This window comes from Diadema setosum, chromosome 4, assembly GCF_964275005.1.
Source record: "Diadema setosum chromosome 4, eeDiaSeto1, whole genome shotgun sequence".
NCBI classification, from domain to species: Eukaryota; Metazoa; Echinodermata; class Echinoidea; order Diadematoida; family Diadematidae; genus Diadema; species Diadema setosum.
The window spans coordinates 33882779-33954867 of record NC_092688.1 but is presented as its reverse complement, the minus strand read 5'-3'; the positions used below and the strand labels follow the sequence as shown (position 1 = coordinate 33954867).

General features: G+C 38.0%; 6 protein-coding genes across 6 annotated transcripts in view; 1 reads left to right on the top strand and 5 right to left on the bottom strand.

Annotated features, from left to right (window-relative positions):
- The window catches only part of LOC140227807 (uncharacterized), a 67281-nt gene extending 63887 nt beyond the window's left edge, over positions 1 to 3394 (top strand). Inside the window, exons 14-15 of the mRNA XM_072308203.1 lie at positions 490 to 660; positions 1450 to 3394. Coding sequence (XP_072164304.1) covers positions 490 to 660; positions 1450 to 1943 — 665 coding nt within the window. The 3' untranslated portion in view covers positions 1944 to 3394. The remainder of the gene's footprint in view (positions 1 to 489; positions 661 to 1449) is intronic.
- Positions 3395 to 19400: 16006 nt separating this feature from the next.
- Positions 19401 to 24636, bottom strand: LOC140227169 (uncharacterized). Its single transcript, XM_072307600.1, has 5 exons — positions 24590 to 24636; positions 23257 to 23442; positions 21885 to 22005; positions 20923 to 21123; positions 19401 to 19646 (listed from the first exon to the last, which is right to left on the bottom strand). The coding sequence occupies exons 2-5, from the start codon at positions 23407 to 23409 to the stop codon at positions 19402 to 19404; spliced, it is 720 nt and encodes a 239-aa protein (XP_072163701.1). The 5' UTR covers positions 23410 to 23442; positions 24590 to 24636; the 3' UTR covers position 19401.
- A 3525-nt stretch (positions 24637 to 28161) lies between these two features.
- Positions 28162 to 32836, bottom strand: LOC140227167 (peroxisomal succinyl-coenzyme A thioesterase-like). The gene is made up of 5 exons (XM_072307598.1): positions 32718 to 32836; positions 32387 to 32498; positions 31896 to 31976; positions 30430 to 30568; positions 28162 to 29033 (listed from the first exon to the last, which is right to left on the bottom strand). Exons 1-5 carry the CDS (start codon positions 32795 to 32797, stop codon positions 28900 to 28902), a joined length of 546 nt encoding a protein of 181 aa, XP_072163699.1. The 5' UTR covers positions 32798 to 32836; the 3' UTR covers positions 28162 to 28899.
- Positions 32811 to 37411, bottom strand: LOC140227806 (acyl-coenzyme A thioesterase 5-like). Its single transcript, XM_072308202.1, has 4 exons — positions 37018 to 37411; positions 35686 to 35976; positions 34751 to 34888; positions 32811 to 32932 (listed from the first exon to the last, which is right to left on the bottom strand). Exons 1-4 carry the CDS (start codon positions 37409 to 37411, stop codon positions 32811 to 32813), a joined length of 945 nt encoding a protein of 314 aa, XP_072164303.1.
- Positions 37412 to 49099: 11688 nt separating this feature from the next.
- Positions 49100 to 50968, bottom strand: LOC140227166 (tripartite motif-containing protein 3-like). The gene has a single exon (XM_072307597.1). The coding sequence runs from the start codon at positions 50954 to 50956 to the stop codon at positions 49100 to 49102; it is 1857 nt and encodes a 618-aa protein (XP_072163698.1). The 5' UTR covers positions 50957 to 50968.
- A 13931-nt stretch (positions 50969 to 64899) lies between these two features.
- On the bottom strand, positions 64900 to 66801 carry LOC140227165 (uncharacterized). The gene has a single exon (XM_072307596.1). The coding sequence runs from the start codon at positions 66787 to 66789 to the stop codon at positions 64930 to 64932; it is 1860 nt and encodes a 619-aa protein (XP_072163697.1). The 5' UTR covers positions 66790 to 66801; the 3' UTR covers positions 64900 to 64929.
- Positions 66802 to 72089: the final 5288 nt, after the last annotated feature.

Here is a 72089-nt window from a genome sequence, read left to right as displayed (position 1 = left end):
ATATACATTATTCATCATTACTAATATCCAAGTAGAGAGTACATGAAGCAAAATAAATTCAAGACTCATTGTAATAACATGACAAGATAATTTGATGAAACTTCTTGGACGATAATGTGGTATTTGTGCTGTGAGAGTGTAATTAGGGTAGTTCGTGAAAGTTTGCTAAGCAGCCTATATCTGAAATTTTAATCTTGAAGACATCAAATTTTTCACTTGAATCACTGCTTCTGACACCTTAAAAGTACAATTTCAAAATGTATGCAACCAAGCAGAATAAAGAAATCAGATGTCTGAAATACCTTTATCCAACAATACAAATCTCATTGACCTCGAATGACATTGCTGTTGGCAGTCTGGAGGTGTCTCTACATTGTGTATGTTATCTATGCACGGCAAAGACGTCTTGTAACACTGACTTTCTTTGCTTTTGTCGTCCCATATCGGTCAAACCACATCCACAACCACATCGGTCATTCCACATCGCAGCCTCCACGAGTCCAACCAAGAGGGCGTCCTTCCGAATCGGCAGTGAGGACGAGAAGCTCACGCCGGACGAGGTCAGGAAGATCAAAGACCTGGAGAAGATCCAGCTTACGTCGCCTGCAGCGGACGCAGAGGTGTGCCCAGATCCAGATGGCTCCGGGGATTCTGATCAAGGTAGGGTGCTTGAAGCCATTGTCTTGATTGGGAAACTGTGCCTTTCAATGTTTTTTTAAAGAGATACTGTAAAACACGATATATTCGCGGCATGAATTTTTCGCGAATTGGAGCCGACGGCCTTTTTTGCGTCATGAAATTTTCGCGAACTGCCTGCCACTGGCATTCAATCTTTAGTGTAGACAAGAGCTTTCGCGTGCATTTTAATTTTGCGAATCTTCGCGCTCGCAAAATTCGCGAAATTAAAATGCACGTGAACATTCCTCGTTTTACAGTACATGTATGTAGCACCATACACATGTTGTGAATCATCATCTTCATTACACACTCATTATATGTGCCGTATTACTTCAGTCTATATTCATATATATGTGATAAGTGTTCACCTGTGACAAACAGTTGCACTGGTTTGATGGGCAAGGAAAAGAATACAAATTCTTAGGAGGTCTGCACATGTGATCCATCACAAGATAGTGTATTTTAAGCAAGCGCAGTGTGATTAGGAACTCTCCTCCCCACAAATTCTCTGCTATTCATTTGTGTTGATGAATCCATCGTATGCAGTAGGGTTCGTATCATTTCCTGTAGATTTGCTTGTTGAGCCTCCAGGTGGTGTTGATATGAGCAAATTTTCACCTTGATATTGTGATATGACCCAAACCATGCTGCTTCATAGTCTCTGGACCTTGAATTTACTAGCTACAAAGCCTCTATTAATGACTGTTTCAGAGAGATTGTATCATTCCCACATTGTATATCTCATCCTATGATTTGTAACAATCTTTCTAGGAGAGTCTGGTGGAGTTGTGAAAGTCTCTGATCGAGTCAAGAAGTTGGAGCTCAAACGCTGCGCGTCCATCGCCAAGATGTCCAATGAGAAGGTGGCAAAGCAACGATCAACAAACGGCAGCGACAAGCAAACATCACGATGGATGCACCCTGCCAAGGAGGCGGCCACACACCATGAAACTCCTGTACCAGAGACCGGGGCCCAAGGCTCAGATGCACATCAGCCCGGAGGGGATGAACCTTTAGTGCAGCTGAACCTGGATCACGTTAGACTCTTTACCAACCAACTTGAGGGCGACTCATCGCTCCGTGCTCCGACGGAAGTGAAAAAGGTGTCGCGGAAGAGCGAGTCAGACAAGGACAGTGTGACGTCGGCACATCCATCGCAGAGTAAACGACTGCATGGACCCTCGCATCCACTCAACAAGCTCGGAAGCAAGGGCGGAGCCAGCAAAGGGGGCAGTAGTCGAGGAAAGTTCTATAGTACCATGTGATCTGAAATCAGTGTTGCGTCTTCCATCCGCCAACGAAAGAAAGTGCTCTGTCAAAATTTTTGTGTGTGTGCGCTGTCCGTGTTCTTGTCGTGACCATGAGATGTGGACGTACCACTTGACTCCTTTGTGTCAATGAGGTAAAAAAGATGAATTGCAGCGGCTGCCGCTCTGTCTGGCATAAATGCCATTTTAATCAACACGCGATGTAATTTGTTCACTGACACAACTCTGCTCTGCATCATAATATAGAATGTTACGCTTCTGTGTGTATAAAGCATTCAAAAGTTTAATCTCTCAATCTCTCTTTAACCTCTCAAGGGTGTATAATGCCCGAGGAATCTCAGGCTGGTAACTGTACGAAAGGTGCGCGACGGAAGAGCCAAAGCAGTTGTCTGTGGAGGTATTGGGGCAACTGGCAGAGCAAAATTTCTTCGCCTTTTCTTCACTTGTGAAGCGTGATGGCATGTGAATGTGTATGTATGGTGTCTGCTGTGATGTATTGATGCAGCTTGAAAAGCAGCGTCGTGATGCAGTGTTGCCCTTAAATTGTCTCATCAGTCACAAATGAAGTGGATACTCAGAGGATTTTGCAATATAGTGAAATTTGAAAGAAAAAAAAAACTTTATACACGAGCTTGGCTAATGCTTTCCTAACTTGTAGAGGACGAGTCCCAAGAATACTCGGGCAGGTGTCTCTAGGAAATGTGTGTTATAGCAAAACCAGTTTGTCCTCAACAGGTTAAAGGCAAGGTTGGTTTCCGTACAAAAGGTTCTAACATGAAGCATATTAATCTCTTCATAGGCTCATGGACACCACTAACGATAATGATATTGTGCCAGGATTTAAATAGCTTTACATTGGAGAGGAGAAAAAAGAAAAACAACTAATAAACACACACACAAAAGAAAAAAGAAAGTTTTATCTGCGAGTATGTAGTCTTCAGTTTTCTCATTGTTGTTCCTATACATGTGATTTGCTGGTGTTGTTTGTAGTGTAAAGTGTACAATTGTTTGAGATACTGAAATATTGCTATTGTATCCTCTTAGAGCTCTGGAGCCGTATACGGTCATAAGTACTGTGTGTAGTAAAGCAAATCTTCCATCTTTGGACATTTGAAACAGCACTACTTTGATGGATGATAAATCCAGATAAATCCAGAGTCAGTGATGATGAAGAATGTCTGACTTGAGTTTTGATACCAGCTCATTTGACATGATGTTTAAATGTGCTCCTTTTGCTAGCGGCAAATGTTCGGACCCTAATGAAACCCTTGTCTTTGCCACTCTGTCCAAGATTTGTGCAGTTGTCAACGGCCTTGAACTGGAATAGCTGGATGTTGTTCAGGAAATATTGCTTACGTTTTTGCAAAGTCATGGATATGTCAAGTGCCAAGGGGATGATGGAGAAGTCAATAGGGGCATGAGATGAGGGTAGGGGGGCAGTAATGGAGAGGCTCACAAATGTTTTAGACTTTATTTTTCAGCTTTTACTCCTCCATAGATAATTTCGAACTTCACCCTAGATTTTTTTTTTTTTTTTCTGATCCAGCAGCAAACCAGATAAATGCAAAGAGTTGCCCTGCTGTAGTCAAAGAAATGTGTACAAGCGCGTTTGGCCAGAATTTGATCATTATCTGTTTTTCACAGATGATCATACCAAAGTTATTGCTTTTTGGGTTTTTCTTTTATTTCCTTCTCATTTCCTTCTGTTTGATTTTTGGAGCATGTGGAAGCATGACAGTGGGTACATCTGAGAAACCCAGTCCAGATTTGTATTAGGTCTCTAGCCTTAATCCAGCACAGTGTTAACATATTCTTTGTAGAATAATACATTTGGTTGTTTATTCAATTGGTTTATACACAGTTGGTTATGTTGGTAATCTGTCTGAGCAGAAGGAGGGATCAAACTTACAGGCTTGTGAAAAGACTATTAAAGTTTGAGAAAGCAAAGGCAAGAATGCTTAGTCCTATCGTTCATGTTGAATTGGCATCGAGAGATCTTTTCCGCATTCAGTGTATTACCAGACATAATGGGGGATATATTCTCTGTTTTGCTCTTGAGATGACTCGTAATCTAGCTGTCATATTTCGATTCTCTCCTTCAGGGAGTATTATGTACAGCCGTGTAACAGCCGTGTTTGTATGATGTAATGTATGTATCCATTTGATGTACAAATCTCAACTCTTCCATGAGTACACATTCTAACTTTAATCATCAAGGTATTATGTCCCTTGACAGTATGAATAGGAGAAAATTGTTGAAGATGTGAAAATGTGAAAATACATGTCTAGTAAGCGTACATCATGAATAACAAATTTGAGCATTTCTTGTCACAATGTCATGTAGGTAACTCTAATGTGTAGCTTTAACGGCATATTTATTTGCTATGGTGCAGAATTGTCATGGCAATAATAATGACTTTTGTATTTAATTCATTGATAGATTTTACCATGAATTTTATTCACTCACCCCTCCCCATTTGATTTTTAGCCTCTGATTTAGTATTTATAGCACACAAATGTAGTGTGATAATGATAATATTAATGAAAAATGTGTCTTGTTTCTTACAGTAACTCCTTTTGTCAGTCATTTATACAAAATGAACAAGAGAATGACAATTACCTCACACATACATCATACACACTTATTTTTGGTGAGTTTTTGTCAAAAACTGTGAGAGTTGCTCAATGCGCTTTACTTTGATTTCCCACAGGAACTGGGTCATTTTCTCACGCATGCCTGTACATGATTACATCTTTTCCTATTACATATTCTGTTTCCAATTCTAGCATCCATTACAGGGGCTCTAGCCTCCCTCCCCCCCCCCCCCCCCCACACACACACACACAAACACTTCTGGATCTTCCATGACTTTCCAAAGGTTCAGTCTGGAGATTCTTCCTGTCAAAAGGGAGGAATACAATTGGCCCATAGCCCCCCCCCCCCCCCACAACACCACAGCCCCTACATCAGGTTGTACCCTCCTAGCTTGTATCAGGAAAAACTGAACCTAGAGAACAGCAGTGTCTATCATTGTCACAGATACCTGGAGAAATCAGTGGTTTTTGCTAGCATTTTAATAGTGACTTCCAAAATTTGTGGACAGGAGAGGTGTCAAGCATGTACAAAATCACGTACACTGTATGCAATGAACTTGAAAAAAAAATGGGAAAAACTTCACTATTCATTGTCATACATGTAGTTTGGTTTTTTAGGATACATTTTTTGACATCATGTTTTGACCTCTAAGAGAGCCATGTCAATTATTGGTGTGGTTTTTTTTTTCCAAAAGAACTAATGTACATATTCTAATGAATTTTACAATTTATCTCACTAGATTTGTTAAATATTTGACTCGCAACATCTTTTACTACATTGTTTGTGTAGTTTACCGGTATGGTGAACTTTTGCATAAATTCCAGGTGTATTGAACTCCTCTGTAAACTGATGGCAAATGGGATTTGCAATGAGTTACATTTATGTACGTTTTACTTCCTTTAAACAGGACTAGTGGAGCAGGATATTGTACAAACTTTAATCAGGGAAATGCTAAACACTACAGAATTCAACATGCCCTGTATTATGGCAGTGTAATATTTGCTGCTATTGTTTGTAACTGGTTCATTCCTATTTTTCACTTTGCTACACGGAATTTGCTCACATTTATTACGCATCACTTTCCACAGTTCGTGCAGCCATGCACAATGTACCATGTTTACATTCTAATTTGTGGAATTAACAAGAGAATGTAGTGGTATTAATGTGTAAATTCCTCAGATGGCATATTTCATATGTCACACTCTTGCATTTCCACCCATATGCTGTACATACACTTGAACTCTCCTCCAGGAAGACATAAAACACACACACACACACAAAACTGAATTGCAGTTTTAATCAGAATGATTCAAATTGCTTGTAGGTGATTGGTGGTTGCTCGTCTGTAGCCATGACAACCATGATATTGATCTAAGTCAGAATAGCAGTTGTAAAAGTGCTCTGCAAAGCCGAGTTTCCTACCCAGCACAAGGCTATCTGTAGTGGACTCTGATTTGCAAATGCATTCCCCTTTGCAAGTGTGCAACAATTTCAGAATGCAGTACTACTGGTTTTGGACTACAAATAGAAGAGAAGAAATTGTATGACAACAGGACATTAAATGAAGAGTATTTTGATGTTGGAGTGACATGTGCATTATAGGATTTTGTGTGAGCGATGATTGATGCATGAATGTTTACACTATCATCATTACCATTGAAACAAAGAAAATACAGAATTTCCCAATTATATATTTTCATCTAAATTAGGGATTAGAGTCAAGCAGTGCAAAAGAAAGAAGTTGCTAATTGTACAGCTGTTGTTGTTTTTTTTTTTAATTTTTATTTTCCAGTTGTCATCCCTGAGAGGAAGAAAAATAACTTTGGCATGTTTTAGTTTTTGCATGTTTCATGTATGGTCAAGCTGTGTAAATACATGGGGCAGAGTAATTGCGGGCGCGTTGGGTGTAATGTGTACATCACCAAGTCTGCTATGCCAGACTTTATTATGCATCCCACACTTTATCTGTTCAAATCTTTCTATCGGCAATCTGTTTGAGCTACATATATTTTAGACACATTCCTAAGAGTCCAGCCTGCATCAATTTTCTCTTTTCTTTTGGTCTGTGTCAGCTGTGAGGCGAGAACTGTGTGTTTTGTTTGTCAAAAAAAAAAAAAGGTTTATTTCCTTTTTATATCACAAAATATACAGATAGGCCTATTGCAATAAATATTTGATGTCATCCTATCCCAACTTGATATTGTCAAGAAGTTTCCTTTGTTTCTTGGTGTGTGTTTTTTTTTTTTTAAATTTCTGATTATGTGAAATGGCAAAGTATTTGAGCTTTGTCCGTTAGGAATGAGGACTTCTGTATGTTTTCTATCGCAGTGCTTGGTATCAATAGCCTGTGAGTGTTTTTTTTTTTTTTTTTTTTTTTTTTGTCAGCTCTGTTTGTCCTTTAATCTGCACTGCCAAATATTGTGCAGACTTCTTTTTCCCCACGTACATGTGATAGAGTCAAAGATATGTTAAAAGAACTTCAGCCTCTCCAAGTTGAAAATAAAAACAAAACAAAAACAAACCTTTTTTTTCTCCTCTTCATCACTCTAGTCCCAGCCCTGATATATTTTGTATTGTTCATGGAGTTTATTTCTAAAACACTTGATTTCTCTGAGTCATTCAACAGAAGCTGTTTTGAGTATTTAGGTCACATACTGTGAGATCCTCTCCCGAATCATCAATGTTTTCAGTGCCAGGACAGTGGTGTTCCATGCACCTAGCTAAGTAAAAGCAAGATGAAAAACAGTGTACACTGTATGTGTAATGACAGGCCCCATCTTTTTTTCTAGGTCGTAACATACAAAGTAACGTGTGCATATGATTTCAGAAGTGAATATCATGTACACATGTACATTGGTATATATGCATGTAAAAGTTGGGGCACATTTGCGTGGTGAGACAGTTGATGAATGCAGAAAACGCCCTGAGGTTATCGGTTGTGGCAAGTAGAAAGTTTAGGGAAGTTGAATGTTACAAGCAGGGTGAAAGGCCAGCCTACAGCTATGATGATCATGTATTTGACACTTTCAAGTTTTATCAAACACCATTCTCTGTTGGTATCATTACTAATGTGTACCTTGTGAAAGAGCCAAAGGTAGAAAGAACATGGCAGTTTGACTTCAAGATTATGCAAATAGTGTGTTGTTTGCCTCCATTTTGCATTTGCCATAGCAACAAACAGGTTTTTGTAGGTGGAAAATGTTGAGACGTGATATAAAGAAATATATGTAATTTTTTTTTTTCATGCTGCTTCAGCACTGTTGGTATGTTACTATTTCATTTGCAAAATATGTGGTAGAAAATATACACCATGCAGAGTTTAACAACATTATTTTTGATTTTGTGTGTATATGAGAACAACAAGCTCTGCATTTTGTCTTTTCTGCATAAGTAATTGATTTCGGTGGGCGCTTGTTTGCAAGGTATAAATTTTTATTAGAAGTATATATTATGATGTATTGGTAATACAGGTACATGTTCTAATAAAACATGTTGGTCACACCACAAGTGACCATTGGTTAGAGAAGAGAACAGTGTCCACTGTGTGAACTCTTTGGACTTTTGTACGTGGGATGGTCATTTGATCAGATGATGCAGGTGGGTTTGAGTCCATTATGTACCTACAACATTTAAAGGCATAATTTACCATTTGCAGATGAAATAAAAACCCAGCATTAATGCTTCAAAATAGTTCCAAAATGTGAGTTAGGGATAAAAACAACCAACTGTAAGATTTTGAATTTGTATAATCAATGTTAAGTATTGTTAAATACACAAAATATGAACAATAGTTATCATAAAAATGTTTCCAGACTAGACCATCTACAGTTACAGTTTATTGAGAAAAATTATCTATAAATTGATATCTCCTTATATTTTAGGTTCTATTGCAAAAATTCTTATATGGTAGGATGTTTTCTGATACAACTGACCTACATATATGCATCAAATGTGATATCTTGAAAATCTTTTAAATCACTGCTCCCAAAAGTAAATAGGACCTTCAATAGATTGGTTCACTAATACCCCCATTCCACAAAGATTTTTTCTCATCGGTCATCGGAAGCAAAGATTATTGCTGCTTCAGGCCACCCACCGAAGTGTATCAGATCGCAGTCTGATGAATCTCACTTTGTTGGTTCAGTATCGGGCGAGTGTCAGACATGTCATGTGTGATCGTCATTGGACAATCTTGCCTCATCGGATCACCGCCCGACATGTCCGACTCTGACCCGATAGTCGACCGACACAAGTCGGATCCATCGGACTGTGATTCGATGCATTTCTGTGGGTGCCTGGAAGCGATAAACTTTAATAGCTTCCGATGGGTGACCGACGAGAGGAAATCTCTGTGGAATGGCAGTATACATGTAGCATGATATTTGATTCTTTGTTTTATTTCATTTGTTGTCGTGACATCCAGAAAATATAGATTCCCCAGATACAGCAACACACAATGCATATGCACTGTATTACGAGATGGCGCAATGAAATTCTCGTGAATCACACACTCAAGACCAATTTTCTTCGTTCAAAAACTAACCGTTATTTTGCGACCACCGATGCTGAAGGTGATAGCTAAATGGACACTTTACTGGTCAGATATGATTTATTTTGCTCCCCAAGCATCATGTGCTCAATAGTGATGTACCATAGTACTTAAAATCACAGTTTCAATCTCAGAATTGGACTCAAACAGTTACTCTTTATTATCTTTAATGAAATATATTTTCTTCCTTAACATATGAATTACAATAATATTAAGCATGCAATTCGGCATTCAGGGAATATTATACACAGATTTGAACACATTGAATTGAAATTTACCTCAAGTATTCATATGGACTCACTGAATGCATAATATTAGTAGCACACATTGCAGTAGTGAAGTTTTAGGAAGATTGGATAATTTGTTCAAAAGTTATAAACCTTTTAAATTTTGGTTGAATCCACACATCATTTTTTTTTTTCTCTTCCACCCCAATGTACTATAAACACCGGATTAGTCTCACGCATCTCACTCGACCTATTGAAATAAGAATGATGCTTATTTTACAAGTCTGCGTAGAGAGAGAAAAGGTGTGTGTGTGTGTGTGTGTGTGTGTGTGTGTGTGTGTGTGTGTGTGTGTGTGTGTGTGTGTGTGTGTGTGTTTCTGTGCATACACATTTCAGCCAGCAACATTCCTCCATATGCATGACTGTATTATGTCTGTCACATACAACACCACGCAAAAACACCACAGCACCACACACAGTGAACCACATCCAGACAGAGCAACATTGAAGGCGTGTTGTAAACAATAAAGCATGAACAAGTCACAAATTTGCCACTTAAAGTTTGACATTATTTCATTGACAAAGTCTTTATCAAAAAGGAAAAAAAAAAGAAAGAAAAAGAAATGGTTATCCAAGTACAGTATACTGTACATGCACATCTAGTGAATAGGATTGCCATACTGCAGTCAAACCTGCATATAATAGTGGCAACTTGAGTAGAAAAAGAAAAAAAAAAAAGTGGCCTTCCTGGATTGGTGGTCACTGCGGACAGATTGGTGGAGATTCCAGCTAACAACACATGTACAAGCAATTTCTGCATATCCACTGCAATTATGTCTTGTATATAATGCATTTGTAGGAAGTAGGTCTACAATTCACAGAGACACTTGTCTGAGATATTTAACAAGTGCAAAGAACTGTGTTTCGTTTATAGTTTAGTTTACTCCTGGCATCCAAGATGGTTGGCATTATGTGAGTTGCATAATAAACTAAAAAAAAAATAGGGCAGAGAGAATAGCATTGAATCACAAACATTAAAAGTACATTGACACATTTGGCTAAACCTGGCAGATGCGGCCACTTCACAAAGTAAAATCTTTCCCACAGGAGGCAAAATTTGTCTCCTAATTGAAATTGCACCCTTATCTAATTAGGTTGCCCCTGGCCACACCAGACAGGTGGCCACTGTATGCAAGGTCTTTGACACATTATGTGTGGCAGAGTGTGCAGTAGTCACATACCTAGAACAGGTGGTCACTGCACAGAGGTGAATGCTGGACTAATTGGATGGGGGGGGGGGTATAACATACTCCAGTACACACAGTGTTGTGCACCACAGTGACACACAACTTATTCTCTTCAGAATGAAAATACACTGGAAATTTACAGTCTCAGGACACACCAAATATGCCCACAGTCACCTTCCCTAGTTACCCAGGTGTACAATTGTCTATTCTATTTTGTTTTAAGCCAAAAAAGACATATGTGACAGTGCACCTCAAAACGAACATAAAGTCGCACACACTGATTTTGCGTGAGGACTGAAAATAAGTGAAATGGGTCAACCTAGCCAAACTTGACTTTTTCATATTTTCGGAAAGAGCGGGTCTTATTTTACATTATGCTAAAATTTGGTATCATAAAACGGGCAGGAAAGTGTGTTTTTTTAGCAGTTTATCTCGAACATTTTTGGTAGAATAGTGTGATTAGGCGTGTCTTTAGAATGCCTTTTTCATTTCTGAACAACCTTGTCCACACTCTTCACTTTCAACTCTAATAACTTTTGAAAGGATAGTGCTACTGCTTTGAAAGTTGGCATTAATTATGGACAGAATGTTTTAATGAGGCATACTTAATGTCAGTTTGATCTGATAATCCCTTCATTGTTGTTACTCTGGTGGTTTACTTCCTGTTTTTTGTCCCATTCATCGCACAGCCAGCACCGTTTGGTAAAGATTAAGTGCTTGAATAGACACTGTACTTCAGAGCCTCTTTTCTCAGTTCACACTTTTCCTGAGTTTGTGCTTTCTTTTCAATATTTAGATAGGTTAGGAGAGTCCTTTTGATTTGAGTTATACATCATTTTAAAGCTTAAAGTCTGCTCTTTCAGAATATGGTCTTAACTAAAAAATCATGTCTGGCGACTTTTTGTTTGTTTTGAGGTGCAGGGTCACATATAAACATTCTATGGCTGAATAGAGCACCTATAGAATTTGGGCCAGATGGTTGCCAGCTGGAGTGTCAAAGGTTATGACAATAGCCGGGTTCACACGTACAAAATAGCGGGATGACGATCGCGATGCACATCCCGAGTTTTTTTGCGAGCGTCCACACGTACCAAATTAGCGGGATAGCGATCGCGATCGGTATTACGCTAATTTGGCGAGCGTCCACACGTACCAAATTATCCCGCTAATTGCCGATAGAGATAACAGCAAAGCCTGGAAACTGGGTCACACTGCGCCCTTCTCTATCACTGCCTGCGCGCACTTACCTTTGTCCATTGTCTTTTACGCGTCAGTGGTGTGGTTCGCGCGCTGTTGTTGTTGTCTTCCAAAGAGGTGAAGGACCTCTTCACAGAGGCCTCGCTGTTGTGATGTGCGCATTGCATGATGGGATATAAAAACTCGAGATTGTAATCCCGACCGTTCACACGTACCAGCGCGGGGCCAATTATCCCGCTATGACGAACCAACGCAAGATTTCTTGGGATTAGCATCGCGATGCTTATCCCGCTAATTTTCGGGTTTTTTCTGTCCACACGTGCAAAAAACTCGGGATGATGATCGCGATGCAAATCTCGAGATTTGTATCCCGCTAATTGGTGTACGTGTGAACCCGGCTAATGACTGCTGAAAATGCAAAAATGCAAACTTACATGTAGCTATGTAAAAGCACAAATTTCAGAGCATTGATCCAACACACCCTGATGGACAATGCCAAAACAATGCCAAAACAATGGCAATTGTTCAAATCAATTAAAAACTTGCATCAAGTTGTTTGTATGGCAACTGACTGACAAATTACCCTTCATCAATGTAGGGCAATTTGTCAATCATTTACATGAACTTGTTGTTACCTGTACTACATGTGTTCATCCTTTGAGGATTAGGAAAAAATATCCATAAATCTCAACACATAGTGAACTGGTCTATGGTGTGATGAATCATTTCCCTAAAATTCAAAAATTATTACATACAAGTTTGTACAATGTAATGAGAATATCTGGAGAATGATCTGGCGGCAGTCTTTGGACTGCTCTTATAATTTGAGTTAAAAAAAGTGAATTAACAACAAAGCAAGCAAGCAAAAGACCTCACTGGTATGTACATACAATGTACAAAGTCAACTCAGGCTACCATAACAATGCCTTCTTCAGCTTTTATGATGCCACAGCAAACACTATATTCAAAAACAGAAAAGACAGAGAGAGTGACATAGTTGCATAGCTTTACACTGTTTCCTGAAAACAAACAAACAAACAAACGAAGGAAAAATTTTGCTCATTCTCTAGTCTAAATAGGTCTTTACACAGCAGATCAGTTCCATTTCCATCGGATTGGCAAGTCTTCATCAAAACACAAATGGCTAGGGACTACTTATTAGATTTCTTCCATTACTGTCCACTTCCATAGCAAAAGATTGGGGCTTTTGCTGGTCTTCCAATGCTTCTAACATTTCTATAATGTAATCCCACAACTCTGACATACTCCTTGGTGCATAAACTGTTACAGCATAGCCAAAACAAGGCCACATCTGAAACCTGTGATGATATGCTGTAGTGACCTAGGTAACGTCTCAGCAACCCAGCACCAGTCAGTTTTGAGCATTTCAGTTGCTGCAATAGTACCAGACCTGCAATTACTGGAATTCTACTACTGGTGCTTACAAAGCTCTATTATACAATAGGATCAAATTTTCCTTGTTGTTGTTGTTGAGTACTATGGCATTACTCTCTAGGACAAATGCAGTTACCATGGCAACAGCTAGGCAATTAAGCAACAACTATGATAAGTTGTGAGCATTTCAGTTGTAGAGATGGTAACTGCAATCACCAGAATTCAGCTACTGTACACACCATTTGAATTATTTCCCAAATTGGGGTTTTAAAAAAAAAATTGTGAGTGGTTGAATTTGCAATCAAGAACCACATTGGCGGAGAGAGAAAGAGAGAGAGAGAAAAAAATGAAAAATTTTCTACATTTGAGATGCTACAATGCATTTTATGTAACATGAGGCAATGTTTTGGCAAGTCAATTGTGCATAGACTTACTACGTATCATATGTCAGTCAACTTGCAAAATTTGCAAAAACAGCATCCCAAAATATACCACCTATGATGGAGCACTTGCATAGCTCTACATACAAAAGAGACTTGATCCATAAACTCTCCTTGAACACCATAGCATCACCTGGTATATACCCATAGGTTGCATTCTAACACAGCATGACATAGGGTTCTTTTGTTCACATCTATACAGCATACATGTATTATCATGCTCCAGGACATATTGTATGTACCACACCCATTCCTTTTGTGTGCAATGTTATTTCTGTCGTGCTGACCTGTTAATCTGTAGCGATCATAGGCCTACCATAAAACTTTATATTCGTATGTTGTTGTTTTTTTTATGAGGGCATTGTGCTTTCAGCGTGAGATGCATCTGCTTGGAGAACAACATAATATTCTAATAAACTCTATACAAACAATATTTAATTTCACTTATGTAATAAAAACATTATCTCATGTAGAATCACGACATTCACAACAAATCAATTAAATCGAATCAAGTCAACAAATCAAGTATGAAAACACTCATAAAAATGACAGTACAAACTTAAAGGTTGCTAGCCTAAAAACAGCAGCAGAAGGAATACTTTGGACATTGCTCAAATTAATAGTCGATGACTCACAATTAATAAATGCATCACACATATTAAAGGTACTATCCATCCACTACATACATGTAATTTTCAGTTTACATGGCACTAGCAAGGTTACACACATAAAGACAAATCAGTTTTAGACTTCCATGTGACATATAGAAGCTGCATCTTATAGAGGGGAACACACTAACCTCTACAATATTCTGCCCTTCTTACATTAATCCCATCCCTAAGCTATGATTGATGACATTGTGAATGCTATGCATCGCTGCCTAGGTTTGGGACAGGAATATTTAAAAATGTACCTATGACTAATCCTTCATATTCATGGGAATGTGCTCAAAATCTCATGTTGCCAATTTCAACCTACATACCATCTGGTGTTGTCTTGGTTTGATAAAATTGAGTCTCAATGTTCTTGATCTTAATGTGACAAAGGCATCAGAATTTCAGAATACTGGTACCGATAACCCTGACCTTTTTGCCTTCTGATCTACTCTACAGTTCTAAAGAATATCTTAGTTTTAAAGAATATCTTATCATTAAAATGTGTGCTTGTGTTTCAGCTGTGTGGTTTTGTGTAGAGGTTGACATTATAAAATTGAACTTTGACCTTTTACCTACATATTTTGAATATCCCATTACAAAGACCATAATAATAATTTCTTGAGTTATTGTGAAAGCAGTGCTACAATAGATACTGACTTTAATGTCTAATTTTTGATACTCCTTGCATTTTCCCCATAAGACATCATATAAAATGATATATGCCCTGTCATGTATCTTTCTTACAAAGACTTGAATGGAATTCTGCAGACTACGTATAGTAGAAATTATCACAGCAGATAGGTGGAAATGGACAAATGGCAAAACAAAATGCAGCAAATAAGCAAATGTTTAAAGTATCGACAACATAACATCAAACATTTATGCTTCTGGTCATAACAGCATCAAACAAAATATAAATAACAACTTGTAGATTTACCAGTCACAAGAAAGGACCTAAATACTCAGAGATATACACACAAATACTGAACAGATTTTAGATAGAATGCACATACTACAGAAGTTAAATCAACAATAAAGAACAGCAAATTAACATTATACACAGGACACATGCCATTAACATCGGTTTGAGTTGAAACCAGGTTTGGGCCTATTCATACTACGAATGACAATTTAATACACTAACACCTTTGAGATATTACTCAATAAAAATATGTAACATGTATGACAGAATTTCATGACATTTTCATCTCTATGAGAGCAGCCACGCACACCAAGAGTGCATATCAATATAATGAAAACAAATTATGGTAAGGCAAGAAAATCACTTTATGACTAAAAGTCTAATAATTTCATCACAGAAATAATATAATACATTAAACCAAAGGTAGCCTAATACCTTATCACATGCAATTTTTCATTTCGGTGTGCAGTGTAACTGTCATTTAGAGAGTTTGCAGATTTTGCTCATTTTGAACTTGAAAGAAAAACTCATTAACTTCACAGTGAAGCTGTAGCTTTCAAAATAAGGTCACATCACACTAAGTCAAATACTGTGGGCTTTAAATGCAAAACTGGCATATCCTGCCAAAATGCATTATTGATCATTGATTTAATACAAAATTTCAATGTATGCAAAATGTAAAGACAGATATTTTCTTCATGCTCACAACTTCATATGAAGTAGGGCAGTTCATAGGTATGTTCATCATAAAGTTCTGGCAAATACAGTCCAGAAAGATCCATAATAAGTCAATAAATATTTGTAGATGTATCAATTGATGTCAGATATCACATACGTAGACAGTTATGAACTGTCTTGGGCTAATGTTATCATATAACACTTCATCATCTATTTCACCATTGTGTCGAAACTGACAGGCTCTAGACAGTTTTATCTCCTTTAACCTGTTGTCTACAGGACCCAGGTGCCCTCTGTTTTGAAGCAGTGGGAATTTGAGTAATCTCGGAAGCAACGGGTTAAGATTCAGGACAAGAACTACAGGAGGTGAAGAGACACGAATTAAGTTTGACATCTCTCACACTGGAATATTCTAAACTTTTCCATGACCTCTGTTTTACAGAGCACATGATCTATGAGAAGTTTGGCTTTCAAATGCATCTATCTTAAGAGTGCATGGTAAGTTTGTATGCATGATTCTAACATTGTCTTGGCTAGTCCCACATATATTGTCCATGCAGCTACACTTCACAAAAATCACACTTCCAAGCACTATTATTGATTCAAAGACTTCTTTTCAAACTGTGACTTAAATTGCAATGCAAAACAAATGCATTTGCAATATAAATAATCAACGAAAAACAAAACTTCAAAGAAGAGAAGCAGAATTATACAGCTTGTTCAAAGATTAATAACATAATGTAAAATAAGAGCATAGTTTACAATTTGCCAAACATTGCTAAAAATCATCTATTAAAGAAAGAAAAGGTTTATTGCAAACAAAAACACTGAGCAAGTCATGCACACTTCAGAAAACTTGGGTTGTCACATACAATGAATTCTTTCCACAATGGACACTTATTTCTTGTGTATAGAATGACCTGCTGTTTACTGCATGGCTGTTGAATGTCCTACTGATGTGAAGGATTAACTAAGAATATCTCCTCTCAAAATTTAGAAAGCAAAAGAGAGAACACATCTATGAGTTTATGGTTGCAATTATCAACTTTCCCATGTTTGAAACGCGTTTCAATACCCACTATCAAAATGCATATTTGCAAATGCCTTTCTAATCGCATGTTTTGAGTCGTTGCGTTTATCAATTCTGTCGTGAGTCAATTGGGAGGCCTTGTCACTGCGCAGCTCCATTGCACAGTTTGACCCGAGGAGCGGAGGTGGTGTAGTTTGCAGCGGTTGGTGTGGGCAGGTCTGAGCTAAACGCGTTTTGAAACGACTTTGCGTTTATCAACTCCACAGAAACGCATTTTTGGCTCAAACGCATTTGCGATTGCATTTTTCTTTGCATTTCAGAAACTTGTTTCTAACCCCATAATCAAAACAGCTATGCATTTATCCACAACCCAGAACTCCCTGAAAGTTGTTTGGAAACCTTAATTCTGTGCCAAAAGTGAGTTGATAAGCGCACCCTGTGACACCACCTAGGGCCAACAGTGAAAGTGAGTTGAATGTCATCCTAGCCTGCACTCTCTCTCTCACTCGATCAGACTTTCTCGACAATGTCTAGCATTATTTGGAAATTGATGCATATCTATCAACATTGTGCATTATTATGAATGTTTCTGCATGGCCTTTTCTATCATTATATTGTGAAGTGTAAAGGATACACTCAATTAAACTAACAGAATCAATTTCATTTTGTTTTTGTTTTTTTGAATGACATACATAAACTTGTAAACACACATGAAACTCACACAGTTTGTGCAAATAAGCACCCCAACATGACAAGAAGATAATCTACATTTCCATAAAACGTTTAACATGTTTTCAGCAAGTCCAAGAAACTCCCCAGACTGCATTCAATAACCTGAGTGTATGATATAAACCCTAACAGCACAACTCTGAGAAGGGAATAGAGAAGATATCCCTTAATTCCACACGAGTCTTGCAAACACACTGAAAACTGACGGTACTGAATGAGCTGAAATTTTCACAAAGTTTGCGAATTGCCTTTCGACCGCAAAAATACACCTAACAATGCGCATATATAAAAGCATATGAAAACAACTTGCGAAAATATCATTAAAAACAAAATCAAGCCATGCTAGCGCTGGATTGCATGCAGCTAATAACTACACTGTAAACTAAGCATGCTGCATGGACCATGACAGCAATGCAGTCACACTTGCAACAACTTGCTAGTACAGTACTTTGAATGCAGAACACAAGACTTGTTTATGTTGAGCTCAGGGAATCACCACATAAAAACATTCAGAACAAGCACTGTCGCGTGTTACTCATTCTTACATAATGTATCTGTTTTGTGAAAGGTGCAGCGATAAGTTGCTAGACCCTCGCAAATGCAAAATCGACAACACGCGAAAACGTCAAACAAGTGGCAATTCGCAAAAATATCTGTATGCAAAAATTTCAGCTCATACAGTATGTTACATTCTCTTCTCATTCCCACTCTGAATGTTTGTTTATAATAGTTATAACATGTGTTGCCAAAGTTTGAACATCGTACGACCCTTCTCTCACTGTTGTTCTAACTGAAGGTGGAGAAAGGGACATTGACATACAAAATATTAAAATATTGCATCTTCCTTTGCTGGGCCTGGCAGTTTCACTTTGTGCCTCCTGTTTCTCAACGATGAATCTTCATCCCCGCAGAGAATCCAGAGGACACACCGAATAAACAAATCCTTGAATATTGTTCTGTTTCCAACTATCTAAAGTTTGCAAAGTAGTTGCTTTCTGACGTTGGCGGGGGAAGGGAAGACGCAGAGAAATAGACAAGCTATTCCCAAGTATTATCAGTACCTATGAAATGGACAACACCCTCACTTCAGTTAAGAGTCTCATAGAGACAGTGACTCCGGTAATGTGAGGAGTAAGTGACACCCAAAGATAATTGGGAGCTATCACAAATGACAGCAGGAAGACTTCGAGGACAGTATGCTGACAGCTAAACTCAGGTAACTGCACATGCATACAGACTAATATTGCGCCAGCTTTCATGATGGTTTTGGGGGTAATTAGCATACTAGCCAGAAACTGGACAGAAGACCCATTGCGTAATGTAAAATACTCCATGTGTCGTTGAAAACATGTGACTCAAAACTTATCATAGCCACCCACAATAATTGTATGATTACCTTCATTTCTCCACTATACATATGCCTATAGTTATGATCAGTTCTAGTGAACAACTGTCATAATGACATCACCATATTCCTTATAAAACGGTACTGTTAACTACTTTAGAGACTATAGAATACTACTACAACTACTATTATCATGATGATTATTATCAACATCATAACTGTAATCATTTTAATACCACATAGTAGTGGTAGAAGTAGTAGCAGTAGGAGTAGTAGATGCAAGATAATGAGGGGGGGGGGGGTTAGGGCTGGGGGAGAACGAAAAAGGGGGCCAAAAGTAAAACAGTGGAACAAAGCACCTAATAATCAATCTGCCCATCTTCCATTCCCCTGCCAATGTGTGAAAGCACTAGAACCAATTTGCCCTGCTCCCCCCCAAAAAAACTACTTGGACTCCCTCTTCATGGCCCTGACCAAGTCCACCTTGTCCTCCACAAGGGTCAGCTGTTTGGCCAAGTCCACCAGTTCGTGCTGGACGTGTTGAAGGCGGGCCTCTATCCGGTCCAGCCGGTTGCCGCTGCTGGGCCCTGCGAACCTCCAGAGGGCGTACAGAGCGTAGCACCCCGAGAGGACAAAGGCGCTGAAGACAGCATTGTTGGCGATGACCGACATGATGAAGCCGAGTAGACCTTGGGGGGTGGAGGGTTATAAAACTCATATTAGGACCATCAATTCAAGTACCATAATGTGTAGTTTGTATGAATATTAACCCTTAGGTGCCTTGGTACTTAGTTTAACAACATGCCATGCTTCTCACATCAGTATTTATTTATCCCTCCTAGTGTAACCTCATCATAAAAGTTAGCGAGTCCATTCCGACTGTCTCAGTCCAATGAATCTTCACTGAAGGAGGATGAACTTCATACAATGTATACATATTCAGTTTGTGGCATTGACGCATTGATGGCATTAATTCACAACAAAATGTGACTGGTAACGAATAAACAGTTTCAATGCAAATGCAAAATGGCTAGCAAACACAACATTTTGTATTTTTCATACATTGTACTAGTACATTTAAAAAAAAAATCAATTTGTGGATTGCATGATACACCATAAACCACAGAGTACATATACTGACTACTATGACCACAACATAGCTACACATAATCTCCCCTATAATTTGATTAACTTTACTGTGTTTGGGTACCAATAACTTGGACACATTGCAAATCATTGTCACCCATATGCCAGCAAAGATGATATTAGGCAAAAAAACAAAAAACAAAAACAAAACAAAAAACATGTATAGCATCCTGCCTCTGCTGAAAAAGGAAGGAGGTAACCTCTATCTTTGTTTTTAACAAAATGACTGCCTGATGCATTTTCTATTTTCCAAAACTGGCCAACATATCTGACAAGGTAGCAATAATAAGCTGCCAGCTTTAAAAATAGAAAATGGGCCCAACAAATGGAAAAGCTAATGCAGGAGTCTTTAAAAAGTAATTAATCATTTTAGATATAAATCTGATCTTTCCCTGACAAGTGTGAAATAAATTAGACATAAAAATACAAATAGAACCATTCAAAGCCCAACACAATTATGTACTTTAAAAGCCAAGAAGAGTTTCAAATTTTGAAGTATTTAGACTTTGAATTTCAAACAGGAGATGCAAAGACTGTCAAACAATAAATTTTGTAGCATATCTAAACTGTTACAGATATCACCCAAACCACATTATCACACATTTTCTCAGCTTAAGTGTATCTGTATCCCGTGATGAGTCACATCTGGCTCATTATTTCTGAAATAAAATGGACATTTAAGTTTGTGTTATGCCCAGCCTGTAATGTCTCTCTTGGCAAACATAAAAATGAAAGGAAACAGTTTAGACAGGTTACGACATTTGAGCTTTGTTTAAAGTGAAATGAGTCTGTATGATGATTCACAATGACATCACTTACCAAGCAAGCATACAAATTCATACATGCACCAGGCTGGACCATAGAGGGCGTGTACCAATAATGTTGTTGCCATGGTGAACAGGGCGGTGCCTCCAGAAGAGAATTTACAGCTGAGGTAGCCTGCCAGAAGCCAGATGATGAAGAGGCCACAGTCCAGCAAGGCTTTGTCATATTTCTGAAGTTCTGTCTCTAGCTCAGTTGCTGCATAGTGCAATGATAGGTAAAGACAGCCCATAAAGAGTATTTAAAACCATGATAAGCTGTAATAATTTTTGGAAGGACCAAAATATATTTATGCTATATATCATGAATGTATCTATACTTTAAAAAAATCAAATACTGATCCATTTTATAAGTGCCTGAGAAAATTTTTGAAGAGAGCTCGATTGTATTAAGATATTTAATCAGAAATTGAAAACTCAAAATATTTGTGCTTTAATTTCCCTTTTTAAGTTTAACAACTGGAAGACATTGTAATTGTAAAGTGACTTTTGTAAAATATGTCTACTGAGAATCACAAGATTTTAAACTGTGATTACAAATTAAACCAATGCCTCATGAATGCTATGGTAACATTTTGATAAACCTGTGATTAGAGAGGAAAAAATGTGATAAAGGGGATATCTATATTTGTAAGAACAAAATGAGCACCACACAGTGATGTCAAAAGTCAAACTGTAAGATAATGTATGATATAAGCTTGAACACACACAAGATGTCATCGAGTGTGTGCGTGTGTGTGTGTGTGGGGGGGGGGGGGGTACCAATATGCTGTTTATTCATGCAATATCATTTCTGAGCAGAGTTACGCAGAAATATCTTTAAAGAAGATTCTGACCAAAGAAAAATGAACTGTTCTGCTAATTTATAAAAATACAAAACAATCAAAGAATGAAAAACAATTACAAAATGTCACTTGAATTATTATAGTTGGGCACATTTCTCAGAACCAAAGTACTTACTCTTGACTCTGAATAATAGCATTGTGATTTTATCAATAAATTTGACAGCATCCTGCAGTAATCTGCCATCCTTGAGCTTCCTGACTGTCAGCGATGCTTGTCGACTCGACTTCTGCCAGGCCTACCATCAGAGACAGAAAAAGAAAAACAAACTATTCAGTTCTCTTTGTGTGTATTGGAGATTGTAGAGCATGTTCTTGTAATTTGAAAGGTCCTGTTTAACTTTGTGAGCAGTGATTTTAAAAATGTTCAAGATATCACATTCGATGCATATGTGTACAAATTGTAGGTCAGCTGCATCACAAAACATCCTACCATATAAATTTTTCGCATTGAAGCCTAACATATAAGGGGATTCTACTTTTCTCAATAAAACATAACTGTAGACGGTTTAGTCTGGAAGCATTCTTATCATACTATTGTTCACATTTTGTATATTCAACAATACTTAACATCGATTATACTGATTCAAATTTTTACATTGGTTGTTTCTACACCTAACTCATATTTTACAACTATTTTGAAGCACTAATGCTGGGTTTTTGTTTCATCTGCAAATGGTAAACTATGCCTATAAAAGGAAATAAGAAGAATATCATGTAAGCATCTCACATCTCTAGGTTTATGATCTGCCTTTTTTCTTGAAGGCAATTTTCACCAGATGAGGTTTGAGAAATACAGTCTATGATCCAAAACTGATCTCTGGGGTGACATTTTTTTTTATTTTTTTTTTTACTAATCTAATCTGCAACGTTACACAACTAAAGTACAATGTAAATACTTGGACACACACACACATGGAGGTATGGAGAGTAAGGTAGATCATCTTTATGAACATGACTGTTCTTAAATTCAATAAAATTCAATTCAATAGTTTATTTATTTCCATTTAAAAGAAATCGCAATACAAAGCGGTACAAGTGTCAATTTGACTTTCATCCAGCTAAGAAGGACAGTTCATTGAACACAATATAAAATATAAGCATGAATGGTATTATATCAACAACATCAAAAAAGGAACAATGCACACTTTGTCATGGTAACAAAATAAGTAATCAGAACAATGAAAAAAAGTGTCTAGGTCTTAGGAGCACGCACAAAGCGTACTAGCATCAAGCATGCAAAGACTTCAAAACTTTCTTTGTTGGTCTCATCTTTGTCTCTTGATTGATGTAAATTCCAAATGTGCACATGTAACAGTATAAAAAAATTTTGACAAAAAAAAAAAAAAAAAAAATCTTTGCCACCCCATAAACTGATAGATTTTAGTTCATCTGTGTACATATGTACATTTATAAAATGTAACTGCAATGTTTATTGGGAATTCATTTTCCTAAGAGACCGATTATCAATATTTCCACCATTCATTTACCTTTTTCATTTCTGTAAATGTATGTGACTTTGTAACATCTTCCAGTGACTTGTTCACACTCTCGGAAAGTGACCCTGTTTCCTGATAGTTCGTCCACACCAGAAAAAGAGTCATTCCCATGAAGATGGAGAAGATGAAGATACGCCAAGACATTGTGGAGGAAGTAGAGATCCTGCTGTAGGTTTTCTTATGGTAAAGAAAGAGTACAAAAATCACACAAGGATGGGGGTTGGTTACTGGAAATCATTACATGGTACATAAAACACAATATGTGGTAGAATTCACAAGAATACTAAACGTTTTTTTTATCCTCTTCTTGAGCACAGGTGAAATTGTAACAGCTGCATGTGGAGAAATCCATTTTCTACTCTAGAACATTTTAAGGGTGCACTATTTTTTCCTTTGTTAATAAAACGATACTTACAATTAAGAATATATTCGTAGCTGTCCTGTGGCTGTATCTAAGCAAGCTTTATGAATCCACCGAGGATAGCATACAGGTATGGTGAATATTTAAACTACAACTCAAGGTCATATCATGATTGTCCAGGGATGTTACTTAAGATATACCCTTTTCCGTTTTGTGTGGATAATGGATTATTACTGTTTCATAGACTAATACAAATTACAACTGTACTAGCCCAACCAGACACTGTGCGAAGCATGGCGACTAGGCTGTGTATAGTTACAATTGTAATGTTACAAGTAGGTCTGCAGAGCAACCTTGCAAACTTTGTATTGATGAGATGATCCCTGAAGCAGCTCTTTCCAAAATTCTGAAACAGACCTACACACCAGTCAGTAATAGTATGTGTAGGTGTGTTCCATTTTCTCTCTGTATCTGCATCTCCCTCTCTCTCTCTGGACTCTATGACTGAGTCTCTGTTGTAAATTTAACTTGTAATATGCACTTGCTTCATAGTCATAGTGATAGAGAAGATCGACCGGTAAATCTGACATTCATTCAGTTTTAAGTGTCTGTGTGACTCCCCTCCTCCCCTCAGATTTTCCTCTTAGGCAGCGTTTGCTGAATATTGCAGCCATCTGGTGATGGTGGGCATGGGCCATATGGGTCACAGAGGTCTGCTTGATACGCTTGTATTCCCCGCCGCGCCGTCAGTTAGTAGCCCCAGGGCAGCAGCATGGCAGTAGATAACGAGAGTAGATAGTGTGAGAGACCACTACTGATGCATCACAAAAATCTATGTGTGGGACTGAGTACTGTCTACTTCACCTCAAGAGGAAGAGCTAATACGGGTGAATCTATACTTTCTTTTAAACAAATCGAATGGCTTGACATTCAAAAGACAAATGATTTTATATTGAAACTTACCAAACGGATGGGCTTAGTGAATATGTGTAATTAGTGTAGGCCTACTATACTAGTAGATTCCTGTCTTTGCTTGATTGTGGGTTCTGATGACTATGATGGCGTCCTTTCGGTGAATGATTGACAAGCTAGCTGCAAAAGGTCGGCCAAGGATCAAGCCGATTCTGTAGGCCTACAGAATGTGTAGGGCCTACATACGCTACTCTCAATACCAGAGAGGTCACTTACTGTATACCTTACAATCACATGACTTGTGTATCTAGAGCACACAAAACATTTTCCCACGATACTAAACCTCTTCCACACAATTTATTAGAGTCACATGTTTCAGGATAACACGTTCGTCATCCTTGTGGGAAATCCCCATAAGAATGGGCGGGGCACAAAATTGAGCCTCATACACCGGCGACACGCATTTGTTTTACTCTCAGTTCAGCCTCTCATTTACTTTATGACAATAAGAAAACACAACTACACTGCATTTATATGTTTTCTAAATTCCCATGTAGAGTAAATAAAAAAAAAAGGAAAAACACATGTGAACATGAACGCAAGAACTTTTGATACAACCAATTAATCATCAAAATGCTGCTACTTATGATTACACTACAGTCTTGATATCACTGTTTAAACGCTCCGCACAGAAAATGCCAAGCTTTCCAAAAAGTCTTTCCAGCAGAAAATATGAAATTCAAAGAAAAAAGGGGAAAAATCAAAAGATTTCACATGAAAGATATGTACTGTCTAACTACTGAGAAACATATTCACGATAGACGCACATAATTCTTGCAGATTTAGAGCGAGAGAACTATAGAAAGCACTCGGAGAGCGCAGACCTCCCCCAAGCCAGTCAACCTTTTGCTTACGTAATCAGCAGGGCAGAGCGTACATGTAACACGGTTAAACAAACCTACAGGGCCCCATTTCATTTAAAAAAAAATAATAATAATAATAATAATACAAAATTATTTTTTTTTATTCATGTTCCATATTCCACATTTCATACAAGTTTTATATTCCATTTGATTTGAAGCAGAAATGTTTTTCACACAATGGTCAGTTTGAACCAATAATGCACTTTAATGTATAAGGACATATAATTGGCGTGTAATGAGGAACCCACTAAAAAGCAAAGCTTGTGGGATGAGGGCTCCAAAAATATAATATAGGTTTTAGTACAGTATATCAATGTCAGAAGTGACGTAACATGCAAAATTCAAAATATCGAGAATATTACAATGTTTACGGGATGTACAAGGTATATAGTATATAATGTTTATGATTAACTTATGGTATAAATGCTAAGAAAAGTAGCAAGTTGATCAAACTAATGAAGATATATAATGAATATATATCAAATATATATGATAGCAACTCACTTGCTGCAGTGGCTATGTCATGGTAATGACAAGAATCCAGCTTCCCGATTGGCTGTTGCTATGGGAAGTTGTCATTACAGCAAGAGTTGCTATCACATCAACTTTTATGAAATGGGGCCCAGAACGTGCGGCTAGAACTCCCAAGTTCATTGACCTCATACGCCAAAAGATGAAAAAAAAAATCCTTAAAAAATTCATAAAAATTCCCGGATCACTACCAAACTTTAATCATCTGTTCCTAGTGTCCTTATATCGACTTTTTCTGCAAGCTTCATTCAAATCCGTTTGCAACTTTTTGAGTAATTTTGAAAATAAACAAACCAACGCCGATGATCCGTAGTACTAACCTCCACTTCCTTGACGGAGGTAATAACCACGAGAATTAAAAACAACCTGCATGTCTAACGAGCTGAATAAGCATAATATTATTCTTTAAATCGTATTTGACCTATGGTAGAAATGCGATGATGTTCATTTGCATGTGCGTTTCTTGATTTTGTATTTGTTTATTCATATTTCTCTGTGTGTCAATTTGCATCTGTTTCTTTCCGCACGATATTCGTGAATCGATTATCTTGAGATAATCTCGATCGTTGTCAGGACCATCACAACAAAACCATGAGGTTTTGTTGTGATGGGGGTTCTGGAAGGGGGAGGGGGGATGGGGTGGGGTAGTAAGAGGGAGAATGGACGGGGGTATTGAGTAGGGGGGGGGGGGTGGCGAGGGGGTTGTTTTTGTTTTGTTTTTTAACAAAAAACTTCAATCAATGGATATTGATATTTTAGGTTGGATGGTATGAAAGCTGAAAAGAAATATTTTTGGGGTATAAGTGATTCAGTTAATAGAATTTATTATGTAATGAAAGAAAAAAATTGCTAAGAGATTGAGGAATTAGTAATGTAAAACTAAAAAAGAAGAGATGTTTATATGGATCGTATATAGTGATTGTGAAAAAAATGTACCAGAGTGTATCAAAACATGTTAAACCGATGTAAAGTTTTGGTATCAGTGTTGCATCCATTGCTGAAAAGGACTATAAAATTGGTCCGGAGATTTTTGTATCAATTTATTTGTATATTATGTTTCCATTGATGAAGAATAAAATATTCTTTAAAACAAAAAATCTCGCGGAGTTGCTGTCGCTTCTCAATTTATGCCTACAGTTCGTTATTCCGACGGTTCTTGAACCGAAAATGAAAAAAAGGGTTCGTTGTTCCGAAGGTTCGTTAATCAGAAAACGAAGTAAGGTCCAATTCATAATTCAGAAGGTGATCGTTAGTTCGCACTTTATTACTGTTTGAATTGCTTATTTGTTTGTTTGTCTGTCTGTCTGTTTGTTTGTTTGTTTGTTTGTTTTCATCCTCGAATCAAAGTGTTTCATTTTTTTTTTAAATTAACAAACCTGAACTGTTTTAGTTTCGGATGAAAAAAATCGGAATAACAAACTTTTTCCCCATTTTCGGATGAACGAACCTTTTCTTTCTCCATCCATGCACTCAGACACACAATATGCGGGTCATAACAATGTATCAACTTTCATTTGACAGTCTATCGTCTTCAGAAGGGCGTAGGGAGACATGGGGTCCCTTTCATGAAAGTCTGAATATGAGAGATTTTTCGCTCATAACACACACTTATGAGAAACTTCATGAAATCGATGATATAAGTCTCATATAGCGACATTTGAGTGACTTTGGCTACACTGCATTCCTGCAAAGAACAAAAACAACACGAACAAAAATCCAGAACAACAACAACAACAATAATAAAACACACACTTGTAAAGTTGTTGGGGTTTTTTTTTTCAACAACGGAGATATGGAAAGAATATTTGGATTCAATTCTACATTGTATTTCTGCATTTATTTCCAAGCAAACAATAATACACATGCTCTGGAATGAAAACGCGTATTCACACGTATGTATTTTCTAAAGTTGTAAGAGTTAGAGCACAGATAAATACTTTGTAAAGCACATTAATTAGGACCTGACCATTTCATTATCTAGAAAAAGTGTGGATTGATATGATTACAACTTATAGAATTAAAAAAGAAATGCACGATATTTTCTTATTGATATGCAGTAACACTTTCAAATGTATTGAAATGATTTGAAGAATAATCCTTCGCAGAAGTATTGCTCAAATCATATCGATTGAGAAATGCATTGTCGCACCATAAAGACGCTACCACACCAACAACATACAATGCACAATATTTTAGAACAGCCGCTTTTTGTACATGATTTGTACGGATGACGAAATAAAAGTTCGTATGAAACTTTTTTTATGAACGCTTTCCGCTGATTACCTCAAATAGAAAGGAAGAACTTGATTAAAAGGGAGAACTTAGAAGGAAGTCTTTTTTTTTTCTGTCTGCAATATGCCAATATTCATGCGTGTATGTTTACTGTTGCCCCTATACATAGAGCAGAGTCTTGGAGATGTGCTCTAAGTAATAAACGACAGTGTTGAACGGTTTTGCCTTCTACAGTGTATAATGTCCTCCGTTGGATTCATCTACATCCCATGTTTATACATACAACACCTAGTCCTTTATTCGTGTCCTTTGGCAGTCTATAGTTTACTATAGTAAAGGCAATATGAATATTAACGCAAACGAATGCGTTGTAAAACACCCCAATTATATGCACCCGTACGCCCGACAGTAAAAATATAGTAGTCTCCCACCCCCCTCCCAAACACATGTATCGTCATAATTATAATTTGCACACATCGTGCATTTTGCAGCATATACAATGTCATGTATTTCGTTTCAGCAATTATGTTTCACATTATAATGTATACTATTTCAGGTTGTCGCTTCTGCAGCATCAATGCCCTATATTCATTTCGTTTCAGTTGCAGTTACGTTTTCCCACCTCTCCAAAGGTACTGTCATGCAATTATTATTTCAGAATGGCGACCTCCTTACTTAGCTCCAATCAGTTCTGTACGAGGCCGAGGGAGCAAGGTGCTTGCGAAAGAATTCGATCGACTGTTTCCAAGAAGACTCCCTCTCCTGAGCCACTGCCTTGGCATCATCTCCGCCCCAAACAGCGATGTAGGCTGAGAACATAGATTTAGGAATTGATTTGAATGAATGTATGAATGAATCAATGAATAGATAGATAGATAGATAGATAGATAGATAGATAGATAGATAGATGAATAAATAAATAAATGCATGAATGAATGAGTCACTCAAGAACCACAAATGCCCATACCGAAATAAAAGTCTCTATTGACATACGCACTATAATTGAAAGTCTGCACAGTATGTGCATGGTATGTGAACAACAACAACAACAACAAAAAAAGTAAACACGCAGTCTGCCTCCAGAATAAAATAAATCTATATAGAAGTAATAAGTCGATTAATCAATTGATCGCTAACAATACATAGATTTCAACGAATACTTAAAAAAAACCTTGCTAAGTATAGAAATCCATTGACATAAAAATCAAAAGTATATAGGAAAAGGGCGCTCAGGCATTCTTTACTTTGAGAATGCCTAATTGAATTGTCCTTAATCTATAGAAGAACCAGGAAATCATCTCAAACATAATGGTATACAACGTTGTAATCGGATGGTGAAAGGACGCCTTCTGATGATGTCTTAAAAAGGTTGTTTTCGCATAATTACATGTAGAGAAGGAATGTTACTATACAGAGAAAAACTCTGATGAATTCTTTTCTAAGCACTCGAAGCAATGGATGTGACGTAACTCATTGTATATATATCATTGTGTTATAAGGGAAACAAACCAGGCACAATGAAATAATAGCTCTACCCCATAGCAAACAGGCTCGTCCGTTATAGCAATATAACAGATCTTCTCATGTTCGAGTTCAGTTGAGTAGTAAAGTTGCTGTGAGGTTTGTGATTTAAAACATGCTTTAAAATCGTTATTGCATTTGTATTATCATTATACATTACGGCTACAATTATGTATTATCATATAAAATTGTTTTCTTCTTCTTCTTCTTCTTCTAATTATACTACTACTACTACTACTACTACTACTACTACTACTACTACTACTATTAGCAATGTTAATATTGTTATTATCAACTTAATCATTACGATTATTACTATACTATCATTGTTATCATTCTTTTCATCATTATTTTCATCTAACTGTAGTATATCAGGTGCGAGTTTCTTCACTTTGTCTCCCTCTACCTTCACCCTTCTGAATAATATTTTTCATTATTATTATTCTTTTCATCATTATTTTCAGCTAACTGAAGTATATCAGGTGCGAGGTTTTTTATTTTTTTCGCTTTGTCTCCCTATTCCTTCACCCCTCTGAATGATATCTTTCTTTCAACTGCTATGTTGAACGGAAACAATGTGTTTCTTTATGGATATTTGCTGGTCTATCTCCTATTTATATCAGATTACGACAAATCAGCCAGAAACTGTCACGAAGATATACTACCTTGGATAGTTTTACTTACGTCCACTCAAGTCGGGTGGGGAGAAGCGAGAAGCCGGACAGTTTGGTTGATATGGTGCTTCCAAGAAGTGTCCGTGACCGGGAAGCAGGACATATTCCACTAGTTCTTCCTTTCCGACCTTCTTCAGTCGATCCAGACACTATTTCAACGAACATTCGAAAGAAATCATTATCATGAAATGTTTCCAATGATCTATCAAATCAGTTATTTAGATGTTTTACGTTTAATTATATCGTATGAATCGGTCAATTAGTCTGGTTATATTTTCAGAGGAGGCAGTAAAAATTATAACTTCTTTGACTCTCTATGAATAATTTTCTTAAAACTTTCTTACAAGTTACTGAATTATTGTTTATATTGTTTGCCTTGCCTTTATGGGTTGCGAATATCTTTTCCGGTTCGATAATCAGTTGGTTTTATTGTCTGTTATTTAATCATCAAATATTTTCAGGGTTGCAAACTCTGCCTTTATCACATAAAACCTAACAGTTAACGCTAATGTCCGTGTCACCTGATATTCTATACAAGCAACATTACGGATATTTCAGCATTATGGACAAGCTAGAAAATTGGAATGAGACATGCCTGTTTCATATTTCCAAGTACATTTAAAAGTATCCAATTCAACAGCCATTATTCCCGTATATGGGACTTTTCGGCACTGAAATTGTATACAATGAAGTTGCCCTTAAAAAAAAAAAAATCCCTTCATGTCTAAAATCAACTTGATAGAAAAGCGCCCTCTGTTTTTACGGATATTTCATCATTATGGACAAGATAGAAAATTGGAATGAGTCATGCCTGTTTCATATTTCCAAGTACATTTAAGAGTATCCAATTCAACAGCCATTATTCCCGTATATGGGACTTTTCGGCACTGAAATTGTATACAATGAAGTTGCCTTAAAAAAAATCCCTTCATGTCTAAAATCAACTTGATAGAAAAGCGCCCTCTGTTTGGCATAGAATTTTGTCCAGGCATACGATTTTATAATATGAATTAAAAACAAATGACAAGAAAAATTAAAAGAATGCACCGGGAGATTTTAGCTTGTTCATAGATATGGTTTAAAGTAGGCAGAGAAGAGTTAGCCCAGAACGACCTTGATCATATCATCATATTGTATTATTTGCAAACTATTTTCTTGTATAATTTTTCCTTCTTTTATAAGCCTTCATCTCGTCACGGTAATGCGTACATGGTGGTCTCCTGTAGCTTTCCTGCTCATCAACATTTTCCTGCTTTATTTCAATGTTTTTGCAGTTGTACTCAGTCGAACTCTACATGCCGTCTTTAAGTGTAATAATGCTGTTTCCAAGGTACTCAGGTGAATTATCATATATGCTGTCCCGAATGCCGTCATATCTGGTATCTAAATCTTGTCATTCATTATGAAGTTACGAGACGCAGGAATGAGATATTGCCCTATACAGATTTCTCTGGTCACTAACACAAATCTCCATACCCTCTGCATACTGCGAAGTGATGGGATGTGTTTGTCGTCTCCAAGTCCGAACATCAGCATTGGACATTCCATCTTCTCAATCTGAAGCAAATTATCGCAAAAAAAAAAAATAAAAAATCACAAAAAAATTAAAGAATATCGGATGTAGTCTTAACAAAAGAAAGATAAGCACACGAGAAGTAGCCTTTGAAGTAGAAACACGAAACACAATGGAAACATGAAAAAAACAAGAAAGTCGTTTAAAAGAATAATTTCAAGCTCAGACTGGTTGATAATTGATTACATGTCCTGCCTATCCTGCCGAGCTGAGATAAAGAAAAAGGATGGGTGAGGGGATGATGGGCATTACTACACTGAATTGATTATCTAAAATCACATGTTCTTAATCTTTTTGTCAATATTATGACTTTTTTTTTTGCAATAGTTAATTTGTTTTGTCTATTGATACGTCATAAAACTAAACTGGTAATGGTGGTGGTGGGGGTACTTACAGCTACAATTTGTTCATCTCCCTCCGAAATGTTGTATTTCTCAAGATCGCTGAAGCAGAACCGCGTCTTGCCCGCCTCGTCCTCCCATTTTTCGCTTTGGCTAGAGAGGGGTCTGAGCACAAACATACATCACCATATAGAGAGTTAACACATTGCTAACATATGCTTTTATTTGGTATTACTCCTAGTAAATATTCAACTATAAGTATATGCTCTGTCCTTGGCATACAAACAATAGCACATTGCCTCATGTTTTCTATCTTTGTTTTAGTTGTGGCTCTACTGCTGCTGTGAGCCACAGGCCTATACGATGGACGAAAGCGTCTCCTACCCGTACGGCTCGATTTCGGAGCCATCGGGACGTCTCCAGCCAATCAGAGCGTAGAAGAAGTCGAGGAAGCCGACCCCCATGAAGCATTTGATCTTAAACGGCAGCGGAAGAGTTGTCGCGGCCTGAATGCCGACAGCGGTGCCGAAGCATGAGGTCGACATACCGACGCGCGTTTCGTCCAGGCGAGGGTGTGACCGGATGTAGTCCATCAGGTCCTGTATACCACGAAAAGATATAATAATTATTATTGTCCTCCTCACCTAGGTTAAAGGCCCAGTTTACCTTTGGGAGCAGTGATTTTAAAATATTTTCAAGATATCATATTTTGATGCATATGTGTAGATCTGTTGTATCATGCACAAAACATCCTACCAAATAGAATTTTCGCAATAAAGCATTTTTCTTAATAAACCGTAACTGAAGACGGTTTTGTCTGGAAACATTGTTATTATAACTATTATTTCCGTTTTGTGTATTAAACAATACGGTATTTAACATCGATGATTCGGATTCAAATTTTTACAGTGGTTGTTTCTATCCCTAACTCACATTTCAAAACTATTTTAAAGCACGAATGCTGGGTTTTTGTTTTATCTTCACATGGTAAATTATGACTTTAATGTGTTCGGTTACAGTTTCCTATCCCGAAGGTTCGTTAACCCGCATATGAAAAAAAAAGAGAAAGTGTCTGTATATTTTCGAATTAAAAATGTATTACATTTCTGGAATTGATTTTGTGAGTTTTTCGAATTCACGAACGTTGGGAATAACCATGACAACGAACCTTATTTCATTTTCGGAATAACGAATATCATCAATAATCTGTGCCCGTATCTCTTTGATCTCAAAACAGGGTACTGTACTGTGATGACTGGAGAGATGATTACATTAGCTCCTTTACTTCCCTGGTCAGAGTATAAAACGCAGACAAATCACAGCGCATCCATCTCGTTTCTCATTTAAACTATAAAAAAAATCTTATTGTTTTTGCAACAATTTTGATGAATAATTTCTTTAATTTTGATGAAGTAAACGCACCTAAATATCGTCAAAACATACTATTATGTAGCTCAGTTGGAAGCAATGAGTAATGCAGTTTATTTCGTCTGATGTTCATTTCACGTCATGGTCCAAAGTTTGTGAGACGCAAGTTCACTCTGTGCCTAGTGTGTGGACGTTTGGAGGTCAGTGAAAGATAAATGAGCTATTTTGGTTTTTGTATTTGATTTCAAGTAGGGCCTGTATGGATAGAGTCACAAGAGCACATTTTATACAGGACACAGAATTAACGTGGACTGCTCTTATTCGGGTCATATCGCATAGGCATAAAGATGTGGACTGCTTTTCGAGACGTCGTTGATATATTATTACCCCGGGGAGCCTGCTGTGGCGTTGAGATCCAATTCCATAATGATTTGTGTGTGTGTGTGTGTGTGTGTGCGTGTGTGAATTCATAACGCCACATGCTACATCAACATTTTCTCATAACGTGTACAGTATATCTGCAAGCCTATTATCTACAAGTTGAGAGAGAAGCGTATTATTTCAATCTCAATTTCAATTTTATTTTCGTATTTTTCGATGGAAAATACATAGAATATAACAAAATATGAGAATATATACAGTCCAGCTTGGATATGTAAAAAAAAAAAAAAACAGAAAAAAAAACAAAAAAAAACGAACATAGTACATCTCGGTCAAAGTATCAGTTTCAATCGAGATAAAAGAATGTGAAAGAGAAATACGATGTAATCTACGAGAAAACAAAGCTTGTTGAGTGTAGGTCCCAATAAAAGCCTAATGTAAAGAACAAGATAAGGAACAAGGGTACAACTAAAGACCAAACTAAAGAAAACAATAATAATAATAAAGATCACTAATACTCGGGGTACAGAAGACTCTTCTCAAAAACATAATTAAATAAGTATAAAGAAAATGAAGATAATACCTAAAGAGAAAATAAAAAAAAAATGACCGGAAACGGTCCAGTTGGCTAACCAGAAATCCCTGGCTTTCGATGCAGCCCGTCACACCCTGTCTGACCATGGCGGCTAGGTAGTGATAGGAGATGACGGCAAACCCGTGTGACGCCAACAGGGCCGCCCGGTCCATCGGGGGCTGCATGCCTAAGCCACGGATGTCTACGACGACTGGGAGAGGGTCCGACGATTCTGTTATAGTTACAAAGTAGAACGCGAGACCAGCACGCTAGAAAGCACTTTGATGAACTATACATGGATGCATAGGTAACCTACTTGTTGAAATTGGTATAGGCCTGTATAGGTATATGCTACATCATGTTAGGACCTACACGGATCGATGAGTTTTCAGTAATCATATACATTCCTACGTACAGCGAGGGTAAGGGTGAGAGAGAGAGAGAGGGGGGGGGGGAGGGTGGATAGATAATCAAATCTATTTATGTACAAAAACATTACGAACAGTTTTAACCTCTTCGAAAACGAAAACGGACATTTTGTGACCGGATTACGAGATGAACAAGGGTCTAAAGGTGACTGCTTTGTAGAAGTCTTACCTTCTTCCCTTCGTCGGTGTTAAAAAAAGAAAAACGAATACGCAAGACGAAATCACGTTTTTGACGTCTATGCAAATTCTATGTAGGTAGCCATACCCACATAAACAAATCGCTCATCATATCAAACAATCTACTTGGGTAGTGCACCAGCAATGCCTATAATAATAGGGCACTCTCCTTAAAACAAACAAGGTTATAACGCAGTAAAAATACAGGTCCCCAATGAATAATATTCATATATATAATATACATGTATATACATATACATAATTAGTTTCTTTTACTATAACAAAATTTCGATGTATCCAAAGAAAACTGCCGGTTCCGAGGACTTCTTTATAACGGGAGTCACCTGTATACATCCAGCGTTGATGTCAAATCGCGCGAAATAATAAGCACAGGGTTGGAATACACTCTGAAATTGTCGCTTACCCCGCTTTTCCGGTAGGAACAGCACACCTTCAGCATGGCCGGATTTTATCGGGAGGGCTTCCACGTAGTCTGCGATGAAGCATCTTTTAATCGTGGCTGAAGCGAGGACCCCGTTTTTCCCATCTCCCTGGTGGTCGACGACGTCGAACGTGAAAACGAATGGGGTGCCGACATCGTATTTGATCAGCCGAGAAAACTTCTTAGCATGTTCAGGTGCTGGTGCTAAGCTCCAAAACGGGCCCATGGGTTCCACGCCTGTGAAACTACCTCCGAGGGATGGGTCGGTCTGAACTGTGATTGTTATGATAATGACTGCGTTGAAAAACAAAATCTTGGGGAAGGAATTTAACCCTATTGCTCCTAGTGATGATAGGCCTAACTCCTGTATGTGGCACATCGATCAGTTAGAAACTCAGGTTTAAGGGTCTCCATCATACGGCCAATACTGTACTCGTAATTCCCCCCCCCCTCTTTTTTTTTTTTCATTGGCAGATGTCAGCATTCCTTGTTTCCACACATAATCGAAAAATTTTAGCCATGAATAAAATAATATACAAATAACTCCATTCGAATGACAGAATCATAGATAAATTAAAGCATTTTATCAAAAATTGGATAAGTACAGGAATAAGCAATAAATAGATATCAGTGAGCACAGAATAGTACGCATATCTAGTAATTAAACTATTTTGATATTGTTCACAATATGCTAGTCAGTATCGTCTTTTCATAAGTATTTAACTAGGTCGATCCTGAACGTATAATGAGTGTTCAATATCGACCTATCTGCATAGTACGTCCTATCATAATTCATATGCATTGGTTTTTTCCTACGGCGGAGATAATTAATTTCTATAGAAGTTGAGAATGAAGACGAAAAAAGAAAACTAACACACGTAAAAAATAACAACAAACAAAGAAAAGACTCCAAACAGAGCACGTTATTCTTCAAGACAGTGCCCGTGATTAGATACATAAATATTGTCACTTTTTACCGTTTTATCATATACTCATTGACGTTATTCACGGTTGTTATTGAAAGTTCAATAAGTTTCATCGTCATTACCAAATTGATTATCCTTCGAATTTCTTGTCTAATGATGGATATTGCTTATAATCCTTATCATATAATCATCATCAGTAACAATATTGCAAAACAAAGGAACACAACTCACACGTTTCTAAAACTTTTGTACTAGTGAAAGAAAGAAAAACGTCGCTGGATTTTTTCATTGATATCACGGTTGTTATTGATGGGATTCCTGACATGAATTATGGTTACGTTAAACAATATGCAGACGCGTTAAAGTCATTCTACAAGATACGACCCACCTGACACAGATCCATTGTTGTTAGCTCTGTAGTTTGCGCTGGACACAAATTTAGTGGTGCCACTCTCTGTGAAGACTTGGGTCTGGATAGAGACTAGTTGACCCGGATTGAGACCTCGAACTTGTATCTTGATCTGTTCGTCGATCAGGGCAGTGGTGGGTTCCACTGTTAAAGTTACAGCAGGGCTGTCGGCTGCGATTTTTCCCGGCGAGGACATTACGTGAGATAGGGCTACTTGCTCAAACTTGGACGAAACTGGAGCCACCGAGCGTTCTGATCGCTTCTGATGTGCAGGGAAATTCGGCGACAACATTCGGTCTTCAGCTTTCCCGTGATATGCCGTAGCGCAATTCAACAGTCGCTTTATATTCCTCACTCGGTTAACTGCAGCCATAACGTCACGTACAATATTATGATTAAAAGTGTTTTGCGATGCGATATGGTGTGCGAGGTTAGTGTTCAAACAGACTTTGGACGGAAATTTGGAGAGACGCGTATAGTGTGACGCACTTTGTACCGTGTGTCATTGAACAAGAACAACTGAGGGTTTGGTGTGTGTGTGTGTGTGTGTGGGGGGGGGGGTATGGGGGTTGATTCTGGTGTCAAGTTATTGTAATTATACCGAATAATCACGAAGCATAGTCACCTTTCTTTGCATGATTATGTCATCCTTTCTACACCATCATAGCGAACGGTGTCAAATGGTGAACATATCACATTTAGATTTGGCATAGATTATTCTTCTTCTGCTTCTTTTCTTCTACATGTATTTCTTCTTCTGACTTCTTAAAGGGATGGTACAGTTTTGGTGGAGATGAAAATGGGGCTTTAAATTTTTTTGTGAGATACCAAGAAAACACTTCTGAAATAGTACAGAGCATACCATTTTAAGAGGAATTCAAAGTTTATTTGATGAAAAGCGGGTTTGGAATAGCTGAAACATTCAAAAACAAAGTAAAACAAAACGATCGCAATAAAATGTGGGTCCCACACTTTATTAGGATCACTCTGTTTTGGATATCTCAGCCATTTCAAAATCAATTTTCATCAAATAAACATTGAAATCCTCATGGAATTACATGCTCTTTCATATTTTATAAGAGGTTTCTATCTCACCAAAAAAAAGATAAAAACCTAAAGTTTAGTCTCAACCAAAACTATACGATCCCTTTAATGTTATTATTATCATCATTGTTGTTACTATTATCATCGTCGAGCTTATCATTGTCATCATTATTAATATCATTATAAATCGTTATAATAATTCTATATGAATTTACAAAATTCAGTGCAAAATTGGAACAACTTTTTTTTTGTCACTACATTATTTTTGCACACACGGCTCAATGACAAGTGTCAGTGCCGCGACATCAATTTCATTTTGAGATTATATGTTCCTTACGGATACTTATGCTTTAAAATAAGTGCATGTATTATGTAAGATTTCCTCAATTAACTGCAACATATTTTATATTGGATGCTCCAACTGTAAAAAGATAAATCTGGCTATGTAAAATGTTTTTCGCATTTTTTTTTTTTTTTATTCATGTTCCATATTCCACATTTCATACAAGTTATATATTCCATTTGATTTGAAGCAGAAATGTTTTACACACAATGGTCAGTTTGAACCAATAATGCACAAATGTATAAGGACATATAATTGGCGTGTAATATGAGGAACCCACTAAAAAGCAAAGCTTGTAGGATGTGGGCTCCAAAAATATAACATACGTTTTAGTACAGTATATCAATGTCAGAAGTGACGTAACATGCAAAATTCAAAATATCGAGAATATTACAATGTTTACGGGATGTACAAGGTATAGTATAATGTTTATGATTAACTTATGGTATAAATGCTAAGAAAAGTAGCAAGTTGATCAAACTAATGAAGTCATCCGAGCGAGGCATCATTTGAGTATATGCAAAAAAAAAAAAAAATCAAGTGATTACGGCAAAATAATTAAACATAGGATTTTAGAAAATTGGCTTTGAGATTTTTCTTAAAGGAGCTTAAAGAACTTGAGTGCACCCGAACCGAAGCTAACTCATTCCAGAAAGAAGGGCCGGTCGATGTAATTGTCTTAAGGGCTAAAACTGTACGAACAGGGGAAAAATGATAGGATTCACTGTGTCTTGTAGGGTAAGTATGAATATCACTGTTTTTCACAAACATTGAGGAAAACATGCTAGGAAGGTCACCAGTATTCAACTTATACATGAAAATTCCAACATGATATAAATACAAATCAGAAATTTTTAACAATTTACTTGAAACAAACAATTCATCAGTGTGATCAAAAAATTGTGCTCGATTTATAATCCGCAAGGCCTTTTTCTGAACCAGATATAACGAATCAATTTTAGTCTTTGAGCAATTCCCCCAGGCTAATATTCCGTAATTCAAGTAAGGTAATAATAAAGTTGTATAAAGAGAATGCAATATTGGCTTTGGGAAGAGATATTTCAGTTTGTGAATAATTCCAACATTCTTGCACAACAATTTACATAAATAATCAACATGTACCTTCCATGAAAGGTTACTGTCAATATAAATACCTAAAAATTTTGTTGAATCTATTTGATTTAACTGTAAACCGTTCATTAAAACTAAACCTGGAAGAGATTTTATTGTGTTACTGAAAACCATATAATTGGTCGAGTTTTCGAGTGATCTAAGCTTTACAAGCTCTGCTTTTCTGTAGATCACTCTTTTTCATCGATTTATTTACCCTTTTGTTAAACCACTGCAATGTATTGTTTACAATCATTCGTACATTTACACTCTAAAACGCAAATGTTGAATCAACATTTAAAAAGGCCGAGGAGTGACAGCATTTTTTGAAGTGTTGCATCCAACTTTTAAAATAACATTTTAAATGTTGAATCTAGCAGGAAAACCAACACTTTGAAAATGTTGTCACTCCTCGGCCCTTTTAAATGCTAATTCAACATTTTTTTTTTAGAGTGTACATTGCATGTACTGTACGAAAACGTAATCTGCATTGCTTACAAATGGTTAACGATCCAGTGATTTATTCATCTTTACTTTGTATTTGTATTACTTTTCTGTTGGATGGATATCAGAAAAGCTCAATTGAATGGAATGGAATTTAATTAAACTTCAGAAGAAATAGTGAGATTGCATCATTATAATGGCGTTCTGTGGTATACATGTATAGTGCCTATAGATACACGCACTGTATTGTAAAGTCTGTGTCATAAGCAGTGCCCCTAACTTTACAATGTTATGAAAGGCGAGGACATCTTCATTGATGTATGCATGAAAACAAACAAACCTTTGCTTCAAGATGATACATATGTCAAAGATAATTATGAAGACACACAGAAGGGGCATATCATTGTTTCGTAGCTATATACTGTCGAGGCAACCGACATCACGTTGGTTTATTTGTGTTGATGACAATTCTAACCATGTTAACACAATAACAAACAAACGTATAAACAAACAACCAAACAAACAAACAAACCAAAACGCTGGCACATTGCTCATGAGCTCTCCAACCTCCCCCACCTCAAGAAAGAAAGAAAGAAAGAAAGAAAGAAAGAAAGAAAGAAAGACGCATACATACCACACACACACGGACACTTTTCTTTTTCAATAATCTTTATTTGATTTCTATAATTTCACATCACAAAAACATTCATCTTGAATGTATAAACGCAATATACAGTTTACAATCATGTTTGATCAACTTTTGAAAAAAAATCAAAATTGGTGCGTGACCCGAAATACATATTACAACTTACATTAAACACATTGACTTCCACATAGCTAACAAAAAAAAAAAATACCCTCCCTACCTGCCCTCTAACCTGTACCCCCCCCCCCATGCAGTACTAGGGTCCCCGCCCACACCTCAATCTCTGCACTTCAATAAAGCATTTTTAATCAATCAAATTCCACAAGTACCAATCATATTCCATTATGTTATAAATCATCTCAATCATATACATAAATCGTATGAGAGAAAAAGCAGAGAAGAGAGAGAGAGAAAAAAGAATAGTATAGGCGTTAACAGCAAGCCTCACAGATAAGAAAGTACAGAAGTCTGAATCCTATAAGACCAATCTATCTCTTTAAAGACCCCAGCCGCACTCTAAAAATCAAATGAATAAATATCACTTGATCATTTATTCAAACATACTAGCATAGTATTTCCACTTCATTAAATGCAAAGCTAATTTTCCTCTCCTAATTGTCAATTGCTTTTCCTCAATATTTTCCCTTATTCTCTTTTAAATTATGTGGAAAGATGGTAGAATGCCTATACTTCTTGACCTGAAAATAATATATTTCAGCAAAATGATAAAAGAATTAAGAAACTTAATTCTCACTGAGCTAGCAGATAGCCCAACAAAATGTCTGTCCAATACATATCACGTATTTCAACAAGATCATAATGTGAATTCATTACTCTTCATACATTATCTTTTACTATCCAACATTGCAGAAATAAATGTTCATAAGTTTCTATGATTTTCTTGATCGCAAAAAGAACACAAACTATCTGCTGCAAAACCAAATTTAAAAAGTTGCTCTTTAGTGTAAATCACACCATGTAATAACTTAAATTGAAATTCTCTGTGTTTACAGAGAAGCGATGTGGATCTTGATCTAAAAACAAATATTTTGTTTACTTTTTCTTTACTCAAAGTAATCATGACGCACACACACACATACACACAGTGACATGGAAGCGAAGTTCTCAAAAGGTATTAGTAATCCAATGAACTTTCGCCATGGCACACAAAAGCAAACACAAGAAAGTAGACACTTGTCAGAAGTTGTACAGCAGCTGTACAAGCATACAGTATAAAAACAAAAACAAAAACATACAAACTGTGCAGAAGAGCAAAATAGTAGCATGGACAAAATAATACTATTTGGGTACACATGCTTAATATATGATTAAAGGTACATCGGGTGAAAGGCTGAACCCTCGACTGTATCAGTTCTTGCACAGAGTGAGGAGAGAGAGAGATGGGGGGGGGGGAGGGAAAGGGAGGGAAAGGAGAAGACGGCAACTATATAAAGAAATGTAACACAATGGTAGATGGATGAACAGATTTCTATTGTCCATTGTTACGATGCATTGTGAGATGGATTCGATTATAATGAAACATTCACATTTCCATTATGGAAGAACAAACAATTCAGGAATGTAGCTACACTGTAAATATAAGCCATGCCACCAGTGATTTTCAATCGAAGTATTAGTACACAGTGCAAGTTCACGGTTCGCTTGACTATTAGTATAATCATCTTATCATCTTGTAAAGCCTACGCGACTGTATAAAATGATGCCAATTATGAGAATGAACGAAGTGAACGATTTCTACTATCAACAATACCTTAATAAATCAAAGAATAATACAAAATCTTGTGTAACACACTAGTTTGATAACATTACCGAAACATTTGTGAACATAAACATGTCAAGCCATTTCCTTTTTCCTGAACTATGACTACTCAATGAATGGTTGATATTGGTCTTGTAGTCCTACCATGCCGATTTGGTTATAACAATAATCATGATATGACATCAATCAAACATATGTTTGATACTATGCTACGAACAATTGTCGAGGTATTGCAGCTAACTTTATTTCTCCTAGTGTTGGTTATGATATACTCCTTCTCTATCATTCTATACATTATTTTGGTACACAACAATATCAGACATGCATCACCTCAAACTCCACTGTTGCAACAAGTGACATCAGCTCTACGCCGTGCACTGTTTTGCCCCGAACTTACAAAAGGGAAACGACCTCATGCAGATATCAGACTGTAAGAAACATCATCACATTGATTCTTTTTTTTAAGAGGATGAATAAGAAAACGAAGATGTGAGAGAGAGGGGAAAGAAAGAGGGGAAGGGACAGAGCGAGACTCTGGATGGGGGGGGGGTGAACATGGAAAAGGATTCGTGACACTCGAATCTATTTTGTCTCTTTCTCAGCTAAAAGAAAAAAAAATGTCAAAAGGCTACCCAAGCAGTGACTTTGGCGGCAAACAGCAATACATTCTATCTCTTGCTGATTAGAACACTTACAGCAATTTACGTTTACTGTCCCCTTGCCGATAAACTCAACGTGTTTCCATGAAGTGTCCTGATACATTACATGAATTCTCTCTGGATGCTGAAGCAGAAAACCACTGTCCATTCATATCTGGTAATTTTCAATCCTATTGGATGCAAATTTTTGGGTTCAAGATACCAGTCATACATTATAATAATGCCATTATCTAACCTCATACATTATGAAACAGATCATACATATGATAACAAAAATAGCAAATAATAATCAAACTCGACATCAATACGAATGGTTCACCTTGTCTCCTATTTAATCAAACTGTATGGGTGATTTTTATTGAAGGCAAACCCAGCAAGAAGAGGATTTTAATTTGCCTGAAAACGTCTACCAGACTTGAAACATTGTGTTAAATCGTTTCGAGTAAACTGCAGGGTATAATTCCTATTTACATAGACAGTAACGTTTTTCTATAACCTGCGAGGTCTTCGGCTTAAACATTGTCACACCGCCCCTTGAACCTGATATCAAGTTATCGACTGGATATGTATTGGTGGACAAAAATTTTGGGTGCACATGCTCAAGGACAAAGGTCAAGGTCAAATGTGTAAAATGTCACTATTTTCCCCATATCTCTGCAATATCTGACGGTATTTTCATGAAACTTCGTGTACGTATTAGTAGATAAAGAATCTCTTGGGAATATTTGGGCCATAGGTCAAAGGTCAAAGGTTAAAGGTCAGATGAAAATGCTAATATTTCTACTATCTAATGCTAAAATCACACTATTTCTCTTTACATTTTTGTTTGTTTGTTTCATTTCCATCTAAGAAGATGGCTGGATAGCCCATATTCAGCTGCACTGAGGTGCACGGGCCCAGTTGGCAGGTTGGGTTTAAGGCGGGACCACTTTACCCGGGTTTATATGAACCCTGCTCTTTGTGATGAATAGGGTCGAAGGTAAAGTGAAAATGCCCAAATTCCCGAGTAACGATAATTGCAAACATTATTTCTATAGCGCAAAAAAAAAATAAATGTCTCTATGCACATGAAATTAGAAAGAAAAATAAAATAAAATGAACATTAGAGAGAGAGAGAGAGAGAGAGAGAGAAGAGGAGACAAAACAAGATCCATGAAGAATGACAAAACTGTAACATACATCGTAAAGCCTATAGTCCATAGACAAGTTAAAGAGTTATATTTTCAGAATCTTAAAATCATTTACTGTATAGGCCTCCTTGAGGATTTTGCACCATATAAACATATATATATGATATATACATATATATTAGTGGGGGAGATGTACATAAGAAATTTGAATTGAGAGCGAAGATTTCTTTGTCGGACGATATTTTGTTATAACTGTTGTAAATAAGTAAAACCTAGTTCTTGCACACACGTAAATACCATGGCAAATACCTTGAAGTCAATCCGTTGCTTGGTAGCCAATGCAGTTTTTGTCGAGCCCACCAGTGATGAGGGAAGACAAAGGGATCGCCTGCGGCGCCTGTCCGTCCGTCGTCCGTTCGTAACGTTACAAAATACTTGAATAACTCTCTACTGAGTACTTCAATTTCAATCAAACTTGGAAGGAAGAGTGGTTATACAAAGTGACACATTTCATATAACATGGAGGTCATCTCAAGGTCAAAGGTCATAGGCAGGGGTCAATGAACTTTAGGGCCCAATGTTAAGTTTTTACGGCACGTTTCTATTATGGCTCATAACTTTTGAGGTATATATCCGTTTGTGATCAAACTTTGATAGTAGATGTCCCTAAGGGAGTTGAAGGTGACCATAAGGTCAAAGGTCACAGACAGGGGTCAACGAACTTTTAGGGCCCATTGTTAAGTTTGAACGGCGAGTTTTGATTATGGCTCATAACTTTTGATCCCTATGTCCGTTTGTGACCAAACTTGGATGGTAGATGTCCCTCGGGGATTTGAAGTTCATCACAAGGTCAAAGGTCACAGTTAGGGTCAGCGAACTTTTAGGGCCCAATTTTTTGTTTTTACGCCTGTTTGGATTATTGCTCATAACTTTTGATCCCTTTATGTCCGTTTGTGACCAAACTTGGATGGTAGATGTCCCTTGAGGAGTTGAAATTCATCACAAGGTCAAAGGTCACAGGAGTCAACAAACTTTTACGGTCCAATGATAAGGTTTTACGGCGCATTTCGATTATGGCTCATAACTTTTGATCCACATGTCCGTTTGTGACCAAACTTGGATGGTAAATGTCCCTTGGGGAGTTCAAGGTCACCACAAAGTCAGAGGTCATAGGCGGGGTCAATGAACTTCTGGGAGTTAGAAAAAAACATTAATTTTTTCTACGCGAATGGGCGAGACACATTTTGGCACTTGCCTTGTCTTTAAAATTGGACTTACACTATACCTGCATGTTCATTGTGTCGAGCACGAGTAACCAATCCAGCCGCAGAGTTTTGTATTCTTTGCAACTTTTGGATTTCATTCTTCGGTAGATCATAAAAAGTATCACTACAAAAATCAAGACTGCATTATGTGAGCATGTACAAGTCTCTCGTCGACTTTTTAGAAAAGAATGGAGGAATCAAATTCAATGTTGTGTAAGGCAAACGAGGCCGTTTTGCAAATTCGATTCACATGAGTTGACAATGTTAATGCCTATCCAGTCTGATATCAAAGTGCCTGACAGAGTCAACAGTCAGTATCAGACTGTTACCAAATGAGATGCTATCAATAAAACACTGCTTAGAATTACTTTTGAAGAGTTAGTGAAGAACCTCGGTTTCATTATTAAATTCAATACCATTTTGAACTGACCAATTTTTCATGTTGGCCATACAAGCCTCGGGTTGCAAATTGCTTCAGACTAATTACTCTTTTATACTGTTAATTCTCTCCGAAATGTAAACTTGTGTTGGTATCGTCAGCATACATCATGCCAGTCAACTCGTACTTGCTCTCGGCTGTAACAAGTTAACCATCAAAATGAAAGTTGTTTCAAGGAGTTCAAACACTCAACACAACACATGTGTGGTTGTGCCAAACTTTCAAACACGTCATTTCAAATTGTTGCTAATCATGTGCAACTGTCGTCGCACATTGTCAAGATGTCATATACACATAAAACGAGAGAACTGTAGCAGCTCAACTTTCTCTGCTTCTCTCTCCTCCTCAATCTCCTTCTCTCCGCTCTGATCTCTCTGTCTTTCCCACTCTCTCTCCTCCTCTCTCCGTGGGTCATTTATCCTCCCCTCTGGTTCTCTTCAAAACAATTCCAAGGTAACCGCTTGACAACACTGACCACTTGCTTGTTTCACTGTCTGATACCAGAGAGGTGAGTCACCTCCTGTACATGTATAAATACCAATTGCTCTTTGTGTGAGAAATGCAGAGTGTATCACAATTTCACCGTCGTCACATCAGTAACTGGCTCCCACAACTTGGTGCAGAGCCTCTAATAAAACCATCCAATCTACAATGTACGCAGCTCGGAGTGCTCGTTGTCTTCATTTCCTATAGTGTATCCGACCTTAATTAATTAGTGAGTAGGTGTTGCTTCCACTACACAATCATATCAATACCACTCGCTAAATTGGTGACCCCGTATTACGAACAACAACGCAGCAATCATGACTGACACGACATCAACTCCAACCACGCCCGAGCTTGCCTCAACAATGGCTGCCGACACTACTGCCTCTCTGCACCTTGAGATGGATGTTGGACCTCATCTGACCCAACTTTCCTAAGTCCATCTCCCCTTTCTCAGAGCCAATTTTCTGCATCTCTGTCATCTACCTTGCGACATGCACAACTCAACTTTGCATCAACGGGATCGCTCCTTTTTCTCGTCACCAGCCCGCTGCCACATCACGACATGCACTCGACCAGCCCGCGGCCACTCCATCAATTCATTCACCTAAAGGACTTTCCCTCGATCTCGTGCACGCATTTCATTGACACACCTATCGACATTTCAACCACGCTTCTCTAGTCATGAGCTACTCCCCGACTCAACTGGTTCTCTGAACCATGTTACGCTTACTGCCAGGGACATCCGTTGTGCCCATGACGAACTAACATCTATTCGACGATTTCGACCCCGCCACTTCCGCCGGCACGAATTACGCTCATCTTTTGTACGTCAGAACGCAGTCGACGACGACATCGCCCGCCACGCCAACGCCCATCATCTTCGAACATGCCATCGCAACGAGCACGCTGCATGTTTTTGCCCGCCACGATGCCGCCGCCCGCCGTCTACTTCACCCGCCGCATGCCTCGACGGTTCCTTCGGCAGACACGCACGATCGACATCTACGACCGCCTAATCGCCGCACTGACACCGACACCTGCCAGCATCGACCCGCCTTCAACCGCACGACGCCATTCGAATCGCTCGAACTCTCGACACGATATGATACGAATTGCTCAACAGCTGTCGCTTCGACACGATACGACACACCGCGATACGAATCGCTCAACTCTCGCAACGCCACGATACGACTCGACATCGATCGCCGACCGTTGCCTCATCGACCGCCACGAACCCTCCATCGCCCTCGATCTGCCTAACTTCGGCTCGACCTCGAACACATCGCGCATCGGCTTCTACCGGCACGACTCGCTGCTGCCGCTGGCCATCCCGCGCTTGCCAACTACCAACACATCTCCAGGCGACTCACTGTCCTGTCGAGAGACCGTTAATACAATAGCTGACAATCTGACATCGACATCGACCATCCGCTCATCCCGACACTCGTCCACGCCACGTCCTACTGACTACAGTTAGTCTTCGTCAACCGCGATAGCCGGACATTACCCGCGCACGTTAATCGCATGCGATAAAACGACTCAGTCATACAGGACATTCGTGTTGGACACTCATTTCACCGTTTGTATCATGATTACTGTTATCATGTCTGTCAAGTAAGCATCACCTTGCACATTTCAATTGCACTATTATCATGCTGTAATTCTCTAAATTTCTATGTTGCCTTTCGATATGCGATAACACGGTTTATAAACACTGCCTACAACGACACGCGTCACTTGCCAGTGATTATTTTTGTATCGTCATCTTGAAACGAAAACATGTAAATTGACAGAATTATTGTGTGCCAATTCCTATCGTTCATACGTTTATTGCCTTACATGCATTTTAACTGTACACGACGCATACAGTTTGACAAGTTCATTGCTTTGAAACGTTCAGCATAATTAACATTTGTTCCGTTCGCATTTCTCGAACCACGTTCACTTTGGCATTGTCTTGTATACGATTACATAGCGCGTTTCATGCCTTACATCGGTTCACGAAATTTAACATAACGAATGTTTGCATGTACGTTTTCCAACCCATTTAGTACATTTTATAATTACCATGTGTGCTCTAGCCTCGCTGCATACTTTTACATTCTCTGTCGTTCCCATCTCTCTCTCCTTTCGAGACGCTCACTAGGGGGGAGCTACTGTAGCAGCTCAACTTTCTCTGCTTCTCTCTCCTCCTCAATCTCCTTCTCTCCGCTCTGATCTCTCTGTCTTTCCCACTCTCTCTCCTCCTCTCTCCGTGGGTCATTTATCCTCCCCTCTGGTTCTCTTCAAAACAATTCCAAGGTAACCGCTTGACAACACTGACCACTTGCTTGTTTCACTGTCTGATACCAGAGAGGTGAGTCACCTCCTGTACATGTATAAATACCAATTGCTCTTTGTGTGAGAAATGCAGAGTGTATCACAATTTCACCGTCGTCACATCAGTAACTGGCTCCCACAACTTGGTGCAGAGCCTCTAATAAAACCATCCAATCTACAATGTACGCAGCTCGGAGTGCTCGTTGTCTTCATTTCCTATAGTGTATCCGACCTTAATTAATTAGTGAGTAGGTGTTGCTTCCACTACACAATCATATCAATACCACTCGCTAAAGAACCATGCGATGTGGCGGAGCATATACAAGTAGCGACACTATTCAGCATAATGATGTTACTGCATGACAAAATCATCTTGGCCTATCACATTCCACATTATATTGCATCAAATATGTAAAGTCTATCTGGAGTGCAGAAAGCTATCTCACCACTCTCAAACTCTTGCAGATAGTACCAAAGTCTTTCGGGTTTTTGTATTTTGAAATCAGTGATGATATTGCACACTTGCTCCAAATCTCTCGTGTATCGATCGATACTGACAAGATCTTCCTTGTGCTTTACCCAGGCTACAATGACAGAATCGTCTCGACAAACGGCTGGGAAAGCAAACATACCATCCTTCTTCAAGACATTCTCCTTCTTCCCATTGCCATCAAGGCAGACGACAGCTGATACAGTCACATCTTCCAGAATAAGTTTCCCCGTGGCGTGAAAAGAAAATAATTGCCAAGGTGAATATCCATGACAAATTATTTCCCTGACTGCCTTACCACCCTGTGGGGTAAATACTTGGATCTTTCTGAACTTCATAATATTATAGCCCACGTAGATATTATCAACCCTATCTACAGCGAGACCACCAAGCCCCCCTTCATCGAAACGCATCGTCTCAAACGTGACGTCGAGCTTCTCCCACTGTGGACTGTACAGTGACATCTTGTTTTCATCACGTACAACACTTCGACCATCAGCCAGGAATCCAATCTTACTTACCCTGACATCCTTCAGCACGGTTTGCCGTAACTCGCCATCAGGGGAGTAGAGATGGATTCCGTCTTTATACGATCCCACCGCCATGTTACCGTCTGGTGCACGAGTCATGCAGTTCATCATGCTGTCTTTAATAGGTAGCTCTATGTCTGCTTTGACATTCCACGTGTAACCTTCCAACCCTCCAAGACAAAGTTCATTGACTTTCACGTATCTACGGAATGACATCTTCTTAGCTCGTTCTGTCACACTTCTCGGTGATTGGTCGTCAGGATCACCTCGTCCCAGAAAGCTCTTCAAGTTCTCGCACAGCGTGTCGTGGGCAAACAGGGCGTCTTTCTCTAGCGGTACCTTCATACCATTAGTTACCAGCTCTTCCATAGCGTTCATGTGACTGACTGTTTGGCGACTCTCTTCCTTCATAGTTTGTAATTCCTTCTCGAATTTTTCAGACCATTGTTTCACTTGGCATTTCAGTGCCTCTTTTCTGTCTGATAATACTTGCATGTATTCCTCGTACGTCTTGTCGATGTCATCATTGAGCTTTCTCAGCATAGTTGCTATTTCATTGCGTTGGGTCTCTATGCAATCGATATGATTTTCAATGGTTGTTTTCTTTAATTTTGCCCATTCTTGTAACTCCTTGATATTTTTCATTACTTTTCCCTCATGGACAGCTGCCTTTTCAAGCTGATGGCCTGCTTGCATGTGCTCTAGCATCCCACATGTACTGCAAATATTCTCCCGGCAATGGGTACAGAAACAGTCTTCATCAATGCTGGGGTGTGTCTTACATTTCCGTCGCCTCCTATGCGAAACTTTTCCCGAGAGCACCTCGCTCACGGGCACCACTTCGTGATTGGAGACTGGTTTCCAGGCAAAGTGGTTTATCTCACATGTTTTACACATAAAATTCCCACAGTCCTGACAGTAGGACACCGGTAGAGAATCTTCGTCCATGTCACAAACTGAACATGTTGGACTTTGGGCTTTCACTTCGTCCACTAGAGAACTCAAGCGTTCGTTTGTTTGTAACTTACTCACATCTCCACTGGGTACGGGAGTTCCTTTCCTGCATACAGGGCATGTTATTGTTTGTTGGCTTGCCTGTGTTTGGGAGACTCGTTCCAGGCATCCTTTGCAGAAAGTGTGTGAACATGTCAGTAATTTGGGTTGGTTGAACAGTGTAAGACAGATAGGACACTCTAGATTCTGGCTGCTGATTTGATGAAACGTTGCCATGGTATCTGTCTGTCTGAGGTATAGCAAAAGAAACACATAGCGGTAAACACAAAGACAATAATCAGCAGAAATATGAAATTAGCATTTACCAAATAATTAGAAATGGGGTAGTTCATGCAGAGGATGACGTTAGAATTTGCATTTTTAAATCAAACAAAGAAATGAGGCACAATTTAACAAATGTTTGTTGATTATTAATGTGTACCATGTTTTAGTAAGTATATGGTCAATAAAACTGATTTCTGATGGCTCATTTGAGTGGAGGAGAACATTATTATTAAACTAGTTGTCCGGTGAGCCTGCCATATATGATGTTGCAAATTGCTGTAGAATAAAATCAGATTTTACTTGTAAAGACTCCTAAAGGAGCGCTAGTAAAAGAAAGAGATGCTTTAAATTACGATGCATTCACCAAAATACAGTGGGGTGATTCAAGCAGCTAATAGACGGATGACACTTTTAACCCGTTGAGGAAGAGTCCCGAGTATACTCGGGCAGCGTCTATGGGAAATACGTGTTGTAGCAAAATCATTAATCGTGACCTTGTATGTTGATACTAGGAAAATATCTTCCAGCGATGTCGTAAGATGTTATGTAAAAAGAAAATATCAATGAAAGTCTGAGTGTGAGAAACTATTATTTAGAAACACAAATTAATTTGGCTGGTTGCATGTGAGTAATGTAATAGGGTATCCTTCAATTCATACAATATGTATATATTCTTGAAAGACAGTTTTGATGTGTGTGAAGATAATGGTTTCGTTTGTCCTGGAAGTCATGTGAAAACTTTTCATTTACCTCATATTACGTTAAGAGCAGAGTTAGGCACAAAGAATATATTTCTTTCTGGCATTAAATTATGTTACGGAAATTTCATGGACACACCGAACAGGCATGGGTATTTTTAGGAATGTTAAAGGAGGTGTTGAATAAAATAAACGAGTGAAATAGAAGGACCATTCATCCCTTGTTTGATTACTGGCAGTCAGTTGTGATGTTCAGTAAGTGTGGATTCGATGTCTTTTTAAGTATATGTATACATGCAATGAATCCCAAAGAAATTTTCTTCAAAACTATGGGTAAGATTTGACTACCATGATTTCGCTGATGGCTTCATTCATCCTTTACCAGCAATATCAACCCAATTTTTTTTATGAACATAGAGTGTCGTCTTGTGAGAACCGAAAAGGAATGCTCACGTCCTGGGTACCATCCTTGCATTGTTGATCAGAATACTTAGCTTAATTTTGGTGAAACTCCCCCATCCCAGAAAAAAAAAAGAACAACACACAAACAAGAAAAAGAATATAGTGGCAGAACATCCAGCTGTTCGGCTCTTTCTTCCAACGTCCCTCCTTGCTCCTCTTTCTGAAGTGAAGGCCAATTTTTCGTTTTCAGGTCATTAATCCTCCACAATTAATTAATTAAAAGGTCTTATTTGTCCAGGGTAGCCTCTTCAGTGTTGCTACTGTTCTACCATAGGGCCCTGCCATTATCATTACCCTAGCGTTGCCAGGTACCCATTTATACAACTGGGTCGAGAGGGACATGGTGGGTAAAAACATCTTGTCCAAGGACGTAAGCGATGGGCGGACTTCGAACTCGGGTCCCCCGATCGGGAGTCGGGCGTCTTATCTACTATGCCACAGCGCCCAACTTTATACTTGCAGCTGACAAAAATGTTGATCGAGTTACAACACCTCAGGATGTTTACATCCGTAAAATCTTATGACGATGTCCATTCCCTCCTCCTTGTTCTCTTTCTTTTTGGGACACGCGTTTCTTTGAGGAGTAAAATGATAACGTCCTTGATACAAGGAGGAAAGTAACACGTGTGTGTATACGTTATCTTACTGCGGCTATGTTGTGTGCAATTCATTGCCAGCTTTGCTGATTATTTATTTTTGTTCCTGAAATTTTGTTCTCATGTTACAACTTTAGAGGGACTAAATGCGTCGAAATATATTGGAGGCAAATGAACGTGTCTAACAGAATTATTATCATTAAATGGACCAATGAGCTCCACAATCTGACAATAGAGTAAACACTCTTTGAGTGACTTTGTCCTTTATCTGGCATGCAGACACCCTGATCAAGTTCCAGAAGTTCTATAAAAGAGACCTGATACCTCTCTCTTGTAGTCAGTTAGAGGAATAAACGAGGAATAATGATATCTAGTGATCATTCATTATTTGTACAACTATAGTACGTACGTGTCAGGTACAACATTTAGGAATACACGAATGTGAATATAGATATCGTTACGTATATATGCTTACCAAGTATGCTGTACTTCCGGGTTTAATATTGCTGATTTCTATCGCGCTCCGCCGTACATTTTAGGCATGAGATCACAACCTGTTGTTTGTTTAGCCTGTAGGAAGGTACGAACATAAATTAGATTGACTGTAGTCTTACTGTTAAGACCATATCAAAATATTAAGAGATTGTTTAAGGACAGGCGAGACGTATCGTACGTATATAGCACTCAGAACATGTTCGGTTGATTCAAGCAGCTTTCACTTGTTTCAGTGGAGTGTCTGCATTTTTCATGACCTTTTCATTCTGACCCCTGACACACTTGTATTTATACATTGTTATATAGAAGCGGGTTTTCCCCACACCTAAAACACTGTCTATATTCGAAAATCACAGCGCATCATGAAATTTCACCTTGTATACAGTGAGCTGTTCATGGGACATGAGGTCAGACAATAATTTCGTCAGCGAGATTTTCTGATTTTTTTTTTAGTTAATGAGACTTATCAAATCAAATCATAACCAAGGGCAAAGATTGTGTGCTGTGTTGAGATGTAACTTGGTTTCATCGCAAGCTTGAATGGAATGGAATCACAAGTAGGCCTATATTTTTATTCCTATCATGTGATTTGCGATATTTCCCAGAGTGAATTTTCGAAACAAAATTACAGCAAAAATGTGCCGAGTCGATCGCCAGTAACTTGTATGTTATGATAAACATAGTCCTAAAGGAAATATTTAGAGGAGACGACCTGAGCTCATCACATTGGTATATTCTCTTCTCCCTACAATCAGACATATAAGATAAAGAGACCTACTTCCTGCCAATGAGGCTGCTGGTTTTAGTTAAATAATCAGTTTTATGTGTTGCAAGTAGTCAAAGACAATGGGTGACAAAAAGGTTCACTTTTACCCAATCAGCAGTGAAAACAGTAATTCACACACACGCACGCACACGAACGCATTAGGCCTACAATATGTAAATATATATATATGTATATATATATATATATATATATATATATATATATATATATACATATATATATATTTATATATATATACATATATATATATATATATATATATATATATATATATATATATATATATATATATATATATATATAGTACCTATACGTGTTACAGTAGGATACTAGTACACTGTACCTTCTCTTGTATTTTACCTATCAGTTATTAACATCGACGAAGAATGGGCTAATGCATGAGGGGCATATACGTTCTAAACAAACTCACCTTGTTTATTTTTCCTTTATACCGAGTATTTACAAAGAAACAGAATGGGCATATATATATACATACAATGTGTACATACATCCCGGACCCTGTTTTACGAAGAGTTATAATTGATTATATAGTTGATTTCTATCATAAGTCTATGGCAGCCTGTGTGGTAAGGGAATTTACAATCGATTTCATCTTTTGATAAAACGGGGCCCCGGTATACTATAATGTCGGACCAGAAAATAAAAAAAAAAAAATCTATACATGAAAGATTTTACAGCAACAGCATATGATGTCAAAACTATTTTCACCAAGGCGATACTTCCCATCTAATTCAAGAAATCATGGCATTGGCATTTCAATCTTTAAAAGAATTTGTGATCCAGTAATCAAAGATTCAAGCAAAATAAGAATTGCCATAAGAACAAAAACAACACGCACAAAGATCCAAAACAACAACAACAACAATACATATAAAGAATAATAGAATAAAAAAGATATCAAAAGAATGTTAACTTGGTTGGATTCAATTTTATTTCTGCATTTATTTTCAAACAAACAAATACACATGCTCTGGAATAATACAACGTGTAAGTTGGAAGAGTTAGAGCACAGATGAATAACTTTCTAAAGCACATAGGAGCATTATACCATTTCGTAATCTACGAAAAGCGTGGATTTATATGATTACAACATCACTGATAAAATAAAAAAGAAATGAAGGATATCTTCTCCTTAATATGCCGTAACACTTTCAGCTCTATTGAAATGATTTGAAGAATAATCCGTCGCAGAAATATTGCTCAATCATTCGTTTGAGGAAGACACTGTCACACTTTTATAAAGACGCTAGTCACACAAATACAACGCTCTATGAAAAAGAAACAGCAGGATATTTTTTTTTTGGTACATAACGGAATAGAAGTTTGCATATTAGCCAATATGTTACCTTTTATGAGCACTGTCCGCTGATTGCCTCACAGAAAAGTAAAAACTTGACTAAAGGGAAGAATAAGAAGGAAGTCTTTTTTTCTGTTTACAATATGCCAGTATGCATGTGTTTGTGTTTGCTTCATAAGCCCGTACAGAACAGGTCAAATGAAAATGATAATATTCTATTATTTAATGCTGAAATTACACAATTTCTTCATACATTTCTGTTTATTCGTTTGTTTGTTTCATTTCCACCTGAGAAGATGGCTAGAAAGCCCATATTCAGCTGCACTATACCAGAGCTGCACTGGGGTCCAGTTGGGTGTGAGGCGGGAAAACTTCACCGGGTTTATAATTATTCACCCTGCTATTTGATAATGTGATGAAAAATGAAACGGGAACTTTTACATGCATATATGAGTTGTGACTCTCACACACAGAACTGAGTGTTTTGCCTCTTACTAGAACGGACGGAATGATTACACACATAATTGCTCCGTTAGACTCAGGAATCAAATCCAGTTCCTTTGGATCTGGAGGCAGACGCACTACCGACTGAGCCAAAGCACCGTCCTTGCAGATTACTCAATGCATACACTTGATTAAACTATAGATACATGTATTGCTGCACAATGGTCCTATAGGGAAAGATTTGGACCAATGGGTCAGGTCAACTGAATCTGTTGACATGTCCCAATATTTCCCAAAATATATCTTTAAAATGGCTCAAAATATTGGCTTGACAATTAGATATAACCAGTTAGTGACTATTACAGATACTGTGGACCATGGGGTCAAAGGGCAGAGGGTCGAAGGTCAAGTTTCAAGTTTATTAAAAGTTTCCACAATACAAAAATTACATAAGAACAATAATATGTAACAAGGAATACATTGTTGAATATGTGATTAAAACAATTTGCAGAATTGAATATAAATTGACAATGCATGTAGTGAAAATTCTCAAATTCCCGAGTACAGTCCGACCTCTCCTATCTGGCCTCCCTTTATCCGAATCTCTCTATTATCCGGACGCGATCTCGCGTCTGATAATTTCGTGAAAGTGGGGGATTTTGATCTCAAACAAAATTTCTACTCAAACTAACATGAATTACATATTATTCCCAACATAAGGAAAATACATTCAATTCAAATTTTCTTCAAAATAACAAGCATTCAGACAACCACCATCCCCAATCACCATATAAATATGGACAGAAAACTTTTCATTCACATCAGATTTTCTTCTAGATAACATCCATTCATACATTCACTACCCTCCCCCCCCCCCCATTAACACATGAATAATATGGACAGAAAACTTTTCCGTCACATCAAATTTTCATGTAAATAACATGCAATCAGACATTAATTGTATCCCAAATCACCACAAGAATATGGACAGAAAACGTTTCATTAACTCAGAGCACGGTACAGGCGATTTAGTCCGGGAGCCAGCGGGGGTCAGCCTAGCTGAAAAGGTTACCAATTTTTATGTGTATAGCAATTTAGTACATATGCCCCTGAGTATGGAAATGCACGTCTGGCTGGTCATCGGTGGTGGGTGTGGCCAGGAGGGCCACAAAAAGGACCCCCCAAAATTAGGCTAGCCTAGCTGGAAAAGTAACCCAATGAAAACTACTGAAACTTGTTCGTTACACTTACAGGATAAATGAATGACCATTGCCAGACGTTTAAAGTGGTGGGGGTAGCCGCCAGACGCCCTTAAAGACCCAACTCCAGCTAGGCTAGCCTAGCTGAAAAGGTAACCCCATGAAAACCACTGGAACTTGTTCGTTACACTTACAGGATAAATGAATGACCATTACCAGACGTTTAAAGTGGTGGGGGGTAGCCGCCAGACGCCCTTAAAGACCCAAATTTTTCCAGCTAGGCTAGCCTAGCTGAAAAAGACTAGTAACCTAATGAAACCCACTGGAACTTGTTCGTTACACGTACAGGATAGATGCATGACCATAGCCAGACGTTTTAAGTGGTGGGGGGTAGCCGCTAGACGCCCTTAAAGACCCAAATTTTTCCAGCTAGACTAGCCTATAGCTGGAAAATAATCTCCTGAAACCCACTGGAACTTGTTCTTTTGATACACTCAAAGGATAATTGAATGATTGTTGCCAGACAATAGCCGCCAGACGCCCCAAAGACCAAACTCTTACCAGCTAGGCTAGCCTAGCTGAAAATTAAAGTAACCCCATGAAACCCACTGGAACTTGTTCTTACACTTAAAGAATAAATGCATGACCGTTGCCAGACGCTTTAAGTGATGGGGCGTAGCCCCCAGATGCTCTCAAAGACCCAATTTTACCACATATTAGGTTCACATATTTCAGAAATGATAGCAGTGTAATTCCATAACAATACCGCTTGCTTGCGAGTTCACCTGTCTATAATCTATGCATGCCTTATTCTTTTGTTCTGCTTCCTTGAGCCCCAACTCATGCATTCTTTTGGTGACTCTCCCATGTCATCATCCTTGTTCATTGCAATTTGTTCTATTTCTTGAAAATATTCCTATTCTTCATCCCAATTATCACAAATTCTGAAACTCTATCCTCAGTATAACTAATTCATAGTTGTACAAATGTAAAAATCTGAGAATCACCCGGAGGTCTCCTTTAATGGGGGAGTTTCTTGAGCACACAGGGAAACATGCTTTGAAATATCAATAGGGTAAGTGTTGAGACGAAATACTGTGGAAATATGAGAATATACAGTGCTGTGGTTTTGGTAGAAGAAATAGGGTATCTGTATTTGTCCTCAGTAATAACCAAAAAACTTATTTGGAAAGAATAATAGACAGCAAAAGAGAATTGCCCAATCAAACATGTCGGGATTTTTCTCAAACATCAGTGTTCTCATTTTCTTTGCAGTGTAAAACAAAAAAAAAGCATTAAAAAAATGATAAAATAAACCCCTGATGATTAAAACAAAAGGCAATCAAAACTTGGCAAATGAACTCTTTGGACATTAGCAAAAGGGAATACATTAACAGTTTTTGCAAACAAATTATTGTCTGATACTCCATCAAGCTCATAAAAAATACAATTCTACTGCAACAAGAAATCCATTCAGTAAGACTCGTACTCGGTGTACATAGCTTAAAATGCCAACTTTTTAAAAATGATGCCCCAGTAAAGCTCAACACCTTTGGCCTATGACTTTTTATGTACCGTATCACCTTACGGTTGAGGAGATGGGTAAAGAAAAATTATTAACGAAATAAAACTTCTTGGAACATGATTCACATGACCTCACCGTTTTTTTCTCTTAAGAAAGAAACGAAATCTGAAAATTGTTCAAGAGTGTTTTTGAACATAGTACATAATTGCAAAAGCAGAAAAATTCAGTGTTTTTAAGATACATAACTCACAACAACAGGGAATTCCTGTCGTGTCTAGTATTGCGCGTTTTTGGTTTGGAGGGTTTTGGATGCTAATATTTAAAGACAAGTTTATGCTCCGGCACTTCATTGAACTTAAATGTAAAGTAATGATCAACCTCTCTTGCCAATAAACTCAACATTTGCTGTTCTTCAGTAAAGCATATGACAGAAACATATGAGAAACATGTCTAAAATTCATATGAATAAGCTCACAGCAACAAAAAAAAAAAAAATTATGTTATTTATAAACTAATACTGCACGTACATAGTTTCGAGGGATTAAGATGCAAAATGTTATGACAAAAGCCTCTACGTGGCTACCAGCAATTAAACATCCTTCAACTTCTTTAGCAAATGAGCTCATGTGTATCATCGTCTTGTTGAGAAGACGAAGATGAGTAATGATAAAATAACCAAACTATCAACTTTCCTTAACATGTTTTACATGAAATCATTATTGCCTCCTCGTAACGAAATTGAAAAAACCATAACATCCGAAATTGTTCAAAATCGCTTCTTGATAACGATGAAAGCAAAGGAAACTTAGTGTTTTTAACCACTATGACATGTGTCTACAGATCTGTCATGCTCATAAGAAACGTAACTCACAGGAACATAATTTTATACAGTAAGTACTTGGTTTGGAGGACATTTAGATGCCAACTTTTCAAGAATAATACTCCAGCACTGACACTAACTGATGAAAAAAAAAGGAATGCACAGCTTCTTTATCCAATTAGCTCATAGGTAATTCCTTGTAGTTGAAAAAAAAAAAACCGAGTACACATAAAAATATAGACTTCCCGTAACATGTATCACAGGTCATGATCTCCACATTTGCTCCTCTTAACTTAAAAGAAATAAATATATATTTACATTTGTTTTAAATGACCTTTAAACAATATGAAGAAAAAATTCTGTGTCTGCAAAGGCTTGACACGTGTCTAATACTGGGTCACGCTCATATCAAACGTAGCTCACAGGAACAAGGAATTCACGTGCGTATAAAATAATAAGCTTGTTCGGAGTTCCAGTTTGAGCATGAGCAGAAAAAGGTCATTTGTACCAAGAGTCAAGCTGGTTTTTAATTTCACTGAGATTAAAGCAACTGTAATGCTATGATTATTCATGGAATCCTTACAAATAGTGCCCGCCAATACATCCACCTGACAGCAAGCCTGGTATTTGGCAATGTTAACAGAAAAAGTTTGTAAATGTATTCCAAATAGCACAATGAAATAGATGCTTCCCAAAGTGTTGATTGACAAACCATTCTGGTCACTTTATCTACACAGGTTCATTCTTTGTTAGAATACGAGTTCCATAAATTGCTATGCTGGGCAAGCTGCTGCATTATGTCGCTTTGAATTTAGTGAAGTGCCTAACCAACTGAGAAAAATGAAAGGTCATTTGTACCCATGTGCACATGAGCTATCTCCGAACTGGCTTATACTGCAAAGAGGGTGCAAAGTTGAACCCTTTATTGAGGGTGCGAAAATGTTCCCTTGGGTACATCTTTCCACCCACACTAAGTGGTGCTAGATTGCACCTCTTCTTGAGGGTGCATCTTTCCACCCACACTAAGTGGTGCTAAGTTGCACCTTTCTTGAGGGTGCGATCTTGCACCCTTTACCTTTCGGCGCACCTTTGCACCTAGTGTAGCCTTTACATCTTGGTGCAACTTTACATCCTTTCGTGAGGGTGCAAAGAAACACCCAAAGTTCCAGGATTGTGCCTTGTTTTGAGGGTGCAATCTTGGAACTTTGGGTGCTGCTTTGTATCCGCAAGAAAGCGTGAAAGTTACACCCTCGGGAGCAACTTTGCCCCCTTGAAAAAGGCGCAACCTCTTACCTTTAGGTGCAACTTTAAACCCGAAGGATGCAAGAATGTACCCTCTCTTGAGGGTGCAATCTTGTGCCTTATTGGTATGATGTTGCACCTGTGGTGCTTATTGCTCCATGACTGCTGCGAAATTGCTTCTTTAAAGGAGCAAGTCAGTGTCACTGCCTGCTCCTTTATAGGGGCAATATTGCCCATCATCTCAAGGTGCAACTTAGCATCACATAATCGGGTACGATTTAGTTACTTAACTACTCTAAACCTTGAATAGTGCAAACTGATGTAAGCCTATTTGCTCAGATATATAACTTATGTTCAAATTCATGATTCTTCCGTCGAGATGTTTTCATTGCAACTGATTGACAAATTGCCCTACATCGACGTAAATAAGCACTGAATTGATCAGTGCTTTAGTAGTAGCCATGATAAAAAATCATGGGCGTACATACTCGAGCAGGATTCGAACCTACGACCTCCTGATCACCGGACAGGCGTCATCTCCACTAGACCACCGAGCTTTCGCCCGACAGCAAGTGTTGGTTCTAATCCTTATAACATGCAGCGGGTAATGCTTTGTTATTCAAATTCATGATTCAACTTATGTTGTTGTTGCACTCTGCAAAGTAAATAGGATTAGTGAAACTTGGATCTTGTGAATCATGAAATGCGTGTGCGTGTGGAATTTGTGAGTTGTGAAAATGTTTATGTAAAAGTTAACTTAGTTGTGTTTGAATTATATACTGAAACCAAAAATTTACCCAATTACCTTTTCAATAAGGTGAGCACTATATCTATCAAACAAACCTTCTCGGCAAGAGTATACATCTGCATGAAGGAAGAGGTGAAAATATGATTTGCAGTTGTCTGGATACGTTTTATTCAAAACGTTCTTGAATGCGTACTTATTCACATAATCTTTAAGAATAACAATATGCTTCTTACCAGTACTTAAAGCCTCTAAAACAAGAGCATGCTTCTTACACTTCTAAAGTATACACCATATCTTAAAAACAAAATGTAAGAGGATTTAAGAAGCTGTTTGTATGCATTCAAACGAATCCATATTTCTATCTAAAATCTAAAACGTGTCTTGTAAAAGGGGAATTTGTTTTATAATGACGATGCCAATTATCTTAAAGTCCTTATTACAACATGTCTTGGAGTTCACGCTTATTGAAAACATGAGATTCTTGGCACGTAGATTACAACTATGGTTTAAAGAGTAAACTGAGATACGCATACCGTATACGGGCATTTCGATGAAAACATTTAAATACAAGGTACTGTAAATAATATGAAAATCAAACTTGATACCAGTCCTTATCGGCAACCAATAGAGACTGTGGAGGACTGCAGTTATGTGTTCAGATATTGTTTTGGGTGATACACGCATGCCGACTGATTTGGGATCAATTCGAGTCCCTCGAGCTGAGATTCCGGAACTGCAATGAGCAAACCATCATTATGAATAACAAAGTGACTGAGAATAATGCATGCACCAGTTTCTGTTTCGTTGTTCTATACACAGAAAGTTGCTTCGTTTTCCAATCCTGTGCAGGCACACAGAGATTCACAGAATTCAATCATCTTTGGCTAACGCCATGGTTGCGTGCAAAATGAATGCAGCTTATCTAACTTAATCTGTATAAGTTACTGAATAGGGGACTACTGTATATTCAATTTATACATTACTAATCGGATGATAGAACCTGTCAAAGAGTAAATTGCGGATATCATATACCATTGTCAAATTCACTTTCTGTTCTATACACAGTATCAATGGAATATTATGAACCACTTCAGCATTACCAAATCACGAAGTAATATATCATAAATATTTCCCTGAATCGGCTGCATTTGCATGAGCGGGAAGAGTTTGGCATCATACATAGCAAGAGTCGTGATTACAAAACTAAATACATGTATTATACAAGGTTTTAGGACACTTTGAATCATGTCCCTCCCCCCAAAAAACCAGCAACTTAGTGAAATATTTTATACCCTACTTCCATTAACCTATGATCTTTGACCTTTGAATACATGGCCCGCATTTTTTCAACAAATAGGCATTTGGATGCAACGTAGGTATATAAAAAAGAAAAAAAAAATGTTTCAGGAAAATACAATTAACCACTTCAGAAATAATTATGGAACAAATAGCAAAATATTGACACGTTCACTTCTTCCGTAATGACATGACAGAAAACTTTCCTCACCGAATCGTTCTGCCGTAATTCATGAGCAAGTCATGGATACATACTTACAGCTGTATTTCGATTAAAAGTATACACTGAGTCATTGCAAAAGTATCTAATGAAAAGTATGCTTCAGAACTACATCATTGTCATTTATTCTATAACACTAATAATATAGACCTATTGGTCCGCCATATTGCCTAACAGGTCGTTGTCCATACGACGTTTGTTCAGCAAATAAGGCACAGAATTTAATTTTGCACTTGTTGCCAAAGACTCTAATCTTCTTTACCGCTATTCTCAGTCATGACTTGTATGCTGATGCTGTATGAATTAGAAACGGAAGCTTACTAATATTCACCATCTAACAAGGCAAAAGCGAAGTGATGTCTCGTCCACGTATCGACTTTGTGATTACAGAGACTTTCAAATGGTATAGTTCATTGACTTTTTGACTGTTGACGTAGTCGGACTTCACCAATATTAACACTTGACAGCAATCATTAGATGATCTGAGGAGTGAATTTGGTGGTTATGATATAGCTCAAAAGTGTGGAAAGTTATTGAAAGAACACCAGAATACTATGTCGACAGTGTTTGTCAGGTGAGATACAAACATAGAACAAGTTCCAGTGGGTTTCAGGAGGTTACTTTTCCAGCCAGGGCTATAGTCTAGCTGGTAAAATTGGGCTTTTGAGGGCATCTGGCCTCCCCCCCCCCCCCAACACTTCTTAAAACGTCTGACAACGGCCATGCATATATCCTGTAAGTGTAAATAACAAGTTCCAGTGGGTTTCATTAGGTTATTTTTTTTCAGCTAGGCTAGCCTAGCTGGAAAAAGTTGGGTCTTTAAGGGCGTCTGGCGGCTACCCCCCCCCCCCCACCACCACCACTTAAAACGTCTGGCAATGGTCATGCATTTATCCTGTAAGTGTAACAAACAAGTTCCAGTGGGTTTCATTGGGTTACTTTTTCAGCTAGGCTAGCCTAGCTGGAAAAATTTGGGTCTTTAAGGGCGTCTGGCGGCTACCCCCAACCACTTAAAACGTCTGGCAATGGTCATTCATTTATCCTGTAAGTGTAACGAACAAGTTCCAGTTGTTTTCATTGGGTTACTTTTCCAGCTAGGCTAGCCTAATTTTGAGGGGTCCTTTTTGTGGCCCTCCTGGCCACACCCACCACCGATGACCAGCCAGATGGGCATTTCCCTACTCAGGGGCATATGTACTAAATTGCTATACACATAAAAATTGGTAACCTTTTCAGCTAGGCTGACCCCCGCTGGCTCCCGGACTAATTGTTCATCGAACAAAATATCAGAGAATTCTAAGCACAGACCAGCTGACAAGAACGTGACTTGTTCACGCAAAATTGATACATGTATATTATGTGGCTACCTTTGGTAGGGAGCTGCGTGTATTAAACATTGAGTTTCCTATATCCGGCCGAATCCCTTATCCGGATGAGCACTGGTCCCAATATGTCCGGACAGGAAAGGTCGGACTGTAATACATGTATTTGTATAGCGCGGAAATGAACATGAGAGAGAGAGAGAAAAAAAAAAAGAGGGAGAGAGAAGAGGAGATTTCCAGAGACTCCAATCCCAAGCACCTTCTGATTCTCCCGCCTGAAACCCTCAGCAAACGGGAGACTCCAACTTGATGGGTGCGAAGCGCGAAATTCCCAGGGTTCTAGATGCTCTCTGGTGCTATCTAAGGCTTATTTTTTCAACATACGATAGAAATAAGTAAGAAATCCTTTCCAACGGGAGACAAAGAGCCAGGGCGGGAGAAATTAAATTTCAAACGGGAGAACGGGAGATTTTGCAAATATGGGTTTTCGGCGGGAGATCTCCCGTCGAAAACGGGAGAGTGGGAGTCTCTGGTGTAGGGGCGACAATCCGTGTCTCAACACACGTTTGTCGTTGTGCCAAACTTTCAAACAGGTCATTTCAATTTGTTGCCGATCATTTGTCTCACATTGTCAAGATGAAATATAGACCTAATAAGAGAATTACGCTGTATATGGCGGAGGCATGTCAGTCGCCATGTAGCGACATTTCTTGTTGAACATACATTCTGCTGGATGACAAAAATCATCTAGGCCTAGCACATTTCACATTTTATCGCATCAAACACGTAGAGTCTATCTGCAGTGCAGAAAGCCATCTCACCGCTATCAAATTCTTGTAGATAGTACCAATTTCTTTTCTCTGGTTTTTGTATTTGGAAATCAGTGAGGAGATTGCACACGTGCTCCAAATCTCTCGTGTATCGATCGATACTGACGAGACCCTCCTTGTGCTTTACGCAGGCTACAATGACCGATTCATCTCGACAAACAGTCGGGAAGGGATACATACCCTCCTTCTTCAAGACATTCTCAGTTTTCCCCTTACCATCAAGGCACACGACATCTGATTTACTTCCCAGCATCAGCTTACCCGCGGACTGAAATGAGAATATTTGCTCGGGTACATATCCATCGCACATTATTTCCCTGATTGCCTTACCTCCCTTTGGTGTAAATACCTGGATCTTCTTTGGTTTTCTATAAGCCACATAGATATTATCATCTCTATCCACAGTGAGACCACCCGACCCTCCTTCATCAACACTCATCGTCTCGAACGTGACGTCGAGCTTCTCCCGTTGTGGAGTGTATAGCGACATCGTGTTCTTTGTATCACATACAACACTTGTTCCATCATACAAGAATCCGATTTTTCTGACATTGACATTCTTCAGCACGGTTTGCTGTAACTCGCCATCAGGGGAGTAGAGATGGATTCCACCTTGACCCGATCCCACCGCCATCTTCCCGTCTGGTGCACGAGTCATACAGTTCATTTTCTTGTCAGGGAGCTCTACGTCTGCTTTGATATTCCACGTGTAACCTTCCAACTCTCCAAGAAAAAGTTCATTGACCTCCACAGTTTTACGAAATAAAATCTTCTGAGCTTGTTTTGTCACAGCTCTTGGTGATTGATCGGCAGGATCATCGCGTCCAAGAAAACTCTTCAAGTTCTCGCATAGCGTGTCGTGTGCACACAAGGCATCTTTCTCTAGTGGTACCTTCATACCGTTAGTTACCAGCTCTTCCATAGCGTTCATGTGACTGAATGTTTGGCGACTCTCTTCCTTCATAGTTTGTAATTCCTTCTCGAAGTTTTCAGACAATCGTTCCACTTGGCATTTCAGCGCCTCTCTTCTGTCTGATAATAGTTGTATGTATTCCTCGTACGTCTTGTCGATGTCATCATTGAGTCTTTTCATCATGTTTGCGATTTCACTGCGCTGTGTCTCTATGAAACTGATATGATTTTCAATGGTTGTTTTCTTTAATTTTGCCCATTCTTGTAACTCCTTGATATTTTTCATTACTCTCTCCTCATGGACAGTTGCCTTTTCAAGCTGATGGCCTGCTTGCATGTGCTCTACCATCCCACACGTACTGCAGATATTCTCCCGGCAATGTGTACAGAAACAGTCTTCATCAGCACTGGAGTGTTTCCTACATTTCCGTCGCCTCCTCAGCGGAACTTTTCCCGAGAGCACCTCGCTAACGGGTACCACTTCGTGGTTGGAGAATGGTTTCCAGAGAGAGTGGCCGATCTCACACGATTTACACATATTTTTCGCACAGTCCTGACAGTAGGACACAGCTGGTGGCTTTTCGTCCGTATCACAAACTGTACATGTTGGATTCTTGGTTTTCGCTTCGTTCACGAGAAAACTCAGGGGTACGTTTGTTTGTAACTTACTCACATCTCCACTGGGTACGGGAGTTCCTTTCCTGCATACAGGGCATGTTATTGTTTGTTGGCTTGGCTGAGTTTGGGAGACTTGTTCCAGGCATCCTTTGCAGAAAGTGTGTGAACATGTCAGTGATTTAGGTTGGTTGAACAGTGTCAGACAGATAGGACACTCAAGATTCTGGCTGCTGATTTGATGAAACGTTGCCATGGTATCATTCCGTCTGAGTAGCAAAAGAAACACATAGCGGTATACACAGTGACAAGTATCAGCAGAAATATGAAATTAGCTTTTACCAAATATTACAAATGGGGAAGTTCATGCAGAGGATGACGTTAGAATTGGCATTTTTAAAACAAAAGAAATGAAGCACGATTCGACAGATATGTGTTGATTAGTAGACCTAATGTGTACCATGTTTTACTATTAAGTATGCTTAATAAAACTGATTTATAGTGGCTCATTTTGAGTGGGGGAATTCTAGCGAGTTGTCTGGTGAGTCTGTAATGATGTTGCTAGTTGCTGTAATAAAATCGGATGTTTAAACTTGTAGATACTCGAAAGGAATATTAGAAAAACAAATAGTTACACATTATGCATTCAGCAAAATATGATGGGGTGAGCCAAGCAGCTAATGGAGGGACAATTCTTTTAATCGTGACCCTGTATAATCAATAATGAGGAGAGAATATCCTCCAAAGATATCGTAAACCCAGAAATTGTGTAAAAAGAAATGTCAGTGCAAATCTGAGGGAAATGTAAGAAACTATCATTTAATGTAATTTTTTTTTCTTGTTTGTAAATAATGTAACAGGATGTTCTTCCATTCATACTGATTATAATGTTCTTGGACAGTTTTAAAAACTTTATTCATTTAGCTCATATTATTACGTGAAGAGAAGAATTAAGTACAAAGAACATATTTCTTCCCGGCATTAAATCATGTTACGGAAACTTCATGCACACACATAACCGGTAGGAGTAATTAGGAATGTTAAAGAATTTTCGGTTAACAATGTTGCAAGGAAGTACTGAATAAAATGAATGAGGAAAAAATAGAATGACCATTCAGCCCTTGTCTGCCAGATGGCAGGCAGTCAGTTCTGATATGCAGTCACTGTAGATTCGATGTCTTTTAAGATCTATGTATACATGCCATGAATCTCGCCAGTACTGAATCTAGCACTCAAAGAAATTATCTTCCAGACTTAGGGAAATTTTTGATTGCTATGATTGGATTCCTTTGACTTTTTCAAGCCATACTAACCCAATTTTTATACGAACATTGCGTTTCATCGTGTGAGAACAAAAAAAGGAATGCTCATGTTTTCGGTATAGCATCCTCGCAATATTGATTCAAATACTTATATTGATTTTGGTGACAGCCCCCCCCCCCCTCCACCCATCCCAAAAGAAAGAACACACAAACAAAACAGAAAAAAAGTACGGTGGTAGAACATCTAGCTGTTTGACTCTTTCTTCCAACGTCTCTCCTTGCTCCCCTTCCTAAAGTGAAGGCCATTCTTTTCTCTTTGAGGTCATTAATTCTCTACAATTAATTCTTAGAGAAGTAAATTCTCTACAATCAATTCTTAGAGAAGTAAATTCTCTACAATTAATTCTTAGAGGAGAAAAACAATCACACCCTTTGATAATTATAAGGAGTAAAATGAGAGGAGACGGATATTGTCATAAAATTTTACGGATGTAAACATCCTGAGTTAAAACTCGATCAACAGTTTGCAAACTGCAAACATTTTAAAATATGCTATGACTATAGTGCCAGCTTTGCTGATGTTCCTGAAATTTTGTTGTCATGTTTAATAACTTTCGAGGGACTGAAATGCGGCGAAATACAAATGCGGCGAAATATGAGGGAAAGGAACATGTCCATCAGTATTATTATGTAATCAACCAATGAGCTCCACAATACAACAAGCCCTCTTTAAGTAATTTTGTCGTTTATTTGCAGACCCCGCGATCATGTTCCAAAAATCTATAAGCATGAATCGACACCTATCTCTTTCAGAAGAGACCACTGTTAATACAGTAAAAAGGCCAGTCCGAAAGAGATTTGACCTATAATAAGTTTTACACATATTTCATGATAACCTAACTATCTATCTACACCAGATCATGCTTAAGCCCTTGAGAAGTTGATTTACAATTGCTGTATTTCCAACGGAAACAATGATAAGTATCTTTACTGCAACAGGTTACGCTATTTTGTTTTTCTATTAACTATGTAAATTACAAGTATTAACATAGCTTGTGGGGTTAAAGATGTCCGGTAAAACAAAACCAGCAAGATTATAAAAGAAATGTTGAACGAACAAGGAATAATCACAGTGATCATTTATTTGTACAACTACGTGTAAGGTACAACATTTAGGAACACACGAATGTGAACATCGCTTCGTATGCTTACCAAGTGTGCTGTACTTCCGGATTCAATATTGCTGATTTCTATCGGGCTCCAAAGTACATTTTTTTTTTTTTTGGCAAGAGATCACATGCAACCTGTTGTCTGTCTAACTTGTAGGAAGGTACGAACACAAATTAGATCGACTGTGGTCTTACTGTTAAGACCATATCAAAGTATTAAGAGATATTTTGAGGACAGAGAGATGTATTGCGTAGCACTCAAACATTGTCGGTCGATTCTAGTAGCTTTCAAAGGAACGTCTGCTATTTACATGACCTTTTTATTCTGACCCCTGAAACACTTTTATTTATACAGGGCGTATCAGGAAAAACATTAAACTTTAAAAAAAATTTCTAAATTACATTTCAAAATAAGTGGAAGATTTTTTCATATTTCATATTTTCATATGGATGCCCAATAGTCTCATCTATCAAGTGCAATCAACAAAACAATTTTTTTTTTTGTTCACGCTTGATGGCTGAACACTGACGCTCTTTGTCCAGAGTGTGAAAATTGACTTGCGCCCGAATTGAAAGAAGATGGAAAATTCAGCCCGAAGTCCAAATAAGTGCTCCCATTCAAACAAGTTGCTCTTTTGCTTAAAGCTTTGATTATGTTATGATAGTCTGAGATTTTTTTTGTCAGCTTTATCATAATTTTAATGATTTCATTTCTAAATCAATTGGTGAGAATTAGAGAGTGTAACTACTTCAAGATCTTTAAAGCACAGTTTTCACAATACACGGACACATCAATACCATATGCCAGATATTCATCAATGCGGTAGTGGTACCAAATTAATCAAAATTCAAATCATTCATCCCATTAATCAATCCATTGATTGACCAATCAATCAATCAATCAATCAATCAATCCATCAATCAATCAATCAATCAATCAACCCATTAATACATCAACCTATATATCAGTTAGTCAGTCATTGAGTCGTTCAATCAATCAGTGAATCAACCCAATAATCAATTAATCACTTTTCAGTCATTGAAATAGTCAATCGGCTGATTGAACGAATAAACTAACAAACAAATCAGTTTTTCAATCATTGATCAGCTTTTATGTAAGCCAGGGGGGGGGGGGAGATGATATTCCCTATGTCGATCTGCCACTTTTCATAAAACATGCATACAATTGTGACTGACTGATTGATTGATTGATTAATTGATTGACTGAATGAATAAGTGCTTGCTTGCTTGATTGATTGATTGATTGATTAATTGGACCTTTTTTCCATCTTCTTTCAATTTGGCGCAAGCCATTTTCCACACTCTGGACAAAGAGCGTCAGTGTTCAGCCAAGCGTGAACAAGAATTTGTTTTGTTGATTACACTTGATAGATGAGACTATTGGCTATCCATAAATATGGAAAATTCTACCAAATATTTTGAAATGTAATTTAGACGATTTTTTTCAAAAGTGTAACTTTTTTTTTGATACGCCCTGTAGAAGCGGGTTTTCCCCCGCGGTTTTCCCCACACTCTCACACAGACACTCCCACTTTTATTGTACATAAGAGAGACATGCACAACCTTGTCACTTTGGCACCTCCATTGGGACATGACATGATATGCCTCCCGGTATAGCTTCCTTGGAGCTGCGAATGGGATTACAGCAACAAGAAACAAGTAACAAGTAACTTCACACACTGTCTATATCAAAATAACACAGCACATTATGAATGTTTACCTTGTATACAGTGAGCTGTTCATGAAACGTACATCAATTGAGGTTAGACGATAATTTCCTCAACGAGAATCTGAAGAATCTATATTATAAGAAAATAATTATTTTCAAAATTATGTAATTTATCCTTGTGTTGTAGATTTTTTTTTTTATTTCTTAGATTAATAAGACTCATCAAATCATAACAAAGAGAAAAGATTGTGTGCTGTGTTGACACGTTCTCCGCTTCATTGTAAGCTTTGTTGTCGTCTTCCTCGGCTGAAATTACTCGTAATTATAATCTTCATTCCTATTCTGTGATTTGGGACATTACCCAGAGTGAATTTTCGAAACAAAATGACAGTAAACATGTGCCGAGTTGATCGTCTGCGTAGTAACAATGTTGTAATATACATAGTTCTATAAAAGGAAATATTCAGAAGAAATGACCTGACCTCATCACATCATTTCAGTGCATTCTCTTCTCAAAACAATTCAAAACAAATAACATAAAGCCAATCGTGCTACTGGTTTGGGATACATAACCAACTTGATGTATTGTCCGTGGTCGAAGAGAGAGGGTGACAAAGGTTCACTTTTACCCAATCACTGTTAAGGAAAACATTCAATTACGCACACACACACACACACACACACACACAATAGTGGCAGAACATCTAGCTGTTCGGCTCTTTCTGCCAATGTCCCTCCTTGCTCCTCTTTCTGAAGGGAAGACCAATTTTTCGTTTTCAGGTCATTAGTTCTCCACAATTAATTCTTTGAGGAGTAAAACAATCACACCCTTGATATCAGGAGTAAAGTAGCACATGTACCCCCCCCCCCCAAAAAAAAAAGGAGTGAAAGAGAGAGAGAGAGAGAACAAGGAAGAGGGAACGGACATCGTCATAAAAATTTACGGATGTTAACATCCTTTTTCCAACTACAAGCATATTAAAACACGCTATCTTGCTGTGGCTATATGATGTGTACAATTCATTGCCAGCTTTGCTAATTGCTCCTGAATATGCTGTCATGTTTAATAATTTTCGAGGAACTGAAATGCGTCGAGATGCATTTGAGGGAAGAGAACATGTCCACCAGAATTATCATTCTGAACCAATGAGTTCCACAATACAACAAGCACTCTTTGAGTAAGTTTGTCCTTTATTTGCATACACCGAGATCATGTTCCGAAGATTCTATTAGTATGAATCGACACCTCTCTCTTGTGTTAAGGTAGGTAAAGTATAAAAGTGACAGAACAGACCACTGTTTATACAATAATATAAAAAAGGTAAGTCGGAAAGAGGCTTGACCTATAATAAGTTGAACACATATTTCATGATCCCCTATCTCTCTGCACCAAATTATGCTTGATTTACAATTACTGTATTTCCAACGGAAACAA

Bases quoted from the DNA above. Each gene is read 5' to 3' on its own strand.
- LOC140227169 (XM_072307600.1), bottom strand. From the start codon at position 23,409: ATGTCTTGGCGTATCTTCATCTTCTCCATCTTCATGGGAATGACTCTT. The intron at 22,006-23,256 runs GTAAATGAATGG...CTCTGATGGTAG, and splicing joins CATTTACAGAAATGAAAAAG to GCCTGGCAGAAGTCGAGTCG. The intron at 21,124-21,884 runs GTAAGTACTTTG...TGCACTATGCAG, and splicing joins GCTATTATTCAGAGTCAAGA to CAACTGAGCTAGAGACAGAA.
- LOC140227167 (XM_072307598.1), bottom strand. From the start codon at position 32,797: ATGGGGGTCGGCTTCCTCGACTTCTTCTACGCTCTGATTGGCTGGAGA. The intron at 32,499-32,717 runs GTAGGAGACGCT...GTTTGTGCTCAG, and splicing joins TCCGAAATCGAGCCGTACGG to ACCCCTCTCTAGCCAAAGCG. The intron at 29,034-30,429 runs GTAAGTAAAACT...CTATGTTCTCAG, and splicing joins CCCACCCGACTTGAGTGGAC to CCTACATCGCTGTTTGGGGC.
- LOC140227806 (XM_072308202.1), bottom strand. From the start codon at position 37,411: ATGGCTGCAGTTAACCGAGTGAGGAATATAAAGCGACTGTTGAATTGC. The intron at 34,889-35,685 runs GTAAGCGACAAT...TAACTATAACAG, and splicing joins GTTCCTACCGGAAAAGCGGG to AATCGTCGGACCCTCTCCCA. The intron at 32,933-34,750 runs GTGTGACGGGCT...CGTGGTATACAG, and splicing joins AGCCGCCATGGTCAGACAGG to GACCTGATGGACTACATCCG.
- LOC140227166 (XM_072307597.1), bottom strand. From the start codon at position 50,956: ATGGCAACGTTTCATCAAATCAGCAGCCAGAATCTAGAGTGTCCTATC.
- LOC140227165 (XM_072307596.1), bottom strand. From the start codon at position 66,789: ATGGCAACGTTTCATCAAATCAGCAGCCAGAATCTTGAGTGTCCTATC.